At 46.9% G+C, this 72,089-nt stretch overlaps 2 protein-coding genes and 1 long non-coding RNA gene across 3 annotated transcripts; 1 reads left to right on the top strand and 2 right to left on the bottom strand.

Moving 5' to 3' along the window:
* Positions 1–13,535: 13,535 nt before the first annotated feature.
* Positions 13,536–30,379, bottom strand: LOC119383894 (uncharacterized). The gene is made up of 3 exons (XR_005181784.2): positions 30,294–30,379; positions 29,992–30,214; positions 13,536–14,804 (listed from the first exon to the last, which is right to left on the bottom strand). It is a non-coding gene; the product is annotated as an uncharacterized LOC119383894 (long non-coding RNA).
* Positions 30,380–40,151: 9,772 nt separating this feature from the next.
* LOC119383892 (40S ribosomal protein S8) lies at positions 40,152–60,838 on the bottom strand. Its single transcript, XM_037652165.2, has 6 exons — positions 60,710–60,838; positions 60,054–60,160; positions 55,458–55,557; positions 52,278–52,453; positions 41,736–41,865; positions 40,152–40,296 (listed from the first exon to the last, which is right to left on the bottom strand). The coding sequence occupies exons 1-6, from the start codon at positions 60,711–60,713 to the stop codon at positions 40,187–40,189; spliced, it is 627 nt and encodes a 208-aa protein (XP_037508093.1). The 5' UTR covers positions 60,714–60,838; the 3' UTR covers positions 40,152–40,186.
* LOC119383893 (biogenesis of lysosome-related organelles complex 1 subunit 5) lies at positions 60,778–69,804 on the top strand. The gene is made up of 4 exons (XM_037652166.2): positions 60,778–60,863; positions 61,030–61,112; positions 63,248–63,436; positions 69,066–69,804. The coding sequence occupies exons 1-4, from the start codon at positions 60,806–60,808 to the stop codon at positions 69,240–69,242; spliced, it is 507 nt and encodes a 168-aa protein (XP_037508094.1). The 5' UTR covers positions 60,778–60,805; the 3' UTR covers positions 69,243–69,804.
* Positions 69,805–72,089: the final 2,285 nt, after the last annotated feature.

Here is a 72,089-nt window from a genome sequence, read left to right as displayed (position 1 = left end):
ACGTATTCTTGCTAAATAATTTAATATCGCGTTATTTATGTGCACAACTTTAGTTTCCATGGAAGCAAGCGCTGTAGGCGTCTGGCGCCTGCCCTTCCGAGTATCATTCCCATGCGCTCTGATCACTGCGATATGCTGTGGCGTCACTAAAGGTTTCGTTGCGCTTCCCATAGAGCGACGTCAGTGTGATGCGCGCCAGCGATGGGTCTCGATCGCGCGAACGAGCATTTAGGCACTCTTTGGAAGGGAAATAAAATATTTATTACAAGTTTGCGGTGTCCAACCCTTCGTGTTGAGTGCCCTTGCATACAGAAAAACCCTCAAAAGGCTCTTTAGAGCCTCGAAATTTGATGGCACCGCCCTTTTAACAAGGAGTGTTCAATAAAGAGCAGTGATACAACATATCGGAGCATCTTAAGCGAAGGCTTCTTTGTAAACCTGTGTATTACAGTGGTATGGTCAAGATGCAATTAAACTATACCTCAAGCTTAACAAAGAATGTTTAATCAAGACCAGTGATACATCATATCTGAAAGACTTGCAAAACATAGAAATGCATTATCCTGACGAAGGGAACGCCACCAGCGTAGCTCTTTCAGCGGTGTCCGCAAAGCGGAGCTGGTTGAATTGTTTTTTCCACACTTGCGTCCACGGCGTGGCGCGATGCACCGGATTTTGTGCCGTTTCCGTTACAAAAACCTTTACAGGTCACCGTTACAAAAACTGACCACCGTAACAAAGTGGCTACACGCACTTTGGAAGCAATATTGCAGGTGCTTTGAAAGAGCACTTTGGGTGTTGCAACGACTTAGAACCAAGCTTGCGCTTCTTCGATAAATTTAAGAGTGCTTTTGTGTACTGAATCAAATACACTCTAAGAAAAAGACCGAGTATTTCGGGAGTATTTCTGCCACACAACAATAATCGTCATCCACCTCGCGTACTTTCCTCGCGTTATACCATGGTCCCGGCACTTCCCTGTCACGAACGGCGCGCGCGTTATCAGCGTAACGTAGCATTCTTGACGAGAGCTCCGACGAGAGCTTGACGAGAGTCGGGGTTTTCAAGTTTTCAAGAACGGAAACGCAAGCAAGCCAGGGCCCGTATTCTCAAACGATCGCGAAAGGCGATAGTATAGCAATCAGGGGCGTAGCCAGGGGGGGGGGGGCTCCCCCCCCCCGAAATTTTTCAGTTTTGCTTGCGTTATATACACGCGCACATACAAACTCACGCACGAACATACATAAAGTATGGTTGAACACCCCCCCCCCCCCCGAAAAAAATTTCTGGCTACGCCCCTGATAGCCATGGTCCCTCAATACTTTTTACTGGTCATGAAACTTCCTCGAAAGCTTCATATAGGGACAAAAGTGGCCACCAGAGGCGCCACTCTACGCAGAAGGGCATTGATCTGCCGCGCTTGGTAGGGCAGATGCTCGTTCGTGGAAGCGTTTGCCGTCAAATACACTTGTTCAGATATTTGAATTCTCCGTGTTCTCGCTAACAAATGATAGCAGTGATTAGTATTGTCAATATGGTACATGATGCGCGTTGTCAAATTGCCCAAGTCATTTATTGTTGGCAATGTTTTTACTGAGGGTGTCTGTCAAGTGACGCGTGTGTTCATGACGCTCCTACATTTCTCGATTCCTGCATAGTCGCTTTCGGGCTTAAACCGAACATTGACTAATTCTAGATGACTGACGGGTTAACATATTTATTTATTTTTAGTTATTTTCAAATACTGCAGCCCAACGCAGGGCTATTGCAGGAGTTGGGTACATACATAGGAAAGAATAACAGTAACATCACAACAAGTTCTTCGTCAGAGCAAATATCGCCACCTCCTAAGCACAACCGGGTACATAAATGAGAAAAAAAATAGGTCAACAATGTCATTCAAGTGCCTCCAAAAAATCTGACATATTCATTTCACGAACCGAACCTATAGATCGTTGCAGTAGACAATAATTTTCGGAAAAAAACTGTATTTGAACATATTCGTACGAGCGAAGAATGGCCTTATGTTAAGATTGTGACCACGTCTAGTAGGCAGAGCATTAGCATACAGGATGTAATGGTCATTAGATAGACGGCATGATGAGTGAACATAAGAGTGCAAAAGTATCAAAGAGTCAATATCACGCCTAGTGCACAACGGAAATAACTTCAAAGATTTCATTGCAGATGAGGGCGAAAAATCATGGTCATAGCAATGAAAAATGAAGCGAACAGATTTCCTTTGGACAGGTTCAATTTTATTCACGTCACACACTTTGTATGGATTCCACACACACGAAGCGTACTCTAATATAAGGCGGATCAGTGTTTTGTACATTAGTAATTTAGTGGATTTTGGCCATGCAGATAATGTACGTCTGAAGTAACCTAATTTTTTAATGCTTTAGATGTAATGTAATATATGTGATGCGACCATTGCATGTTGTGTGTGAACATAACGCCAAGGTATTTGTCTGTGCTCGGGGAACTGCGCTAGAGGTTGCGGAGTAGCCGTGTTCTGGCTGCACGTAACGCTTATTTTCGGACTGATTGTCACTTCATTCTATAGTGCATCACGAAGCTGCAAATAAAAGTTCGCGTGCCAATAAACAAGCCTGTATATCAGGCTAACTTGGCATTAATAGCTTTGAAGTGCCTCTTGAGGGATATCGTTAGTGAAGCATAGCTTTAAAAATTAAAAGCGCAGATTCAGATACCAGAAAACGGAGAGAAGTGCTCGTGTTGTTTTCCTTCTTTGTCTTTGGTGTCATAATTTGCGCTTTTGATTTTGAAGATTAAAAAAATAATGAGGTCAAACTGCTGTGAGCTGCTTTTGCTAGAAGTCGGCCATATTGACTGGGCAGATCCTCCTGTCTTGTTTACATGCGGACAGTGCAGCAGAAGGCACGATTCTCGCTCGAAAACCATGTGGGCGGTGAGGCGCGCGTCCTGTGGCAATCCGAAACGAACGGAAAGGAACACGCCGGGCCAGCGCGATACCGTTGGCGAAATCATTTCGTCCGAGTATTATGCTCTTGCACTGAAAGAAATTTGTAGGAGCATTGTAAGTTATACCGTAAGGTCTTGCTTTTATTTGCTTATTTGAAAATGAAGATGATTTATCGGCCGACCGGTCAAGTTACTGTTCCGACGACCAAGCGCGTGCAATTTATATAGCTTTTTTTTTAACGCTGTATAGTTTTATGCCGCTGCTTTCTTTTCATCTGTTCGGGCTTGCAGCCAGACTGCTAGCTAGGTGGCGCGATACGAAAAAGTCCGCACATTCTCACGGCTCAAAGAATGCTCTGCGATTCGTACTTGGCGTACGAGCACAAACACGTATTTTGGTCGTGGCTTGAGGAATAGATCGTTTTAACCTACTGAACAAGTTTCGAGTGGCCAAGCAGCGGGGAAGTAGTGGCGAGCAACAGCGGGCCGACAAGGACGCAAGCTCAAGAGAGCGCCGCGGAGTAGATACACTGATGCATGTGGTGTCAATGTTTATACGACTTTTATTCACGCAATGTAAAGAAAATACGATCGGCCGTGCGCCGGCTCGCGTGGCCGGATTGCCTCACTGTCACGCGTCCCGCTGTCATATGCACTGTGCCCGCGCTCCACGCAATAGCCCACCGGCGTCAGCTATATGAAACTGGTGAACTTGTGCACCGTGCAGATCACTGGCGTAGCCAGGAATTTTGCTCGGGGGGGGAGGGGGGGGGGGGGGGCTCACGTTGCAGCGCGACCTCCTCATTGAATTTTTCGAACGACTAAGTATATGAATAACATGTATTACCGGTGACAATTTGTATTAGATGCTGTAAATCACTTCTTGAATGCTGCGCACTGTCGAGAACGAGTAAGAAATGTGTTTTTTCATAAAAGTATTATGTTGGCAGGCCCGCAAAATCTTTCCAGGGATAACTGTCCTCAATCTTTTCAAATTTTTATTTTTTTTTGTGTGTGTAAGAGGTACGGCAAATATCACGTAAGCTTCGGAACTGCATCAGTTTTAAACTGAAGAAGCGCCTGATAACAAAAAAATGAAGTCCACGAAATAACCAGGACGAGATCAAATATTTTAATACAGATTGTTTACGAAAAATGTTCATCTATCTGCACAAATGATGTGGCCAGGGAAAAACAAGAATGGGAAAGTACACCTCGAATACGGGCAAAACATAAGTCACCGTAAACAGTGCGCAGTATGCTTACACAAAACATCACAAATGTACATTTAAATATTCAGTCAATATACGGAACTAAGCAATGATCACTATACATAATGCCCAAAATAAGGCAAAAGAACATGCTGCACAATCACAGAAATTGATATGTCCTTGGGCCAAGCTGCTGTTTCGTATGCACCATGTGGACAGAACTATAAAGGAAGAGCGCAGAAATAACGAAAGAAAATATTTCAAAACTGTTTTAAAAGTGCGAACCACTATTGTGCACTCAATATAAAAGGAGGCTTGTCGCTTCTAGTTCAAAAAGCAATGAAGAACAAAACGGACAAATGAAAGTAACAAACAATGCCGCTAGTACTGCTTCCCAATAGCTGAATTTGTTTGGTAACGCCGTGTATGGCGACCTCTCAGTGAACAAGGTGAAGCTGTCGATTGGCTGTTGATGTCCACCTGATGCCCGTATTCGTAAGTTTATATTAGGTTTTAGCAGAGTGCGACGTTGGGCGAGTTGGTGCATAGCTTAATAAAATATTTGTGGCGCAACTGAGACAAGCAAAGAAAAAAGGAGAAGACAGGATAGGGTGTTAGTCAACTAGTTTATTTTTCTCACATCACCCAAATATATATGCTTTCAGATATGCGCACAAAGATGGGGCGCAGCACAAGCGACTATCACATAGCACAAAAAAAAAAAACTATCGCACAGCGGTATCTGAAAATAGGCATTCCTTCTTGTACAAAGTGATCAACGGGACAGTGACGCATTCATTCCCCTTCCTCGGTATGTGATATGCCTCAAGTACTTCACGTGCTAACGTTTCCCTGCTTCGTCCTATAACACGAGTTTCTCCGAACAATGGTGCGCAGCCGCACGAAGCACAATGGAACGGCAGGTGTGAACCCACACCATTCTTAATTGATAATATATGCTCCCTAAGGCTATCATTAACACAGCGACCTGTTTGGCCTATGTATGACTTGCCACAGCTCAACGGAATTTCGTAAACAACGCCCACCATGCAACGCGGAACTGGTCGGGCGTGCTTCTTTTCGCATGAAGGCTTGGCTTTTTGCGAAGAAATGCGGGCACAAAGCTTCGAGAGCTTGTTGGGTGCCGAGAAGACCACTGGAACGTCATGCCTGTTTGCAACTTTTTTCAAATTGTGGGCAATCTTGTGCATGTAAGGCAGAACCAGCGGTTTCTTTTTCGTGCACAACCTCGGGCTGCCTGCTGCATCCTTTTTAGCTTCCGGAGCAGAGATTCGGACACACTGGTTAAGACCGCCAATGGCAAACCGGCTGCCACCAGCCTTGAAATCTGCTCCTGAAAACTGTCGTCCATGGTGTGCTCGCACGACTTCAACAACGCAGACCGGAGACACATTGTCGCAAAGGCTCTTTTCACGGTTTTCAAATGTGCAGATTCGTACGGCAGGAGGTCTTTACGTGCACGGGGGCTGTACATCCAGCACGAATGTGTAGCGTTTAATGACAGGTTAATGTCTAAAAACTGCAAATGATTGTCTTGAGGTAGCTCATGCTCATTAGGTCACGGTGTTAACTGCTACAAGGTACAAAATCCCCACGGCCTTAAAAGGCGGTTAACAATATTATTGCGTCCGGGCTCATTGACCTGAACTCTGGAACAGAAGTGTATTTTCCTTTCGTTTTCGCTGATTTTTGTCCTGCTCGGTATCAAAGGACAGAGTTGACCCGGCGAGGACGCTTAGCGAAGCGGTCAATGACTTCCGACACGCTGATGTCGACATTTCTGTGGGCGTACAGAAGTGCCAGGCCAACCATGCGTTCCTCGGACATCTTGAAGCGTAAGTAGTCTTTAAGTAACCTCATGCTTGAAAACGTTCTCTCTGCGCTGGCAGTGGTCACTGGAAGTGTGACTAGAATCTGGAGTAGCTTGTACACATTCGGATAGAACCTGCTGTCGCAATGAGAGAGGGCATCGGTTCCGGTACTGGGGCGCTTGTTTGCTGCTTTGTTCGCCCACTTTGTCCACCATAGTAGCAGTTCTCCCAAAGCAGCCCTCGTTTAGACGTCATGCGCAAGAACGGTCAGGAAATTTTCTGCTCCTTTCTCCCGATCGTCTTGCATTGGTAGTATTGCGGATGGTACAATTACTGAAAAGTCCTTTAGAAGCGCCCTGTGCTTTTCGAATCGTTGGTTTAACTGGGCTAGTACCTGGTCCATGAACGGAATGAACAGGTCTCTGCGAAAATATTCTTCCGCGCTTTCGAATGCATTGCTTCCAAGCTTTTGCTTCCGGACACCGGCACGACGGCTAGTGATCTCCACATTCAGTTTTTTCTGTCAATGCTTGCACTTGTGCAAATATTTTTGAGAAAGAAGCATTCGCGTTCTTGCGGTCATTTTCAATTGTCTGCTGTACCGCTTCTACGTCGTCAGTGGCAGCGCTCATGTCGATACTCCTGGCCTGCAGCTTCTTTGACAGTGGCAAAGTCGGTGCTAACACGTGCTCCGCCACATGCAGGCTTACAAGGAACGCTGGTGACAAGAATGCCAACATTAGACTGTTTGCCTGCACTGGACTTTCGCCATTTCCGTTAAACTTAATCTCCTATAGAGCTGCGATCCACGGCTCAAAGAGGCTCACAAATGAAAGCACTGCATCGTGCTTCTCGACCCAGCGCGTTTCGCATAGTCCCAAAAGGCGCTGCCTTGTAGACTCAGGACAGCTCAAACTTATCATTTTTCGCAAAACGTGTGAGCGGCTAGAATATTTACGGGAAAGACTGACGTCGCCTTTAGAGTCCCAAAACAATTTCGGATGTCTGCGACGGAGCATGCCGCACACAGAACTAGATTAAGGGAGTGACTGGCGCAGTGAGTTTAGAGTGCGGCCGCATATTTCTCACGAACAGCAGCTTGAACACAATTCGTTTTCCCGGCCATAGAGTTTGCACCATCGTAGCCTTAACCACGGAGATGCTACATGTTAATTCCCATGTCTATAAGGAACCTTATGATGGTGTCGGTGAGGGCCTGCGGTCACTTTTGTCGTGAATTGGCACAAAGCCTAAGGACACTTCTTCGATTTTGTTCGCATCCTTATGAAGGTACCTTGCACAAACAGTAAGCTGCTCGATACCAGCAATATCCGTCGTTTCATCAGCAAGTACGGAGAAGCAGCCTGCAGCGTTTACTTTTGCGACTAGGCTTTCCTTGATGATTGCAGCAGAGGTTTCTATAATCTCGTTTTGTACATCTGGACTTAAATACGAGGCATTATTTGTGCAACTTTCCAAATGCTTTTTTTTTTAGATCTGTGTCGTCACAATCCGCTCGCATGCGAAGCAGCGCTCTGAAGTTGCCCGTATTTGTAGAGGAGGCTTTGCTTGAATCCATAGGACCACTGTCTCTATGGCCAGGGAGAGCCAGACCTCAATTGCCGCCCGCTAAAGAGAACTGTCTCAAAAATAGGCTGTAACTTCCTTCGGTCCTTCGGAACTTCCTTCGGAACCGCAGCGGTGGCTACATGGTTGAGCGTCCGCTTCCAATGCGGGAGGTACCGGGTTCGATTCCCAGTGCCGACCGGGAACCCACCGGTTTTTCCTAATGGGTAGAGGAGTACGCCGACCTGGCGTTCGGTTGTTTCTGGGTACTCATCTCGAAAGGTGGCCCCATAAGGTTCTGCAAAGACCCCTGGGCGCACCTTAACCCACCACAGCCTTGGTGAATAGTTGAGCATCCGCCTCTGCTGTGGGAGGCAGAGAATTGCTGCCGCCGGGTACCTACCGGTAAAATAGGGACAAGCGTTTGAAGAAAATTATTGGCTACCAGCTTAGCGTCAGTGTGATATTTAGTGGCTTCATGTGCACTGAAGACTTCGAGGGCGCGCTTCCACTTTTGAAATGGCTTCGATACGAAGGCCCCAGTGAGGGCATGTTGGCCCTTGCCAACCTCACTTCTGCTAAAAAGGACACACACTCGGCAAAACGCACCCTCTTGAAGCGCTGAGTAGCTAAGCCATCGGTACCTGTCCAGCCAAGCCACCTGAAACCTTCGTTTCTGCTTTAAATCGATCATAGACTTAAACATGTAGCCTGGCGGAGGAATCCAAGGAGAAGTTAGCAGTTGATGTGTTGTCTGATCATCCATTTTTGAGGCATCTGTGTAGAGCCCGATATCAAAGTTGCTTTTGCTAACATTTTGAGGGTCTGAAAAAGATAAATAATTAAATAAATATTAATAATAAGGCTGAAGCCCAATAAATCACCCCCCGGGTGACGCACCTGGAAGGTGATGTATGGGAGCACGAAAAATTTCGGGTGGGGGGGGGGGGGCTGAAATAAGCTCCCCCCCCCCCTGGCTACGCCCCTGGTACAGATGTGCCAACGACACTTGAATGCATGCGTGTGCTCTGTGCTGAGAGCGCACTGCTAGGAGTGAGCACCGTGATCGAGCAAAGCAGGAAACGTGTTTGAACACTCACAAGCAAGTTGTTACTGCAAACGTAAACATATAGAACACGAAACTATGATGTCCTCATTTCATCTTGCGGGGCACAAATATTTCGCATGCTGTCACAAGCAGGAACACTGCACAACCATCACCGACCTGCAAGGCGTTCATCCAGCATATTCTGCAGCGCAGCGGTTCCGTCCTGTCATGGTGCCTTAGCACGATTTCGCTGAGCACTTGAAATCCTTCGTCTGCTTCTTCAACCGCCGGGACAACACTGTGGAGCTTCCAACGCGGCACAAATAATGAATACTGTCTGCCAAAATTCCGCACGTGACCCACGGAAGCACGTACAGAAGAGCACATGCCGCTGCCACTAGACCTACACAGCAAGGCGCGCCACGTAACCATAGCAACGTCGCCATTGTGCGCAGTGGATATGGCCTCTATATGGCCTCTATTTCCTCCACACTTTTCTCACAGAGCGCTGATTGGCCAGGGCACTCCTCTGAGCTTTTCCTTCCTCCATGCGCGCACGCCATTTGTTGGGCTAACTGTTCCCTTACTCCTTTTTAGTGGAAGTTGTACGTGGTGGGACTTACCCCATTTCTGTGGCACATACGCGCTTATGATGATGACAGGTTTCTGATAGGCCGCACAGGTTTCCTCCACACTTTTCTCACAGAGCGCTGACTGGCCAGGGCCTCCTCTGAGCTTTTCCTTCCTCCATGCGCGCACGCCATTTGTTGGGCTAACTGTTCCCTTACTCCTTTTTAGTGGAAGTTGTACGTGGTGGGACTTACCCCATTTCTGTGGCACATACGCGCTTATGATGATGACAGGTTTCTGATAGGCCGCACAGATTTCCTCCACACTTTTCTCACAGAGCGCTGACTGGCCAGGGCCTCCTCTGAGCTTTTCCTTCCTCCATGCGCGCACGCCATTTGTTGGGCTAACTGTTCCCTTACTCCTTTTTAGTGGAAGTTGTACGTGGTGGGACTTACCCCATTTCTGTGGCACATACGCGCTTATGATGATGACAGGTTTCTGATAGGCCGCACAGGTTTCCTCCACACTTTTCTCACAGAGCGCTGACTGGCCAGGGCATCCTCTGAGCTTTTCCTTCCTCCATGCGCGCACGCCATTTGTTGGGCTAACTGTTCCCTTACTCCTTTTTAGTGGAAGTTGTACGTGGTGGGACTTACCCCATTTCTGTGGCACATACGCGCTTATGATGATGACAGGTTTCTGATAGGCCGCACAGATTTCCTCCACACTTTTCTCACAGAGCGCTGACTGGCCAGGGCCTCCTCTGAGCTTTTCCTTCCTCCATGCGCGCACGCCATTTGTTGGGCTAACTGTTCCCTTACTCCTTTTTAGTGGAAGTTGTACGTGGTGGGACTTACCCCATTTCTGTGGCACATACGCGCTTATGATGATGACAGGTTTCTGATAGGCCGCACAGATTTCCTCCACACTTTTCTCACAGAGCGCTGACTGGCCAGGGCCTCCTCTGAGCTTTTCCTTCCTCCATGCGCGCACGCCATTTGTTGGGCTAACTGTTCCCTTACTCCTTTTTAGTGGAAGTTGTACGTGGCGGGACTTACCCCATTTCTGTGGCACATACGCGCTTATGATAATGACAGGTTTCTGATAGGCCGCACAGATTTCTGTGGCACATACCCGTTTGTTGGGCTAATAGCACGTTCACATTGAGACATTCCGCGGCGAGAGAGCACGGAATCCGTTTCGGCGGCAGCCAGATCCACCGGAAAAGCCCTTTCCGCGCCGATCGGTCCCGGACGCGTGCTTGTAATAGCCAGAGCGCTCAACGCATGACAACGGTGACCTACTGGCTGCGCGCACACTGAGACGCCGCGGACTTCCGCCTAGCAACGGCCGCCAAGACGCGACGACGCACTCTCCTTCTCGGGGAGCTTTTCGCGGGAATTTTAAACGGTGAACGGCCCCGCCGGGCCCGTGGAATTTTCGTCGCCGCCTGTGCTTGTAAACTGCTACTGCTCTCGCGTTGACCGAAGACGCCGCCGTCGTCGTAGGGTTCGACTGTGCTTTGTGCATTTTGTTTTGTTATAACGGTGAACACGTTCGCCCATGAACATTTGTGTTGTCGCCACTTTTTTTGTGCCTTGGCGCTGCCGCAAGACGCGATCGCCCGTTGTGTTCTACTGTGCGTTTCTTTTTTTTTTTAACAGTGAACACGCTCGCCCTTGAATATCTGTGCTGTCTGCTGTGTCTTTTGAGCCCTCGCGTTTTCGCAAGACATAATCGTTGCTAAAACTGCTGCTTGGGCGAGTTGGATCATGATTAAGATAGATTTACCAGCGTCACGGAGCATTTAGGACGGACCATTTAGGAAGGACACACACACACAGCGCTGAACTCACAACTGATTTATTACTTCTGATTTATTACAACTGATTTATTACTATGGCGAGCAAATTGTTAGAGAGATTTTAGAGGCAGCCGAAATTCAGAGGCTGGGTGACAGATGTGTCAGCAGGCCCTCCATTTCCCTCTCAAATAAGGAAGTAAGCTACCTACGGCGCATGCCTATTCAATAATTTTTACCCTGTGCTTTCTAACGTTTTTCTAAAGTTTCTAACGTTTTAGTTTTTAACGTTTTAGGTCATATTTATCTTTCTTGTGTGGCTGCCTTGGCTTCTCTGGCTTTAACGTGTTTGCCGGTTGGTTTTAGGATCAATTATACTTTTCACTTTCATATCGGGGGCGTACTTTGTGGCGTAAGAATTTTCGACTGCGCGGTTACCTTCGGCTGATTGTCTTTTCGGCAAGCAGTTGTCACGGTGGTTTTCATCGCTTCTTTTCTTCGTGTTATCTTTCTGTTGCTTCGACGCGTGCCTAGAAAAAGGCCCTGCGTTCGAAGTAATAAATCAGTTGCGAGTTCAACGCTGTGTGTGTGTCCTTCATAAATGCTCCGTCTTTTTTTACGCTGGTAAATCTATCTTAAACATAATCGTTGTTGTGTTGGACTGATTGCTTTTATTTTTTTTTTCGCTGAACACGCTTTCAGGTGAATATATGTGTTGTCGCACGTGTTTCTTGTGATCTCGCGTTATAGCAAGACGTGATCGCCGTGGGTTCGAGTGTGCGTTGTTTTTATTATTATTATTTTTCTCGCGGCTGTTCTTACCAACGCATTTCGCAGCCCTGCAACGCCGGTGTTGTACGGCTATGGCCACGGAAAACAGTGCATGTGAGACGTCGGCGCGCCGCGCGATCGAATGCGTTAAAGACAATGACAGCTCATCGCCTGACGTTGACGCGCTTCGGGCAAACATCACTGATAAACAAGACGCCTGCAGCTGGGGAGAAGATTACGGCTTGAAGACAAAGACATCGTGGGTTGTAGACTTCGTGAAGTCAACAGCAAGGTGTGAAAGGTAATACAAAAATGATGTTTCATAACTTCAAAAATAACAGGCGGCGTCTTCTGTGGTACGATTTGCGCTTGAAACCATTTCTTTATTCTTCCATTTCTCTCACACGGGCACGCCTGACATGGACTGACGGAACAGCGCTGCGCGGATGCAGTACATTGAAGGGCGGGTTGCGCGACTTGCTTACGTTACGGTTGGCTTCGTAATCCTCTGCAAGAAAACGCAGGGAGCATGCAAGTATTTTTTGTGGGGGTTCTTGTTGTTCATCCCACTGTCGCAAAAGTGGGGCATTTGCACACTTCGAGCGTAGGAGTTCCCTGCGTGGCACCCATTGGAAAGTCCCCGATTTCGTTGCTGCAGCGCTTGGTCAAGTGGCGTACACGATTCGGCCATTCGAACATATTAAATGGACGTGGTACATTCTGTAATTTGCAGTTCGATCGAATCTCGCGAGTCAGCAAGACAAGCGCAGCAATTTCCGACAATGAAACTACCCTTGAAATGCGACTACGCAAGCGGAAACTGTCACTGAGCCGCGACAGCGTGAGCGGAGCGGGCGGCGAAAATTGAGCAATTTGAACCTTTCGCGCCGTTCTCCAAGGTAACGCCAAAAAGAAAATTGGCGAAGCTCGCACTAAACCGCGCAAGGCTTGAAGCAGCAACTGGACGATTCTGAAGACTAATCTGGTTGCTTCTAGGTCATAGCAAGGTGATGCAAATTTTGATTAGGTTGCTTCTAGGTTGTTGCTACGCTTTAGCTAGACTGTTTCCACGTTGATTCGCAGCGCAGAGAGGTTGCGTTAAACCATAAACAGACAAAGACACGGCACGGTTGTCCAAACTCCAGAGACAGAAACTCGCGCTGCAAGCAAGCGTTCGCACTTCTCATAGATCTACGGGCGCGTCGTCGTTGGCGCAGGCCTTCCATCGCTTCGGTGTCTTCTCGCAGCCGCCGTTGCTTTTCCCGCTCCCTACTACTTCCTCGTTGTAAGTACTCGGGGTCTTCGGCTCGCCGCCGTCGCATCGCGGCAATTTCTTGGGCTAACGGCTGCCTTCTTCATTTTTAGTGGACCGGTGGCGAGTAGCGGTACTTACCCAATTTCTGCTCCACATAACCGCTTATGATGATGACAGTTCTGATAGGCGGCACAGTGGAGTACACTCATTTAGATGATGATAGCTTTCTCCGATCGACTCACAAGGAACGATTTGCTCAACAGCTTCGCTGTTAGGTTCTTTCATTTCATGACTCAAATAGTAACGCACAAGCAGTATTCTAGTGCGTTTCGTAATGCACGGAACGTTATTTTTCCTTATACGTAGTCTGAGTACTAGTGATTACTGTATTCCGGATTCTTGACGTCATCGGGCTCATTTCAAAATGTCCCACTGGTGGCACATATTGTGCGCTATACTCACTAAACTTTCTCGATTAGTAAAACACTGCTGCTAACACTGACGTTTTAGACGTTCTCATAAAATGTTATTAATTTACCTTTAGGGTCCCTTTAAACCAAACTTTCGCAATGACTTATTGAACAAACTCTGCTCTCTCGGCCACACCTTTTGTTTATGAAAAGGCCATAGGCCCGTCACATTTATGTCTTCTCATTTGTATGAAGGCGGGAAATGTGGTGTATGAGAATGTGTTTCGTGAAAAGGATGCATTGCAGTGGGCACAGGAGAAGGGACGCTCTCCCGGGTGAGTGAGGACGTGTCTCTGGAGGGCCTTTTTATGCGTAAAGGATGCATCGCAATGGACACAGAAGAAGCAACGCTCTTTTGTGTGAGTGTGTATGTGCACCAGGAGGCACCCTTTCCGCGAAAAGGATGCATCGCAGTGAACGCAGGAAAAGGGACGCTCTCCTGTGTGAGTGCGCATATGCTCAACGAGGTAGTATTTAGTCACAAACGATGCACTGCAGTGGACACAGGAAAAGCAACGCTCTCCTGTGTGACCACGGACGTGTCTCTCGAGGACCTTTTGCTGCTTGAAGGATGCATTGCAATGGACACAAGAAAAGGGACGCTCTTCTGTGTGAGTGCGTGTGTGCGTCACGAGGCTCCCTTTGCGCGAAAAGGATGCATCGCAGTGAACACAGGAGAAAGGGACGCTCTCCTGTGTGAGAGCGCATGTGCTCAACGAGGTAGGATTTAGTCACAAACGATGCATTGCATTGGACACAGGAAAAACATTGCTCTCCTGTGTGCTTGCGGACGTGTTTCAAGAGGTTCTTTTTCTGCGTAAAGGATGCATTGCAGTGGACACAGGAGAATAGGGGTTGTGCTGTGTGAATGCGCATGTGCGGCACGAGGTCGGCTTGCATCACAAACGATGCATTGCAGTGGGCACAGGTAATGGGACGCTCTCCCGTGTGCCTGCGGATGTGCCTCACGAGGTGGTATTTCTGCGCAAAGGTTGCACTGCAGTGCACACAGGAAAAGGGGCGCTCTCCTGTGTGCGTGTGGATGTGTCTCACGAGGTGGGATTTCGTCGTAAAGCATGCACTGCAGTGGACACAGGAAAAGGGGCGCTCTCCTGTGTGAGTGCGTATGTGAGTCACCAGCTTCGACTCCGCAGTGAATGCAGCTGGGCACATGTGGCACTGAAAGGGGAGCTCGCCCATATGTTTCTGAAGGTGTCTGTTCATCGTCGACTTGTCCAGGGTCACATAGGTGCACTGCTGGCAGGAATGCAGTCGACCTCGAACAGACGCCAAAGAAGAAGACTGCTCCGGGGACGCAACGGACAAGGAACCTGCAAATCCACCGAGAGCACACAAAGGTGATGCAAATTATATGCCATACACTATCTGGAACTAGACTGCTGCAGCAGGCAATACACAATGGTTGCTCATCATATAAGTCAATTAGATGATCACCTTGTCTCAATCAAACCAAAGCTACTGTTATGCAACAGTACACCGGCCCAGTACATTGGCATCAAAATATCTTGCAGCACATAAGTGCTATGCTTTATACATGCCAACACCAGGTGCCAAAAAAAAGCTGATTTAGATGTCATTCCGATGCTATATCTAAAGAGGCAAATGTGTTTGAATACGCGCCAATAAGCCCATTAAAGTACTCACTGGACTTTTGTTTGCATAGAAATATCCACAAAACACTGCACAGCAAAAGGACCATTTCATATTCTCACGATGAAGCATATGAAATAAAGTATGAGTGAAAGACGTTTTTATTAATGAAACTGAAAAAAATATGAATACCGTGATGAAAAAAAAAAATTGCAAGGATTTTAATGGCACCACGCTTTTTGGTGTTGAGAACTACAAGTCGATCAATGTCCATTAAATATGGCACTGTTTCTTTATTTAACGCGACAGTTTACACATTTACCACTAATGTTTGTATTCTAGCTGCTTCAATGAAAGCGTAATGATACCACGGAACGCAATGTTACTTATTCACCAGATGATGCCTGAGTCACTTACACACTCCCTTACGGATCATTATTTAGATCTTGCAATGTCAAATCAAAGTGCTATTAAAGAGCATTGCGTCAACTTATCTGCAAAACTGTTTCCTCAGCACAGACAATATGTGAAAAAACATGGTTGATCCCTCCGTCATTCGGAATAACACGAAAGTAAAGCACGCCCTTACAGAAGTAAATGAATGTTTACTGTACATTGACATAAGAGAGTTCGCACAATGTGTATTGATGTCTTGCAGCTATGGCACCGTTTAACGTGTATGCACCCACTTTGATGATTGGTGGCACATCTCCATCCCGACGACTAACGTCCATGTTAAATGATTAAACAAACCCTTGTGGTAGCTGTAGCAGTTAACGGTGAAAGCGTAATCAGAGAACGAGGTGTGACAGCCAGAAAAGCGTCGCATATTGGACGCAGAACTTGGTCGCCATCCCGCGGCATGTTAAAATGTCATTGAACACCACGGCCGGACTAGAGAGAAACGCAAAGCGCGTCGTGCCGCCCCGGTAGCCCGGCCGCGATTTTTCTCGGGGCGAGCGCGCGAGCGGGGAACGCGGTGTTACAGCCAGGTGAGGCAGGCGCGCGTCGCAGAGCTATTTGTGGTTTGGATTATAGCGTGATGCTATGAGCGAGGCCGACACTTTTACGACGCTTGGGCTAAGATCGCCACCTCGCGGTGCGTTAAGGCATTGACAAAATTGAACTTCTATTGAAGACGCGCCGAATGGGACGGACGTGTAACGCGTTGCAGGTGCTAATCGCGGAGGCCACAGTAATGACGAATTACTTTACCGCTCCCAGAGGGAAACACCACCCCGCCGACCGGGAGAGTGGTAGATATAAAAGGCGCGTTTGCAAAGCCCCTAGAGCCTGTGACCGTGGCGCAGTGGATAGCGTGCCTGGCATCCATTGTTGCGGACCGAGCGGTCATGGGCTCGATGCCCCTTTGAGGGAACTTTTTTTAACGCGAAAGTGTTTTATGCCGGGGTCCACCAAGACTTCAGTGACGTATTTCCGTCACGGAAATGACGTCGAAAAAATATACACAATCAGATGGCAAAGAAAAAAAGGTACCGTCAAAGGGCATCGAACCCACGACCGCTCGGTCCGCAACAGCAGATGCCGGGCACGCTATCCACTGCGCCACGGTCACTTTTTTTTTCTTTATTGAACTGCGCCACGGTCACAGACTCTGGAGGCTTTACGAACGCGCCTTTTATATCTACCACTCTCCCGGTCGGCTAGATGGTGTTGACCTCTGGGAGTGGTAAGGTAAAGTAATTCGTCATTGCTGTGGCCTCCGCGACTAGCACCTGCAACGCGTTACGCGTCCGCTCCATTCGGCGCGTTTCCAATAGAAGTTCAATTTTGTCAATGCCTTAACACACCGCTAGGTGGCGACCTTTGCCCAAGCGTCGTAAATGGTCGTAAAAGAGTCGGCCTCGCTCAGAATCACGCTAATACAAAGCAAAAATAGCTCTGCGACGCGCGCCTGCCTCACCTAGCTGTAACACTGCGTTCCATGCCCACGCGCTTGCCCCGAGAAAAATCGCGGCCGGGCTACCGGGGCGGCACGACGCGTTTTGCGTTTCCCTCTAGTCCGGCCGTGGTGTTCAATCACATTTTAACATGCCGCGGGATGGCGACCAATTTCTTCGTCCAATATGCGATGCTCTTCTGGCTATCACACCTAGTTCTCTGATTACGCTTTCACCGCTAACTACTACAGCTACCACAAAGGTTTGTTTAATCATTTAGCAGGGACGTTAGTCATCGGGATGGAGATGTACCACCAATCACCAAAGTGGGTGCATGCACGTTAAATGGCGCCATTAGCTGCCAGACAACAATATACATTGTGCAAACTTTCTTATATCAATGTACAGTAAGCATTCAGTTACTTCTGTAAGGGCAAGCTTTACTTTCGTGTTATTCCGATTCCTATGACGGAGGGACCAACCGTGTTTTTCTTTGCCATCTGATCGTGTAAATTTTTTTGATGTCATCTCTCATGAATACCACCCCGGCTAGAGCCGAGCAGGCCGCGGTGGCTCTCGCTTTACTTGACGAGAATAGGCATCAAATCTACACCGATTCTCGCGCGGCTGTCAGAGTCTTTGCATCAGGTTCCGTTTCCGCCGAGGTTGCACACATCCTAGGTGATAGAGTCATTTCCTCACACACCATCACGTGGTTTCCGGCTCATCTCGGGTCGCACTTATCCTCTCTGACTAACCTCAACGAGGTCGCCCACACCCGCGCGCGCGAGCTAACCCACCGCGCCGGGTTGGACGGAGGCGGTACCTCGGGGACTGGTCGGGAGGTCTTTCGAGATCCTTTATTCACGTTCAACGAGGTTTCTAAGCACTACCAGCTGTCTAGGCGAACGTTTCCTCTTCCGCACGAGAAACTCGCCAGGCCTCAGGCTGTCCACGCTTCGAATGCTGCAGACCAGGTCTTATCGTAGTCTATCAACCCTAAGTTCTTACACGGATGCTTTTGAACCGGACTGTCCCGATTGTGGCGCGAGAAGCAATTTAGATCACATGCTCTGGCGGTGACCCTCCTTACGGGGCCCTCAACGCCTCACTGAAGAAGGGTGGTGCTCCGAGCTAAGGAGCTCGAATCTACTACACCAGTTAAGGGCCGTCCACAGGGCCCACGACGCGGCGGTGAGGCTTGGCCTCCCCGTCCCCACGTGGGAGCGGCCCACGGCGCTGCCGCGCTGAACGGCTGCGGTGCTCCTCAGGACTATCTTAATAAAGTTCATTGTCTGTCTGTCTGTCATTTCCGTGACGGAAATACGTCACTGGAATCTTGGTGGACCCCGGCATAAAGCACTTTCCGTGTTAAAATAGAACCATGTATTATTAATTACGTAGTCTGAACGAGCGATTTGCGAGACAAGCGCAATTTCTTCACGCTGATGATTGAGATTTGAATGTTGGAGTGAAATGCATTATTTTCTTCCCTGTTTCAATAGACGAGAAGTGCAAAAAGTGAATAGTCAGTTCCATACGTTTCAATATAGCCAATGCAATGTAGCAGTCTAAAAATGGTCATATCACCATCACAATCCCAAGTTTATAATGGATTAGGCTGCAAAATAAGCGTAAAATGGTAAATGATTTCCAAGAACAGCCTGCTGCAATGTCGTTTTGGCAATATTCAAAGCATGCAACTTTTTGGTTGATAATTAGGGCGAATATAAACATGTGCAACAGTTCACATACCACTGTTAAAGCGAGCACAAACAACACAGTACACCCACACATACTTTTATCCTTGACACCAATCCGGCTTGAACGTTAGAAGTTCCTTAATCAATTACATTTTCTTAGCATTGTAATTGAGTTATTACATTTTTTTTACTTCATTTCACACAACTGGCTATCTGTTTCAAAAGACAGGAGCAATGTCACTGCTTTTTCGCTCACAACCAAAGACGCCGCAGCCGACAGCAGGAATTTCTGCGAAATGAGCTCTTTTAACACTATCGCGTTAATAGAGAGTTTTATTGCTGTGTTCCCGCGGGCTTGGGGGCGCGCGGGCCCTTGCACTCTTTTGTATTCTCCGTGGATGCGGCTGGGAGTGCAAAGGAACGCAAGAGCGTGCGTACGCAGGTGGCTTGGGGTCCCCAGCACTAAAACTCTCTAATATCCAGCGAAGGGACGTCCGCAGCCACTACGAGGTTTACTGCGTTCTTTACGAAAAGAAATCCTAGAAGTATACTGGGGAGCAGTGCTGCCGGTAACGCGTTACAAGTACGCCGTTACCGGTACCGCTTTACTTTTTTTCGGTAATTTAATAAAGTACTAGTTACCATTTCTTAACCGTAACGGGTAACGTACTACGCTAACATTTGTTGGTAACGTGAGGTATCGCGTTACTCGCTACGGTTTATTCCAATTATCCTGGAAGTCTTACACATAGATCCTTCGTCTCGCAGGCGCCGCATTGCCAGAGCTATCCTTATGACTCAGCCGCGGACTGCTGTCGGCCTGCCAGCTGTTGACAATACGAGTAACATCTAATGCGTACGTCGAGCGCCTATTTACCGTAGCTGCGGACGTTTTAACTAAAAAGCGAGGCATGCCGTCCGACGACAGCTTAGAAATAGAGCTGTTGCTTAAGTTCTACAAGTTGTAGTTGCCAGCAAGTTGTCCCGGCAATACTATACATGCCTTACACCTACGTCACTTGACGTCACTGCTCGGAGCGAGTCGGCCATATTGGCGAACAGCAGTTAGACCTTGTTCAGCGCTGCCTTGTAGTATCTGCGAGTTTCTTCGTGCACTATGGTTCTATGCGCAGTTGTATGCTGCTCTAATCGTATCGACAGCTGCAGAAGAAAAAAACAGCCCACTAGAATGCGCTTCTTTGAAATACCAGAGGTTAATTATTAAGGCCAGTGCGAGCGCACTAATAAAATGCACAGCGCGAACCGTCGGAGGACCTGGCTGGCGCGCACAGGGCGTGCGAATTTGGACGAAGAAAACCCCAACGTTCGTGTGTATGGTGCACACTTCGTAGCATGCAAGCGAAGAAGATAGGAGATATGAAGACACTAATTAACGCGGATGATCTTGTGTTCGGAGGAGAGCCGTCCGCGTTGTTCGACGAGACGAATCCAGGCTGGGCGCAACCTTCTATACGACTCGGCTACAGCTGCAAGCCTAGGCGTGCGCCCGGGGGGGGGGGGGGGGGGGGGGGCGAGGGGGCGCCCCCCCCTATTCCCCTAAAGGGGGGGGGGCAAAGCCAGCCGCATACATTGAAATAATAGAGAGGGGGGGCGCTGCGACTGGGGGGGGGGGGTTGCGCAATGTCAGCGCCATGCAATGACATAATTGGGAGGGGGGCGCTGCGACGAACCTTCGCCCCCCATGAAGGGGAACCCTGCGCACGCCTATGGCTGCAAGCATGCAGGCTCAGCGCGACATGGCGCGCGGAAAAGCGGCGTCACGAAAAGGGGCAAGCGGAGGCCGAATGGCACCGAGCACAGGCGGATGCGTGTTGATGAAGCTGAATGCGCGGCTCGCTCTCGGTGACTTTCCGCATGCAGTGACTAGACCGTCAGTACTACGTTCACACAGGCGAACTACCTCCCTCTACGTTTATGACAAAACGGGCAGCAAAGGCGACGCGCGATCGAAAAACGCGCTGCCGCGTTAGCAACTACCTGCACTCGGACGACAACTAAGCGCAAACATCAGCATTTGTTGATTTAGCAGCGTTCGTGCATCGCTATTTGATAACTTGGCGCTGTCGATTGGGTGACACGAAGAAGCCATCACATGCAACTCTACAGTAAGCATTAGATTGTAGGGGTGTGCGAATATTCGAAAATTGCGAATAACGAATCGAATACTGTTCTATTCGATTCGGCACTCGAATCGAATAGTGCATATTCGAAATACCGAATAATTTTCGAATAGTTTTCGAATAATTTTCGAGTAATCAGCGCCTACGACAAAACACCAAAGGAACGAAACGATGAAACATCGAGAGGTGATTTTTCTTGTTTAATTCGCTAAGATTCATGCAGCTGTAGTTTTTACGAGACTATCGGCGTCATATTGATCACCAGATGGAGCCGCTTTTGCTTATGCTTCGTACCGTGACGCACCATGAGTAGCGAACAAGAGACGACCCCGAGGAAGCAACGAAGTTCAGTGTGGAGCTTTTCTGACCGAATTGGGACTGGATCGTCAAAGTGTCGCACTTGTGGCTGCGGTTTGAAGACACCGACCAACACTACCATGCCGTTGATAAACCACCTGAAGCGCCATCCAGCTGCCCACAAAGAGTACAGCAGTCGCATCGCAGCCACCACAACGACGCCGGCATCAAAAAATGCCGGTAGTAGGCAAAGGACGAGTCTATGCCTAGGTTTTCTTCCGCAGCTAAGCGCCAACAGTACCCGCTCCCGGGAACTCACCATGAAAATTGGCTCATTTATTGCGTCTGGTCTGCACAGTTTTTCAATAGTGGAAGAACGAGGCTTTATTGCACTCATGAAGTGCGCAGTTCCGAATTTCACATTTCCTAGCCGCACAACGTTATCCCGGAGTGTCGTGCCAGAATTGTACTCTGCAACAAGACATGCCGTGTACGAGAAGTTGCAAAGAATCTTGAAGACTTGCGCGGCATCCATTGCAATTACGACGGATGGGTGGACATCACGCGCCGGGGACAGTTTTGTAGCTGTGACTTGTCATGTACTTAGCGAGGAATTTGAGCCACAAAACTTCGTGCTTGCGTGCCGGTCACACCGTGAGAGCCACACAGCAAGCAACTTGCGTTCCCAGCTTCAAGGAATTTTCATGGACTGGGGTATCAGTGACAACCTTCCATGTTTTGTTGTCACTGACAACGCGAGGAATTTTGTTTGCGCTATTCAGCAGGCTCCGTGGGTTCGCATTTCATGCTTCGCACATACTCTACAACTTTGTGTTGAAGATGCCAAGAAAGAAAGTATTGGCTTCGCCAACATGTGTGCCAAAGCGCGGACCATCGTCGGCTACTACAAGCGGAGCAGCACTGCGAGGGCAAGACTGCAGGAAATACAGAAGCAGCTTTCCGTTGACCCTCCACTTGAGCTCGTCCAAGATGTTCCAACGCGATGGAACAGCGAATTTGCGATGCTAGCTCGTCTGCTCAAGCTGAAGACTGCCGTGACGGTCGACCTGACCGAAAATGATTCGGTTGAAGACTTGACAAATGGAGAGTGGCGTCAAGTGTCGGCCTTTGTGACGACAGTTCTTCAGCCAGTGGAAGAGGCTACAACAGCTGCGTGTGCCGAGTCTTACCCGACGCTATTTTTGGTCGTGCCCCTCGTTCACTGCATGAAGCTGTTGCTTTGCGACAAAACAAGCGACTGTGATGAGTACGACTTTGCGCAGAACCTTCTGAAATCGATAAAAGCTAGGTTTCCGGCTGTAAGCACTACTGCGCCCCATTGTCTTGCCACATTGCTTGATCCACGTTTCAAAGATGTATGCTACGGTGACGAAGAAAAAGTGGAAGTGCGAGCTCTGGTGCATTCAGTGCTCAAAGAAATGTCTTGCCGTTCAGCAGACGTGGAGATGCCTGCAGACTGTAGTGCCAACCAAAGTGGACAAGCCAGTGAGTGTTCTCCATTGTGGAAAATTTTCAGTAGCTTGGCTGCAGGACAAAAAGAGGGTGCTGATCTATTAATGCAGGAATTGTCAGGTTATCTTGAAGCTCCTCTGCTGCCACGTCAAGACAACCCTTTTCAATGGTGGCAGAACGTAGGTAAGGCAAAGTACAAAAATATGGTGACGGCAGCAAAGCCCTACCTTGGTACTCCTGCAACCCAAGTGCCTAGTGAGACGCTTTTCTCAGCCCGCTCTAATACAGTTACCAGCAGAAGAGAGTCGCTGAGTTCGAAACACGTTAAGGAACTAGTGTTCTTGCACGGGAACTACCGATATTGTCCTAAAGCGCTCTGAGAAACAGAATTGCTTTGTGACGCTTTCAGCTTGACCAGCACGAGTTTGTGTAAGTAAATTTAGTACAAGGCAGATTTCGCAATACCGAAGTTCACGGAAAATCCACACATAACCCGTGTTATTTATCATGTGAGTAGTTTGCATTATGTAGGTGGCCCACTTGAAGTTTTGTTTCGTGCTTTGTAAATATAAGCCCTTGCGTGTTGCTCCGTGTAATTTTACTATCACTGCTGTATACAAAATTACCTCAATATACGTATTGTGGTGTTTTTGTTGGTTAAATAGAATTGTCATGTGCCTTGTTAACGTTTGTGAATCTCGTTTTAAATAGAACTTGCAATTCTAGGGTGATTTTCAAAACCTGAATAAAGTTTTTCTATCCCTTTCCATTCAAAATTGCTGCCTTACTATTCGAAAACTATTCGAATAATATTCGATTCGTATTCGTATTCGATTCGGTTTCATCACTATTCGATTCGTATTCGATTCGGTTCTGAAATTCACTATTCGCACACCCCTATTAGATTGCTATAATATTGCTTGAGTCCGGCACGCTCGTGCAAAGTTTTCTAGGTAAATTCAGCTAAAATCGTACGTTCGGTTAGAGGTGTTATGCGAAATATAAATATGACGTTCCTTTAAAAACATTATCGTTCTGGTTTGCTGCAAGGGCGCACTGATTCAAATTTCTGACCCTGGAGTAACGGCAAAAGTAACGTGCGTTACTCTTTTTCGGTAACGGAAACGCGTTACCTTTTAACTGGGGGTGTGCGAATATCAAATTTTTCGAATACGAATCGAATACGAATATCCACCATCGAATATCGAATCGAATATCGAATATCAAAGGAAAAATGCCTCCACAATAACGATATTTTATATAACATGTAGCTATTTGAAAAAACAAAAACATTAACAGCCTGACTGGCAACACAACATACATTGCTATCTCCAGAACACAATGCCCAGGCTAGCACAATGCAAATCACAACACAAGCAAATATCACGGCACAATGCAAGTAATGACTACATGTTATCATGAAGAAATATGAGTTGCTCCACATGATCAGGCAGCAGGCTCTCTCTTGTAACAGAGGCACCTCCCCCCCCTGCCCCTGAAAAGGCACGCTCGCTTGGAACAGAAGTGGCTGGTATAGGGAGTTACATGGGGCAAAGCTTTGCCAGAATGGGGTATCTGAAGGTGCCTACAGTCCGCCACCAGTCACGTGGGTCACTGTCTTTCTTCAGAAGTGGTCCCGCATAGTGATCGAGTGGTAGTGCGGCACGTTACGGCCGCATAATATTGAAAATGTACGGTTACATGATCGCCAACAGCGCTGCAGGTCGGAGATGCACCAGCAATAAATCATACGTAATGGGGCCTCGTCGCAGGCAGATATCGTGCCTCCGTGTACTTACGATGTTTATCGCTCCTCTCGGCAACGTTTTTAGCGATACGAACGCAGCAGAAATGTGGAAGACGAGTTATTTTATGCATGATAATCGAATCGCATATTCGACCTTTTCGAATATTCGAAGTTATCGAATATTCGAAACTTTTCGAATACACGATTTTCGAATCGAATACGAATATTTCGAATGTAATATCCGACGAATATTCGAAGCTTTCGAATATTCGCACACCCCTACTTTTAACGCGTTCCTTTTTCGTTAGCGTAACGAGTAACATTTTTAGTTACATTTTTTTTTTCGGTAATGCATACAACAATGCTGGGGAACTGGCCTTTGAGCAGCGGTTGGAAATATGTGAACAGATTAACGGAACAACAACTTCAAGCAAAGCGTGAGGTATCATGAGATCCCTTCTGGGCCGGCGCAAGACATCTGTACGCAGCACGCGTTGTACTGAAAGAAGGCATCACCAGTGCAGAACTCTCAGAAAAACCAGCAGACATCTTTTAAAGACAACAGTCTTTCTTCGGATACTTAAACGGAGAAATTTTGGTCTGTCTTTCTGTCTTTCTGTTTGTCGGCACGTCACTCGATTCAGCCACTCGGCCAAAGTTGAACCACTTGCCCAAGGGCCAGGCATCTTGAACGGCTCACTAGGTTCATACTTGTGTACATTGTCGATCAAAAAACAGACATTACTCATATCTGAGGCACAACATCACTAGGCAAGCATTAGGTGGTGTGTTCCTTTAATAGAAAATGCATACATACGTAACTCTAAAGACCCTAGTTTCTTAAGCTGCGCTGAAAATGCGACTGCGCGTTAAACTTGACTTCCTCCGTGCCATCTGAACGAGCTCATTGTTGTGTTTCGGTTTCGGTTCTGTATTGCACTGTACGAATGCCATGGCGCGCCGCTCTGGCATTCCTGTTTTAGCCAGGCGACGTGTAAATAAAAGAGTGTGTTGAGAGTACTCGTTGAGTGCGGACGTTTCTTCTGCTTCAGCGCTTCGCGCCAAACCACATCTTCGGGCTGGCTGGCGTCCCCGCCGGTCGTGTTTTCCACAGACAACTGTTGCCACGCAAAGAACCCGTGTCAGGGATGATGGCCGAGCGGGAGACGACGTTTTAAAGCAACCTTTCACGGTCTAGGCGCTACGGTAGCGCCTGGTATAGCGTCGACGGTAGCGAGGACTTGCCGCCAGGAAACGCGGCAAGCCATCCGAATACAAAGTTGTGGCGCTCATTTTTTGCGTTTAGTGTTATCTTCACAACCGGCTTAGTCTTTTGCAGGGAACCGTAATCTCCCCTACGCTATTCAATCTTGTCATCAAGCCTATTTTCCTTTAAAGGGACACTAAAGAGAAACAATGAATTGGTTTAGATTGATAAAGTGTGCTCGGAGAACTCTTGTGCAGTTTATTTCACCACCATAGGTTTATTATTAGAGGAGAAAACCAAAGTTCAAAGCTTCATTTTGAAATTTCGCGCCGAACTTTGGAATTCGTGACGTAAAAGATTTTAAAGAGCATTTAACGTATTTTGGCGCCACTGGCTCGACGAAATTTCTATAAACTCGTTATGTCAAGTCTCTGGCCCCCTCAGAGGACATCATACTTCGATTTAACCGATTAGGGACTACGTAGGCCCAAGCAGGCGCCGTAAAAAATATGTGAAGTCACGGCAAATGGTGCGGGAATTCCAAGGTGGCGTCGCCACCTGTATTTTCTTTTTCAGCATTTTCTCGCTTATTAAGCGTCTTCTCGCAGCAAACGTGGTGTTTTTGGTATCGTGGAAGACTAGTTTACTAATGCGAGAAAAATAGTTTTGCTCTTTAGTGTCCCTTTAAGACTGGAGGAAATCGAATGCATTGGGAATGTTACTCATGCTGAAGATGTGACGCTATATGGACTATACGAAAGGTGCGTTCCCTTGAAAAGCAATAGGAGTACATGAAAATCCAGCTAACTAGCATCGATGACTTCGCCAGAGATATTGGGCTCACACTGGCCCCAGAAAAGACCGACTTTCTTGTCATCCATGGGGCAAAAGGTAAAAGGCAATCGACGAGGAAAAAGCCAGCGTCCATCTCTCAATCGGACAGGCACCCATCCTCAGCAAGCATGTGATCCGCGTACAGTCAAACCTCGTTAATACGTCGCCGTTTTAATCATACGAAGGGTTGAAACGTAGTCACGACGAATGCCCGACCGAGTCTCATTGAGACTAATGCATTCGCTCACCGCATAATCAGTAGTGGTTCGTCCTATGACTTTACTGGTTATTGTTTATACTTTTTTATTGCTATGCATACGCCACCCTCTCTGCAATGTATTTATACCTGGAGGGTACTATAAATAAATCAATACACGTTAGTGCGTATACACTCGCAGGGTACCGCGATAACTTTTTGTAAGATGAAGTTGACTGCGCCGCTGAACTTGCCGACACCAAAATATGCTGCGAAAGGTCTTCCATCTTTTCTATAGAAGTGCGGAGATCGGTGGATGAACGATTCTGACTTTCGCGCGACTTCCGCAACGCCTTTGCGGGTAAGCATCCGGAAAGAATAAAGGCCAGATGGCGGCCACCGACGAATGCGCCAGTATGACTAATGGCCGCCAAACATATCACCTTCAGTTACCTGCTTGGGCACGAGCGTGGCGCAGCACTACTTGAAGCCTACTGCCCGCTTTTGATAGGCGAAAACCAGAGCGCGCTGAGCCGCCGATCGCTGAGACCTCCTTGTGCGGGACCGTGTTCAAGTGCACGCCGCTTTGCAGTTCAGCGTCGCGGGTGGCGGCCGCCGAGAAACGTCGCTGCACCGACACCAGGGAGCTTTAGAATAGCGCACGCAAAACTTTGCGTTAGCGTTTAGAGCGTTTAGACCGGAATAATGGGTGTTAACTGCGCATGCATCCTCCCGGTAAACATGGCCGCGCCGCCGAAACCGATTGCCGTCCACCTCGAATCTAGCAAGCGGCCGTCGTGCGCTCTGTAGCTCCTTAGCTCCGAACTGACGCTTTTATTTGCTTTATATTCACGCCCGTAAGCATCGACAACAAAACATTCGTGTCGATTCGGCACCGTTTTCGAGAGCCATACTAAAAAAATCAATGCTGTAGGCTTAGCCAGTAGCAATCCTGGAACCTCGGACGACTGTTAGTTGTTTTTATCCTCCATAGCTGGTGCCACTTGAAGTGGCGGCAGCAATGGCACACGCTATCCGGTATTACGCTATACCTTTGCATTACCGGAATACCGAACAGACTAAAAAACGCTTTTGTCACTACCCCGCATGCCCATCCGCTATCCTCTTCGGCAGGGGCGTGGCCACGGGGGGGGGGGGGGGGTTGAAATCCCCCCGAAGATTATATATACCCGCACACATAAAAACGCACGCACGAACATAACGTATGGTTGAACCTCCTCCCCCGGAAAAAAATTTCTGGCTACGCCCCTGCTCTTCGGTACCCAGGAAACGTACGCTATCTTTGGGTATCCTACTCTAAAACGAGGCAGTTTTAGAACAGGGTACGCGCTCTTTCCGTACACACGCTTTGCCTGTCTTTAGGCAGTTTTAGAATAACGTACGCAAAGATAGCATTCGCTGCGGTCGCCCGCTATTTCCGTCACTTTACGGGGGCCCACAGGAGGATTTCGTACGACGCATGCACAGTGGCGACAAACGCTGACGTAAAGCTTTGCGTACGTATATTCTAAAACTCCCTAGCGTCAATGCAGCGAGGTGTTACAGTCCGGAAGATTTCACGATTTTTCAGGGTCCGAAAGAGGATATATCATACGACTATGACGCATGCACGCGCACTGGCGAGAAACGCCACTGCGAATGCTTCATACGCATGCGCGGTGTCTGTCTAAATATGTGTAAAAATTGTCTCATTTTAGTTTAGCGTTAGCGTGATAGCGGGAATTAAGGAAATAGTGTTACCGTGTCGAAAACGTTCGTTGCGGATAGCGCGTTTCAGTGTAGCCGGATAGCGTTTGCGTTCCTAAGCAGTGGCTGGGCCGTCACCGAAGTATGAATGCGCTAAAAAAATGAAAAAAAGAAAAGAGAAATACTCGCCTGTATCTCCGCATGCAGCACTATTGCTATTTTTTAGTCATAATAAAAGTATATATGAACCACGTACTAAAACCGAGAATTTATATGTTGCAGATTTGTTTACACCGATCTTCTTGTTTGGTTTACGAACGTTCGAAATGGTGAGCTATACCTCAAAAGCTGGAGAGTGTTGATTGTTTTGATTAGTGATGACACGCGCAGGCTTTGTGCTGTATCTTTATATGTTGTTCTCTCGGTTTTATCGATCCACTGTTATTGTATAAAAAGCATGTGCGATCGCAAATAAAACCATTAGTTGCAAGCTAGCGCTCTGTGTGTGCGTCCCTCTTCTCTGTCCCTGTCGTGGTGTGCTACGCCATATGAATTATGATTCCGAACTAACTAGCCCGGCAACGTGATTAATTAGCAATCATCTGGGCTCTTCAGGCGTATTGTCCTTAAATCCTGGTACAGCTTAGAACGAAATGTTCTGATTTCACAGGCACAGCGACGTAAAGTCCCAGAAGAATAACGACTAGCTCGCGCAATGCTATCCGCGCCGTCGAAACCACAGGAACACATATGTGCAAAGAACCCGAAGAAATTGAAACACACAGCGACTGGTACTATCCCAGGGATGTAACAGCCCAAGCACGACATTACACCGTTGTAGCGATCTCTTCGCAGTATCCAACACCTTCGACATACCTCCTCTCGTCCCCTAAAGCGCCGACACCCCTCTTCGCCTTTAAGAGTTTGACGCGATAGCGATAACCGCATGCACGCACACGCACACGCACACACACACACACACACACACACACACACACACACACACACCACACACACACACACACAGAGTATATATAGCGCTTGTCGAATGGCTGCCGCAGTGTTATAGTTAACCTGCCGAGAGGGGCTGAGCCCCTACTTAAATGTCGAGGAGGGGGCACTAACCCTGGTGGCCTAGACACCTCAGACGTTGACGTCTACAGCCCCTGCAACACTGGGGCGGACCTCAAAGACCTCATCTGAGACTGCTCGCTGAACGCAGACCCCAGACAATGCCTTAATCGCCCTGAATGGCAACCGCCTTCTTTCCAGGACCGCATACAACACGGGCGCAGCATCGCAGCGGCCGCCAACGAGCTATGACGGTCGCTGCACGAGTACCTGAATGAACCCGAGGCTCCAACACTGGTAGCAGTCTTCATCTCGGGCGTGACAGCCATGGCAGCCGCTTGCAAAACGCACATTATTTATTGTTCCTCCTCAGTTCGCCCTGTTTTTTTTTTCTCCCCCATCCCAACGCGGATCATTCAACGCCGCTCTCCAAGAGGAAAAACGTAAATAAAGACGTGTTAACAACACCCAACGCTGGCGTTTTGTAGAACGAAGCGAGATGGAATCATAAAGTGAGCTGGCAGCCGAACGCGGTACAACATTCCGATTTGCTGCTATATTATTCATTGCTTCGCTCTTGCCGCAAAACAATCAGTTTTTTTTTATCTCACGGCAAATGCGGAGACATACCTGAAGAAACAGATTCAGGCTCTGTTTGTGTAGCACATGTTGACAGAATTTTCTTTTCATCCGCTTGTGATGCTTCGTGGTGGATTAGTAGCCGCACTTGAACAGATTTATCGGTGACACGGCCCGGCTCACACGCTGGCCCTGATGACGTTTCTACAGCTTTTCCCGACTCACAAACCAGTCTCGGTGCTGCCTGATGTACTGGCTCTGCTGCGATGTCACCCTGAAATAAATCGGCTTGCGTTGTTGCGAGTGGTAACGCTAAAGATCATTGCCGAGAAAAGAAATGAAAGCCTTCTTACATTATCTCTTTTGCTACAGAGACTTGGTTTTGGCGTGTGCCCGATGGTTCCGTCTTCAGAGAACAGCCGTCCAAAAATCTGCAACAGGGTATGAAAAGATGGGTTACTGACACATACGCAACAAAACGGGTACGTATGGCAATTATTAGGTTGAATACTTTTCACACGTGTTTACAAGGATATGCACCCTCTCCGAAACCACCACTGAAGCTTGTGCATTTTAGGTTAGGTTCATGCTTCCGTTGTTCGACGATGTGTCGCACCGATTAAGCAACAACTCAAAGAGGAGGAGGAGACGTTGAGGACAGAAAAATACGCTATTTATGCAACCCTAAATGGGAACACGTTTCAGCATCTGCAGGTGAATGGGTAGAGGGAAATATAGATTGGAAGCGGAGAGTGGTGTCCATGGCCGAGGACGCGGTGGGCGGCTTCTGGCCGGCTGTCCAGTCCAGCGTCTCCCACGAAGCGAAGAGCCGCACTGAAGACCTGGGTGTGACAGTGGGCAGGAAACACGAGGTCCCTTGTGTAGCCGCGGGTAGACCCTGGCGGCGAAGTTGCGGCGATCAATGCGACTCGTTCAGCATGAAACGCGGGGCATACACACAACAGGTGTTCGAGTGTTTTATCTGCCCAGAACGCAGTGCAGGCAGGTGACGAGGCTATGCCAAGGCGATGACGCCGAGCCGCAGGCCAGGAGCAGCCGATACGTAGAAGCAGGAGGAGGGACCTCTTGGAGAGAGCCCGGTCAGGCAGCCGGGCCGGTGGTTTCTGCCTAGCTACTGAAGGGTTCGCGCCGTCGTGCTACAAAGGAAGTGATACTGGCCGGTTGAACTAAAAAATAAACGTTTAATAACACTAAAAGAACTATGCGAAAGATACACGGTAAAATAACGTGGGCACATGCACTCGCCCCTAACCTTGGCCCCGGCGGGGCACACCCCTCTCGCGCACACAGCGTCGGGCCGCGCTGGCCGCGCCACGGCTGCCGCTTTTAAAGCCCGAGTGTGGGCCACGCGCATCACTGGTGCGCATCACGTGTCAAGCCAGCCTGGCGATGCTCGAGATTCCCACACATCCCCCCCCCCCCCCCCCCCATGACGAAAGCGTTCGTGGCAGGTGTCGAAGGGTCGTTCCCTTCGGGTAGGACTCGGCGGCCGTGTCGGTTGACTGCAGTGCCGATGCTACTTTCACCTATGAGTCCGGTCGTCGGATGCAGTCAGCTGGTGGTTGCTTTGAAGAGTCTCCCGGGTCGTCACGTACCGGCATATCACAGCCCGCCTGGGAGCCGTGCCGGCTACTTTTCGAACGGTGACGGCTGTCGTTGCTGCACTGCTGCGAGGGTGGTTGCCATCCTCCATCTTAGTAGGGGTCACTGCCAGACTCCGAGCAACGCCATTGACTCCCTGGAATGCAAGTGCGACTAGACGTGCGACTAGACAGTTTTTAACTTTCTGTTGCTAATTCAAGATGTCGAATTAGCAATGCAAAAGGCGTGAAATCATTACACCAAAGTCAAGGGCGACATCAATGCGAGAAACTTCGGGTGCGCCAACTCAACCGTTTCCATGCGTGTACGTCCACAGTAGCACTGTTATTTGTTAAAGATGCAGAACTGCAAGTTTAACAGCGGCAGCCACCCGTAAAATAGTCTTCAGAAAGCATTGAAATAGGAAGTGTACAGGGAAAATGCCCCGATTGAAAAAGAAAATTTAGGAGGCCTTACCCTATCGGAAAAGTGGGGTCAAGCGAAGCTTGGCATGTGCGTGGCGGACCCAGGGGCGTGGACAGAATATTTTTACGGGGTGGGGGGCACGGGCCCGGCCACCTCCTGGCTACGCCACGGGCCGCACCTACTACTATTCTTTCTATCGCATTGCGCTTCCTTCCTCCATGCCGGGAATTGGACCTTCATCCACGTGCTTAGCAGGGCAACACTTCACTTGCTACAGGCAACAACGACGGTCATGCGTTCATATCCACGCAACAATGAAATGTGCCAACGTGAAATGACAAGTGACCGAGATAAAAGACGAGATTGCCACATCAGAAACGGCTGACCGCCAACAAGCTCACCATCGAGAAGGCATCGTCGCTTAGCATTACGCATGTGACCCATGCACCTACGAGGGCTGCGTGTGCCTACACCACGGTGTAACCTGCACCCTTATATCTGTACGCTCGCCGGCGCCGGGATTTTCGCGCACTACGCCGCCACCGAAATACGCGAGTCACAAAAGCTTTGCTTAAAAAACCAAGTATATTTCGTAATGTTGATGGTTCCAGGCGTAGTACAGGGCTCAACGTAAGATAAACATTAGTGATCATGGGTTAGTGAAGACGAGGATCACTCTCAGCTTGAAGAGGACAAGAAAATATTTAACAAGAACACGCTACCCAGGGGCGTAGCCAGAAATTTTTTCGGGGGGGGGGGGGGGGTTCAACCATACATTATGGATGTTCGTGCGTGCGTTTGTATGTGTGCGTGTATATATACACAAGCAAAACTGAAAAAATTCGGGGGGGTTTGAACCCCCTCAACCCCCCCCCCCCCCTTGGCTACGCCACTGACGCTACCCTATGCATGTATTCAGGGTAACAATAGTCCGCGCGCACGAGTGCACTCACGTGGTTTTGTTTCATTTCGCTCTCTTTAAACACCGGAAAAAATTACCACGCAGCACCTACACTGTCACAAGAAATGGATCGGTCGTTTCGCAATGCCACCTGCAACGTAATTGATGCCCTGTACAACGGCTACTTTGTTTCATGCCTCCTTTTATCGAAGAGGGCATCGCAATCAGGTGCGCAAAGGTGCCGATGGGTATCTGGCGGCATACTCCCACGATTGCAGTGATGGAAGCGACATTTTGCTTTTTGGAGCACATTCTGGAGCAGAAAAAACGCTAGTTCGGAGCAGCTATTGGCATTTTCGGAGCAGATGGCAAAATATTCCGAACGACCCCTGGAGTTTAAAGCATTATTTAAGCATCTCATAAGTATTATTACTTATTAAATATATTGTACATACAATTGTCATTGCGAATTGCACAAAAACAAGTAATTAAGGAGATGGGTGGTCACTGAACACCAAGTAAGATGAGCTATATACTTAAATTTTTGGGGACTTGTGGCAGACGTAACATAAGACCGATAAAGCTGAGTCCCAAATTATAAAAGAAACCACAGTCATGTACAAGTTTATAATCAGTAATAGAGCAAAGCAATCTGTTAGTTTCATATTTCCCAAAATAGCCTGCATTTAAAATTTCAAAATGAAAAAAAAACAAAAACAAAGAAGAAACTAAGTGTGGATAGGTTGAAAAAACAGCCTTGCCATTTCTTGCGGCAAAAATGAGGTCGGAGCTGACAAAGTGATAAATGTGATCAGTCACACATCACAGTTGTCCTATCAGTAAGATATCGAACTAATCTCACACACATTTTACCAAAATAGAATGCCTGTCAGGTACAAATATACAGCTAAATCGGATATAGGTATATCAACAATGCCACTACTTGTGGCATTGTCGATATGTTAGTATGGAGCTAGTATATAAACTCCATACTAGCATACTATACTCGTGGACAACTTTTCTTGGCAATGAACGAAAGGCTACGGGGGCAGAGCTACTGCACAAGTACTGACCTGAGAAGTAGCCCGGTTTGGCACGCGTTTCGAATTTAGTTTCAGTTCGTGAACCTTCCGTATCTCCTGTGACGGCTGTTCAATTATTCGAGGGGCGATGGTCGAATAATAACATTGCATACTATATTTGCTTCGTTTGCATAGACAGCCATTTGTTAGTGAAATTCGTCACAAGCTCCTTCAGCGAGTCATCGGAAAAGCTGGAGGGTTACGAGCGCTCACCTGAAGACAAAGAAGCTATTTTGACTGTGAGGCACATGTAAAAAGTGCGACGTTTTCACACGTGCAAAAACGTGAAATGACACTGCATAAAGTAAAACAAATATAAATTTTATAACTCCTTTGTGCATGCTGCGCCTCTTTTCAAACAGTGTCCCGTAGAAAATAAGAGCAATGTTGTTTTTTATTCTCACACAGAAAACATGGACGCAATTGTGGGACTATGTTCTTCAGTGGTAGCACACGCGTAGTTTGGCTCTGCAGCCTTCTATTCATTGCTAAGAAAAGTTGTCCGTGAGTATAGAATGATAGTAGACAGCTTGTTTTACAGCGAAAGCTGTTATGAGATCATTTCACCGGCCGTTTTTGTAGCCGTAGTCGTCCGCCGCCGCCGCCGGTGTCCGTAACCAGTATCGCTCGAAATAAGAAAAAAAAAACGAAATATGAAAAAAAATTCCATAGTGGAACGAGGTTCGAACCTGGGCCCTCTGCGCGGGAGCCCAGGTGCTCTGCAAACTGCTCTGCAAAAAGGTCCTATAGGGCTGACGCGCTGGAGTTCAACGTTACTAGAACAAAGTTTAAAAGCTCCGCCGGAGAGGCGGTCCGCGTGGCGGTCGTGAGAACTAGTGGCGCTGCAGTCACGTCTAGCTCCCGCGGCTGGCGCTTGTTGTGATCGGCGCCGCCGATGTACGAGCGCACATGGGTTGCAGCATCGTCTGCGCTTTGTTAGCTCGTCATTTTTGCGACTGTTCTTGACCAGGCTTAGCGTCTTGCACGAATACACGTGCATTATGTACGAAGCGTAGCGAGAGCGAACAGATTAACAGCGGTATGCCGACTTGCTTTGCGCCGGGCTGCAAGAGCGGCTACCGCAACGACGACTCCGCTTCACGACACTTCGTCGGACCTGCAAAAGACCCTACGCCATTCAAGCTTTGCATCGCAAAGATAGAAAGCTTACTGCGAAATGCAAGGTCTGTGACGTTCATTTTGAGAGTGTCGACATTGTATCGTCGTGTCGTTGCGGGACAAGAAGTTTTGATCCCTCGTGGAAAGTGGGAACTCGCGCCAGGTGCCGTGCCGCGCTTGTTCCCAGCACTTCCACCCCACATTTCAAAGCCAAAATGTTGGGGGTTTAGGCGCAAATCCCCTCAAAACGCACGGCGTCCCGCGAAAGCCCAGTGACCAATTTGGAGGAGCCGCCAGAAATAGAACAGCAAAACGAAAGGCAGGCGATTGCATATATACGCTACCGAGAATGAGAGTTGCATCACACTGACATTCGATCAGTTGTCAGCTGTCGCTATGCCTTCGAAGCAGTGGATTTTCTAGAGATTTTACGACGAGGTATTGAACAAGATGTGCGGAATATTTTACACTCGCCAGCTCGGGAACGGGCTGCTCAGCGCAAACATTTGACACGGTACACATATAGGAAAGACGAGGACCAGCGCTGGTCCTCGTCTTTTCTGTGTGTACCGTGTCAAATTTTTTGCGCTGAGCAGTTTAATAATGAAATACCAACTAGCCAAATCCCACACTTTGCTTCGGGAAGGGAGACTTACTTGTGCAAAAGATAATTGTAGTTGACGAGCCAATTTAACTGCGTAGTGAACGGCTACAGCACGAAACGCAAATGGCTGTCGTACAGTGTAAGGAGTGCTGCGGGCATGGAACATCTGCTCGGTGAAGTTGAAAAACTGAAGTTGAATACTGACGACTCTTCTAGCGACAGAGTACGCGCGAATAACTGCTCGGTGCTCACATCACGGCCGATCTGTTCGAATTGTTTAAGGCAGCGTAGAAGGATGCGACGTAGAAAGATGAGACACCGAAAATACAACTATCCGCTGAAATAATTGCACAGAGAAGACATCTATTCGATGTAATCGCACACTGAGGTTTCATTTACCGAGTTCTCGTAAAATTTTCCGATTTTGGGTCAGTATCCTTTTAACCGTCGCGAAAACGTGTCTTGTAAACATTGCAAAGCATTGATGATGTTTTTCGAGAAAGTTTTTTTCAATAAATTGTAGAAACATGAGTACTGTTTTTCTAGAACGTTTTTGTATCTCGAGTAAGTACGCTTCTTTGTGCACTATAAAGGCTTTTACAAATGTGTTGGGTTGTTCTTGATCTAGATAAGACGGCAGCGGCTAAAATTATGGTAATAGTTATAAAAAATACTCTGAAAACCCTCATTCGCTTAGAAACACCTATGCTTGGAAGTTAAGCGCAATGTAGACAGCTAAAATATTGTCAAAGGGTCGTGAAGTCGACGAAGGCAGCAGTCAGCAGGTCCGAGATGAAACTCTTTATTTGGCCGAACTTTTGGCCGGGAAACTGAAAGTCAAACTACAGCAATACACTGATGGCGGCGAACAGAGCGTCGACCGCCGATCAACTGACAAGCAGTCAAGCGCGTCGGCTTTTATACAGGCGCTATCGAACTTTCCAGCGATATCGCTGGTGGCGGCGTTATCTCTCGACAAAGCTGGAACATTCGCGTGCAGCGCGAAATCTTACCAAAACGATCTATTACAATCGCAAAGCTTCTCGAACACTGCTTCGGGGACAGCGTCGGGCGTTGATAACCGTGCTTGCTGGTCAAACCTGAATACATCAAAATAAAACAAGAAGTGGACGTGGCAATATAGACCGAACATGGATTCTTAGCCAATCAATGAACAACGCACGCGGGCCAATGCATACAGACGACCTTATGCATATCCACCTAAGCATCCATCTAACTAGTACAATAAGAAAGCTGGCGCGCAGATGCCACGAGCAACTGCGCGGCGCATCGCAGCGTTATGCCGTGGCAGCAGACGACGCGCCGATAGTGGCGCAAGACGGAACTGCAGCGCCGCTAGTTCTCGCGACCGCCGTTCGGACCACCCTCCTCCGCTGGCGGAGATACGGAGCTTTGAAACTGAGTTTGTTCTAGTAACGTTGCTGGAGTTTTGAGTACTGTGGCGGAGCCTGGTGGCGTGCGCCGAAGTTGCTTGGGTAGTCAAAAATGGACGCCGACCGGCGAGTTACGCAGTTCTCAGTTGCTTTAAGCGTTTTGCTTAATTTTGCGCCTAGTTTTCAGGCTCAAAAAGTGCTTAAAACGTACGCAGGAACTTGTCCGCTATGCCTGCAGAGTCTGACATGTTTGACGAGCGATCCCTGCTTCAACAAACCGTGCCGAAAGCAGGTGGTCTGGGCGACGGCTCTGAGCAACGCGCGGTCCCGAAGAGCGATCGCCGCCGTTATTGTTGCGTGGTTAATTGCCTCGAACATGGGGGTAAGGATCCTAATGTGCGGTTTTACTGGTTCCCCTGAAAGCCGTACGAAGTGGAGCGACGGAACCGCTGGATACGTGCTGTCCGAAGCGTGAAGTGAGTACGCGAGCAAAACGTGGTTTGCAACGTAACGTGCTGATTACTTTTCGTACGCGCGTGCACGCGTTTATATATGTATATATTCCCTGTGTGCAGTCCAGACGGCACGCCGTGGCTGCCGACGGCGATCACGAGGATATGCAGCCGGCATTTCATGCGAAACGAGAAAAACGATGCCATGAGTCACCCTGCGTATGTGCCTACGATTTTTCCGGCAGCTTACAGCCGGCTGCTTCCAGCGGCCGGCTGTAAACATTGCGCGCCGTCGCTTCTCGACCGCCACCGCACGCTGACAGAATTTGACGAATTCCCTAGAAGCAAATGTTGAAAATTACGACCGTGCATGGGGAAAACGTGTGGCAGAAAACGGCACACGACGCGAATGCGCTCATTCGGGCCGCGGCTAGCCTTCGTCACTGGACCTTTCTTGATTCCGTTTCGTCGTGTAATGCAAATCATGTCGGCTTTCTTAACAGCAATCTTTTCGTTTATGCACTGTCGTTAATCGCGCGAGCATGCCTCGTAAAACTTAACTCGAGTTCAACGTCGTGTGAGATTCGCTGCACTTGCGAGTTGCAGCGCGCCGAAATGGTTCCTTCAATCTCCTACACGTCGTAAACATACTTGACGTTGACGAGCTTCTTGCGTTTACGCAGAGTGCTTGGCCCGAAGAACTCAGCCACGCCAGAAACTGGCCGAGATCCAAAGCGCAGCACAACCGACAGCGGCGGCTCCATTGCGCATCTGAGCTTAGTGCTGCATGCGGCCGCCAGACTGACTACTCGAAACCAAAGAACTTGTCGGAGAGGGCGCTTTTTAGCACCGTTTTCGCAGCGCCGCCTGGGCAGCCAGTCAGGCCTATACACGCGTCATGTCGGGAAGGAACCACATTAGCATATGCAATATAGCGTGGTAGAAGAGTAAAATAAGCGCCAAGCGTCGCACAACGAGAATTCTGTAACAAGGCGTCGCACAATGCGAATTGCGCAACGAATAGGTTGTTGAATGCTTCCAACCCATTACAAAGGGCTCTGCCATAATTCTTCATCGTCATCAGGCACAGCATCAACAAAGTGCGCATAATGCCTTACATGCGTTTAGCAGGTACCACAGCTCTCCGTAGAATGACGAAAATGGCACAGTGCCTGCTGCCCTACTTCTCAAAAATTACAATGATTTATAGCGTAGTGGGTTCCTCGCAAGTGCACTTGTAATGGTTGGCAAGGAAGCCCATAAGCGCATGAACCATTTCCTCGGGGTCCCAGTAAAATTACAATTTATAGCATAGTGGGTTCCTCGCAAGTGCACTTGTATTGGTTGCCAAGGAAGCCCATAAGCGCATGATCCATTCCCTCGGGGCTTCAGTAAAATTACAATGATTTATAGCGTAGTGGGTTCCTCGCAAGTGCACTTGTATTGGTTGCCAAGGAAGCCCATAAGCGCATGATCCATTTCCGCGGGGTCTCAGTAAGTTCTTCGCCCCCCCCCCCCGTCTCTCTCCCACGTCAACGTATGTTTACAGCATGACGGGAGAGGGAAATAGCGACCGGGCGTCACCCAATGCAAATTACATAACTGGTGGGCCGTTTAAAGCTTCCAACCTATTACAAAGGGCTGAGCCATAATTCTTCATCGTCATCAGTTGTCGCGTCAACAAAATGCACATAATGCCTTACAGACGTAGAATGACGAATAATGGCTTAGTAGGTGCTTCCCAACTTCACAAAAATTGTGATTTATGGCGCAGTGGGTACCTTTCTATAGTGTACTTGTAGCCCCCCAAGAGAGCTTAACGGGATCTAGAAACGCCGCTCTTCCAGCTTTCGCTGCGACTGTGCTGCGGTTTCAGCGCAGGTCTGGCGTTTTTTTGTTTCGTTTAGGCTCGCTGGATGATCATGTGCTTAAAGCTCATTGTTTTCAGTTTACCAGCGCCATTTCGGTGCGGGTCCGGAGCAGTTACTAACAAAAATTACAGTTTGGAGCAGCATTTCGCTTTTGAAGCAGCACTTCCATCACTACGATTGCGGTTAGCCATTTTCTGACAACGCAGTGGCATTGTATCGCGACTCTGGCGCAAATTCCAGGCTGATTGTCGAGATGAAAAGGCGAGACTTGATTGCGGTTAGCGCTCCGTCGATTGCACCGACAAGCAAGGAGCTAGACTTTGAACAGTTCCGTACGTCAGCCGCTGGTTCTATCAGCATCATGAACCGGGACGCGCTAGGTTCGTCCTAGTCATTTTCTGCTTCGCTCCCAGCAACACGTGCGCAGACTTGTCCAGCGTGGGATGGAATACCTCTGGTAAGTGAGAGAACGAAAGAAACAACGAAAAAAGCGTTCTTGAAGAGGCGAGATTCGAACCCGCGTACCAACGATCCCACGGGGTGCATCGTAACCACTCTGCTATCCAGGCACGCTACCAGAGCATAACACAGCCTTGTATAGTATAGCAAGGGGTGGGAAAGAGAAGAGAGGGTGAGGAGAGGGAAGAGTGTAAAGCATATAGAAAAAGTGAAAGAAAAACATTGAAAAAAATTAAGGCGGCTTCGCACATGTGCTGGCACCACTTGTGCAAAGACACAATCAATGTCACAGACACAACCAATGTCACGTCGCCTTTTATTCACATGGGCAGCCCTTCATTTGCCCTTCTTGGACTTGATCTTCTTGGTGTAGAACTCAAGTTCCTTGCCCTCCAGGATATAGCCGTCGCAGCGACCACACTGCCCGGGCCGAGACGAGATGCAAGCTGCAAGGACAGACAACTTAGTTTAGTGGCACCGTAGGAAGGATTCCCCATACAACCAACAGTCTACTAATAATTCCATACAAACATGGACAGCAAATGAGTTGACCAAACGGTACTTGCAATTTGGAAGACATGGGAAACCACGTGACAGAATTTTAAAAAGGCAGAGTTGGCAATGCAATATTGTTATTAGGTGGGTGAAGCATTCTTTAAAGACCTTTTACTTAGTGGCAAAAAAATTACATGCAATGTAGCCAACAGACGAACTTTCCTTAAGCACAAAACCCTTGGTGAAAAGCCCATTACAATGTCCCTATTTTTTACACTGTTAGCCTAAACGAACTCCACACATAAGTGTGGTATATTTTACGATGCACACATTCTGGTGCACTATATGGGAAGGCATGCCTCAGATTAACTATGACAACAGAAACCCTCACGTAAGCGGGCAGCGCCGAGCACCAAGACGGGACCGGCAAGCCCTGTCAGGTTCTGGTAATCATCATGGGCAGCTCCCAACACGACTTGTTCACCACAATTCACTGTCAGCATAAGGATGACTAATGTGCAATGAAATTACAAGCCATCTCTACATAGAGGGCTGCATCAGGACACTGCATTCCTCTTACCCATAATAAGTGCCATGTTCAGAACACATACAGGAATACATTTTTACTTCAGGCAAGCTGATGTTCTCCAAAGACATAAGTGCAGCATAATAGTGTGAACAACGCTGGAGTGCACTGAAACTTGCAAGCCAAGCCCATCGTTCGAATCACGAATGAATGGAGAGAAAGCTTATATTTATTTTTATAAAAGATTCATTTTGCTGAGAAAGTTACTGCGTCATTGCACGTAAGTAATGGCAGCTTTTTAAACCGTTAAACGGCATCTGCTTGGCCTCAGCACAAGACTAGCAAACGAGAAAAGTCTGTCTACCGCTGCAGACGAGCACAAGCTCGTGTTATAACGAATAAACATCGTCGTCATGGTCGTGAAGTCCTGTAGCACGGCAGTATCGCTGCTTGGGTCCCTTCGCCACCTTTCCCGTGTCACTAACCAGTGGTGCACCTTTGCATGACTTATCACAGAAGTTTCTTTCATGGAAATACATCTGCTCATTTCCAACAGAAAGAAGTACGAGAAACCTGCGCCCTGCACAGTATCACGATGTAATCGATATGTCGTAAAAGTATTTCGCTACTCAGATACCAATATTTTTCAAATTCATCTCAATACAGAAATACAGACACTCAAGTTCTATCTCCAAGGTGCTGCCATGACACTGCCCAGCCCTGAAACATTCCCTAGTGATGCGAGATATACCCTCCTTCAAATCCTCACTGCACCAATACGCAAAAATCAGCCACAAACATCTGCCACACTAGTTTAGCGTATGCTGCTATATTCAATTCCACTTCTTAGGAATGCACACTGACCTTTGACCCGACCGGTCATGAACTGCTCTTCGAGCAGGGGATCCACCTTGGCCAACTTCTGGCGCTCCTTGATCTTCTTCTCGAGCTTTTTGCTCCTCTTCTTCACCAAGGCACCGCCTTCAATGTCGGCCTGCACAAGCAACACTGCATGGTCTCGTCAAATCCTCCAATACAACAGAATGTCCCACAACAATACCTGGAGCAATTGACATTTTCCAATTAAACGATGTCAAGCTTCATACAGTCGTCGATGGACCTTTCAGACTTCAAAAACTCAGACTTGATGGATATTTCAAACTTCATAAAAGCACTGTTAAGGTTCTCATAGCAATATAATACATTTCAGCGACCAATCTTTCGGTTGACCTTATGCCCTAAAGATTGATTTTGCTAATTAAAACGCTCGTTTTGAACCACGCCGCCCAAATTCGCTAGCCGCCATGCTGGACTTCGTGCTGGCTTGGTCAGGTCTGCTTTCGAGTGGGTAGTTGTGTAACCTCCACTACTTCAGCACTGTGTCAAGCACAAAAAATTAGGGGTGCACGAATATTCGAAATTTCAAATATTTTTCGAATAGTAATTGCTATTCGATTTGATTCGCACTTGAATTTTACTATTTGAACTTCCCGAAGACAAATACAGTCAACGTCCAATTCGAAGTGACCCTTTCAGATTTTTAATATGCTTCACCTCATTACACTCTCGTATTGCGGCAAAGCTGCCTTTTAAGCTCTGTTACATCAAACTTAGCGAAGACAAAGTCCACATCCGATTGAAAGTGGTCCCTAGATTTTCAATATGCTTCACACCCTCATATTGCGGCAAAGCTGCCTTTCAAGCTCCGCTACGGTCTCAAATGTATTAACTAAAAAAGAATGCTGGTTCCAACATCGAGATGAAAGATGAGGCAGAGTTGGGGGCTTTATTAATGCTGTTTTGGACACGAAATTTGGGCAGGAAGTCCAAAAAATCGGACGCCAAAGCTTTTTAGCATCCAAATTTTCAGATTTTCTTATATATCGACGTCTACGAGGCAGATTTGGGACACCACACTTGAAGGGAGCAGACCCTTGTCCGCCACATCAGTTGGGCTTCCACAGAAGTTGAAAGAGGAAAAGAGGCTGAGGAAATGGCATCTTTGCCATCACGTGTAAAGTGTTGTTGGCAACATAAATACAATTCAGCCACTACATTGCCTCACTCATTCTTGATAAGACAACTACAGGGGTGAGACGGCTGAAATCGATTTGGGAGCAGTTTTGGGAGCAGCAAAATTTCAATTTAGGAGCAGGAGAACCTTGTTTGGGAGCAGTTAGTGGCATTTATTATGTCGTTTTTGGAGCTTGAAAAAAACAAATTTGTAGCAACTTGGAGGAAGAAACGCACATTTTAATCGGCTTAGAATACACATAACGTTCAAAGAGCCTTTGGAGAAAGCTTTTTTTTTTTTAACGTATTATTGCCAGGTATGAACTACACTACCTTTTTACAAACTACGCAATTTATATAACCCGGGTAACAACATATGAAATAGAAGAAAAAAGTTTTTTAACTAGGTTCACTTTACATTTGAAAATAAAAAAAAGAATAAACATCACATTTTTCAAATAGTAAAAAAATCTGATTGCACAAGAATTGTAGTCACATAGCAGTAGGTCTTTGAACGGTCAATGAACGATTCTTACTAGCACGCGATTGCGGCGACGCCTTCAAGGAAAGAACAAAAGCGGTATGGCGGCCACCGATGAACGCATGGGGGGGGGGGGGGGGGGGTCACATATATTTACAACCACTCAGAGGCGATTACCACAGCACTATGGAAGCCTCCATTACAAAGGCGCGTAGAAGGACACGCTTGGGCGCGTTAACATGTTCTGCGAACGTATCCCTGGCGCTGCTTCTAAAGTTACCGTATTTACTCGATTCTACCGCACCCTCGATTGTAACGCGCACCCGTTTTCCGCGACCAAAAAAAAAAAAAAAGTACAACATCGATTCTAACGCGCACCCATTTTTCGTGAGAGAAATGAACAAAAGAAGTCCGTAGGAGTCCACCTTCGAATATTCAGAAGAACAAGTACAGTATAGACCGCTTATAACGTAAGTCGCCGGAGTTGCGAATATCCGCACTATAAGCGGTACCGCACTATAACCAAAACAACCTTCTACAAAGGCTGCAGTTGCACAAAACGTGTTGAGCATGTAGCCTCGCGTGTCCGATAATCGACATATGCGATTTGGGGCGCTTACAACCACTTAAATCTCCGAATGTTCAAAAATTAACCGCCAAAGACCCGCATTGCCAACGAAATGAACACGGGGGGGAAAAGCAAACAAAACAAAGTGCCATCGCGGAAATTCGCCGACTACGTTTCAGGCCACCTCGAGGTATGCGCATTACACAGAAACCATGTCGAATCGCGACCGAAATTTCACGTGCTGAGCGGTACCGATCGTTCGATATCACGGGCGCGCACGCGATGTCCAAGACATTGCAATCGAATCCGGAACCACCATTCGAGAGTTGCATGTGCCAACCATGCCCTCGTTTTCATTAACGATATGATTCTCTTCCCTTCAAGTGCAGCCATCGCAAAAAGTTTCGTTGATTCCGCACCAAACCGCAACTTTCATCGCCCGCGACCGAAAAGCAACCAACGCTGATTAGGCCTAGCGTGCGGTTCAGCATGTTGTCGTGGGAAATTTCTCCAAGACAACATGAAGATCGGACGTCGAAAAGATCGCACTCAAGCACTAACCCAAGAACAGCGCGCATGATACGAAGTTTGTGCGGTTTATGTTCGCGGCTGGGAGATCAACGGCGACAAAAGCCCGCCAAGCTCGTTTAAGTCCGCGCACTGGCAGAAAAGGCGAAAGCTCGCCTCATGAAGCCGCAAAACTTTTCAATTTGCGGACGAGGTAGCAGACGCGATATCTGTAGCAAGTGTGATAACGACGACGCTTTTCCCGACAGGAAACTTACTTTAAAGCGCACTTGATGAGGACGCGATCGTACGTTCCACGCGTAACGCGCTGCCGGCAAGCGGCCGCGGAGCCTTGCCGCCGCCGGTGCAAAGGCTACTCCGTCGCCTAGGCAACCACCATCCTTCCCCACTCTGCGAGCCCGCACAGCGCTGCCGCGGTCTTTTTCCTCCCTCCGCCCCTCGTTCGTTCACTGTGCGTGCCCTCGCCCTTCGTAACGACCGCGTCGCTCCCTCCCCAGCGGCGTACCTCCTTTGAGAACCGCACTCGCTACCGCGTTTGTCAGAAATATTTTCTCGCAACCGCATTATAAACGGTATTTCATCTTGGGGGACTGCACAATAAGCGGTATGCGTATACATGCGGTTCTATGGGAGGGTAAACGGGAGTCGAAAAAGACCGCATTATAACCGGTCCTGCACTATATGCGGTTACGTTATAAGTGGTCTGCACTGTATTTGGCTTTTAAAGAACTAAAGTTTCAAAAAAAAAAAAAAGAAAACACAAAGTCAAACGGCGGGCCTTGGCGCTGAAACTGTCACCACTACGGCGACGATACGAGTCGCATAATGGATCAGTCTTCATCGCTGTCGGACAACTCCTTGTCGCTGTCAACGCTCTTCGATTTCGGCAAACCGGCCCTGCTTTTGTCCACAGAAACTTTTTCGTGAAGCTTTGCTGTAAAACAATCTTCTGCTTCTGTTTGCGCCAGTCTCGCACGCATGTTTCGGCAACTCCGAACGACCGCGATGCGGCCCGATTTCCGTCCGTCTCTGCACATGTAATAACTTTTCTTTGAAATGCGACATCGTGGTGCACTCATCGAGTACTTGGAGTGGGCACTTCCATGCCACCGATGCGAATGTAGAACGGGATGACAAACTCCTCAGCACACGTACGAACTGAAACAATGACAGAAATGGCCGAGGCGCGTAGGAGGCGGCCATTTTGAAATGCCGATGGCAATACGATAACCGAGATAAAAAAAAGTTTTTCCAAGTAGGTTCACTTTACATTTGAAAATAAGAAAAGAATAAACATCACACTTCTCAAATAATAAAAAAAAAATCCCGCTGTGATGGCTTTCGAGATAGCGCGCGCGCGCCAGTGATCGCGACCGCGCAAAGTTCAAAGTTGCTCCTCGCGCGACACTCCACCCCCCCCCCCTCGTGTCTTCGTGTCTTTTAAGGCTTGTTAAAAACGGGCGGGGCGTTTCCTGTCTGCTTCGACGGCAGGCCTTCTGAGCGTGGTGATGTTATCGCATGCAGCCTCCGAGCGACGGCAATGGGCCGGCTCGTTTGCTTCGGCCGCGTACGTCGCCTCTGCTCGCATGCTTTTACCCGCTGTATAACATACAATTCGCGGGGGGATCTTATCAATTTGGACTTCATACCGGAAGGACATGACGGCGACGGCAAGAACCCCTCGAGACTGTCCATATAATTGCTATTGCAATAAAAACTGATTGCACAAGAATTGTGTAGTCACATAGCAGTACGTCTTTGAACGGTCAATGAATGATTCCGACTAGCACGCGATTGCGGCGACGCCTTCGCGCGTAACATCAGGAAAGAACAAAAGCAGTATGGCCACCGACGAACGCACCAGTATGACCACCCCCATAGGCGTGCGCACGAAGGGGGGGGGGGGGGGGGGGGCAAAGTCGATAGCGCCCATACTTTGACTTAATCGGAAGGAGGGGCGCTGCGATTAATATTTGCCCTCCCTGAAGGGCGAACCCTCAGGAAGCTTTCGAATAGCGTACGCAAAGCTTTGCGTTGGCTTTTCCCACAACTGCGCATGCGTCGTACGCTAACCGCTTTCGGGCTCCCGTTAAGTGACGGAAATAGCGGGCCGCAAACGCTAACACTAACTTAGCGTACGCTATTCGAAAACTGCCTAAAATAAAGCGCCTTCAGCTATCTGCTCAGCTGCGCGGGTGGCGTAGCGTCAAGTGTACCGCACGCTTTTAATAGGTGATAATAAAAGCGCGCTGCGCCACCGTTTGCTGCCACCTCGTGAGGGACCGCCTTCAAAAATGCGTCGTGAGCGCCGAGAAACCTTACCCCTCGGACACTACACATATTTACAACCGCTCAGAGGCGATTATCACAGCACTATGGAAGCCTCTATTACAAAGGCGCGTAGAAGGACACGCTTGGGCGCGTTAACGTGTTCTGCGAACGTATCCCTGGCGCTGCTTCTAAAGTTACGTTTTCCCACGCTGAAAGTGACGCGGGCTTGAAAATTCTTGATTGTGGGGCCATTTCGGCGCAGTTCAGTGCAATTTTTGCAATTTTTATGCTTTTGGAGCAGCTTGGCGCAGGAAAACGGAATCGTATCAAAAATGCGCAATATGCGCAGCTGTCTCACCCCTGCAGCCCTAATAATTTTTTGCTGAACATTACATGCAAATGCCTGTGTCCCAGCTAATCGTGCCAAGCAGTGATTATGAAATAAAAAAATAAAAGCCTAAACGAATATTCAAAGACAGTGTTAAGGTACAGCACAGTCTGTGGATTACAATAAAACAAATGGCATAAAAATTGATCTAGCCATAGTTGTGCTATGCTTTCCACAAGCGAAGTGGCAAGCACAAAACTTTTTGGGAAAATGGACAAGAAAGTTTTGGTTGCAGTTAAACCCAACACTAAAGTACCAGGAAAGTAATCATTGGTGTGGTTGGGCCTCTACTTGGCATGATTTAGGAAGTTTATTAGCATCTATCATTTACCGCAGGCACTTTAGTGCAGCCCCCTGGAACGCAAGTGCACCAGGCTGCATGTAAAGACTGGACATGTTGAACTGTATGGCTACATTTGCGGCCGCGAAATGTGTAGTCAGGTGGCCTAAATAGTGGTGTATTAGTTTGATGACGCTTTGCGATCACCCCTGTCAAGTATAACGCCTAAAAATTGCATTTTCTTGTACGATAAACCGCACCTGCGCCGCAGAGCCGACGCCTTCTCGGCAATCCGAAGCTGAGTGCGACTTCGCACCGAACTATACCGCAGACAAATTTTCTCACATTATTAACTTTTCTAAGTGAAACGATAACGCTCTTCTGCTAGAGGGGACATTAGACAGCAGTTTTATTGAAATGGGAGCAGGAACACGTGTGCACGAAGCTCAGGTTTCGGTGGAGCGGCGCGAGAGCAAGCGCCTGCAGATCGTCTCCGAAATAAATCCGGTAAAGCGGCACTCACGCATCATCTGATAAGCAGTAAGCGTTTTGATGATAACGCGCTATGGTTTACATCGCTGTCGCTTTATTACCGTCCCGGCAAGAGATGACACGACGTGCCTGCCGGCAACCCAGTCGGTACACTCCAATCTAGTCACTGGCTCGCCCGATCCATGCAGTACTGTCCCCCATTTTCCTCTGTACGAAACTAAAGAGGCTTGCCCTTTGCCTCCCGTACATGCGTCACCTTTCAAACAGCGGCGTTTAGTTTTCGATTCACGTGCTTACGGCCGCGGAGTGACCAAGCAGCGAGCACTCTGCTCGTAAACACAGTGGCCATCGCGTGGCACCAACCAATAGAAAAGCGCCCCTCAACGGTGTTGCGTGCACCGCCAATAGGAGCGTCGCGTGCATTGCAAGGTTTCTGAGAATACCCTCAGTTTTTTTTTTGTTTGCGCTTTATGCAGTGATCGTAAGCGAGAAGGGTGGGAACAGAAAGGCGGAACTTTGAGCTTTGAAACGACGCCAAGATGGCGGCTCTCGGTGGCAGGAAAGATGAGATACGACGCCATGAATTGCGCCATTTCAGCGCGATTTTGGGCTTCTGTTTCACTGAGCTCACAAAATTATTTCTTTCGGGCACTTAGAGTGCATTCTCAGCGTAATTGTTTAGATACTGCGTAAATGAGAGACCACAGATGCCAAAACGAGTGTTTTCCAAAAATTAATTTTTTTGGCTAATTTCAAAGGGGGCATGGCAATGGGAATGGTAAATTTGGTCAAAATGTTCAATTTTTCAGTTAATTTTTTTCTGCAATCCTGAGACCACGTGTTACGTCTTGATGAAATATTGAACCAAAATCAGCAGAAGTTGAAAAAAAAAAAGCATTTCACTAGAGTGCTGTCATTTAAAACTATGAGAAAAATGGGCTTTAGAAAATGCAAATCTGCACTTTCCCCTTGACACAGTGCCCCCATATTGGCATCATAAAGAAGACAGATAAGAGCTCAAGATAGCCGCAAAGCTGCATTTCTCCGATGAAAAAAACCAGCTTCCTTCAGAGTTCGATTTTCCTAGCTTTTAGCTCCATTTCCTCAGCTTTCATTTCTTCAACAGTTGCTGTCAGTCATCCCTGCACCATTTCACAAGTAAAGATATAACCATTCCATTTTCTGCATTTAGATCCTGAGACATTGGCAAGTGCCATAAAGCTGTCCATATTTGTCTGCACGTCATACAGATTTTTATAATCGGCTTTTTGTAAAAGTTGTAAGACAATACGTACAAGAAATTTCAAAAATTTTTTGCGCGCTTATTTGATAATTAAAAAATAAACCAATAGCATTACGGCACAGAATGGGCCCTTGTGAATATCCTAATGCAAAAACCTTGACGAACTTATGTCTGAATCATTAATTTTGGGATGACAAGTCTGTCAAGTGTTGTAACTCAATAACTACAAAAGAAACCTCAAAACAGATTTCAGTTATGATATCAGCACAGCATATCACATCTGCATGACAAATTTCATCAGTTCATCTCCATAAATAACAGATAGTTTTCATTGGCACATCCCCCCCCCCCCCAAGTCACTTTTGCCACAGTCCACTGGTCTCATGCGGAAAAGCACATCGATTGGTACACTCTAAGAAAAAATAGAGTATTTGGGGAGTATTTCTGCTACACAACAATAATCGTCATCCACCTTGCGTACTTCCCTCGCGTTATCACCGCGGTCCCGGCACTTGCCGTTCACGAACGGCGCACACGTTAGCAGCGTGACATAGCATTCTTTATAGGAAAGTGACAAGAGCTGGGTTTTCAAGAAAGGAAACTCAAGCAAGCCAGATGACAATTATCATTGTGTAGCAGAAATACTCCCCAAATACTCGCTTTTTTCTTAGAATGTAACGGGCTACAAGCTGTCACAAGACATCGCAGATTTTATCTAATTACACCCGCCATATAATTATGAGAACCAGTACGTTTGCTGATGTCTACAAACTTCACTGCCAATCATCCATTATGATGTGCTAAGGCCTTGAGACAAAGTACAATAGAATCTCGGTGATACAAATCTCACGGAGGAGCGAAAATATTTGTATCATTATCTTCACCCGAAACCACGATATTTTCGCACGAAACGTTTATTCTTGTTGAAAGAACTCGGACATGTCTTTCTGACACATGTCAGAGCTTCGCTTGAGGCCAAATGAAACGAGTGGTAAGTTGGACGAGTTGGTAATGATCCATTATATAACTGCGCAAAAAACGGACGGCGACACAACAGGAGAGAAAAGCACAAACAGGTGGCAACCCAGTCGGTTGCCGCATGTCAAGCACCCCGGAGGCTTCAGAATAGAGTCTCTCAGCACAGCATAATAAAGCTTCAGTTGATAGTGTGTGCCTGTTTGTGCTTTCCTCTCCTCTTGTGTATAACAAATGAAACAAGTCCACTCCACCATAGTCCTATAAGCAAACAGGAATGCCGAAACACTTCGTGCCTTTTTAAGACTTTATTGCCTTTAATCTACTGTGTTAGCCACGCATCTTTGGAGCTACGTAGTCGCTATTGATAATCACGCTGATAGCAACAGCGGTTTCGTGCGCAGCAGTTGCGGCATATGGTAGTCAAGCTTTCAACCCGTGTGCGCTGGCCGAGCACGTGCTTTTGAAACTACAGTAGAACCCTGATTATATGAGTTTGAGGGGTCTACGCAAAACCACCATATAAACGAAAAACAAAGAACATAGGCAGTGGCAATCAGCCTTGCCCAGGAAAAGGGAACAGACCACCTGAATAAGCCTACGACACGACCCTGTGCTTATCCAGCGAAGGTAGATTAAATTATTTTTGAAAATGGCAGCTAACGGCAGCATTACTTAGTTGAAAGAGGTGTGAGCGAATCGGTTGAGGCAAACGATAACCATATGTCTGACTGCATGTGTGCTAGCCGCACGCGTACTTCCGAAACTTCCTGAGCACGCTTCTGTCGGTCGTCGCTCCACGGTTGCGGTATCACCCGTCGCAACGCTGCACTGAAAAGTGTTTGGACCATCCAAATTTTGGCCCACTGAACACAATAGAATTCGGCCGGGGAATTTCACGAATTCGTATCACAAAGATTCTATACTGTAAATTAATATGTAAACCAGTTTTCTCCTGTTCTGTGTCCCCCCCCTCGTGCTTTACGAATCTCCAGCATTTTGAGGTCACCAGGTTGGCAGGTATGCACGCCATACAGACGTGAAAGTTTTGTGAGCAAGCACTTTGACTGCCCCCCGATTACATTTCTCATAAAGCAATGATGTTGCTAGGCACACATACCGGGCGCCTATTCTATTTTGCCTGCAAATTTCTTTGTTCCGTTGCTCGACCCGACCCTTTGTCGTCCTCAGCTGCACTTCCCATCCCTTGGTATTCCGTACTCTCACAGACCATCTGTAGTCTGCCCTACGATTTACATGACCTGTAATCGATGCAACTACAACAAAACTCAGTGACACTGTCCACATGACCAAAGGCAAGCACCCGGAGGCTTCAGAATCGAGTCTCTCAGCACAGCATTCAGCCGAAAGATGGTATTTTTCAGATCATCACAACAGCCTCCAGAGCAACTAGCCTTGGCCACACGAATCGCTTGAGTATACATTTCCTGACTGGGCACCAAATGTAACCCTAACAAGAAACCTCTGGTCAAGATAGTGAGCAGGCACAGTAACACCATAAGAATGCAAGTTAGACACAACAGTGAGATCGTAATTAGTTTAAATTTGCCGGCTGACTTGCACAGCACGGTGAAAATTTCAATGAACAAGTTTTCAATCAACCTTTGGCTGGGTGTACAGAGCTTTTTCTGTCCAATCTGGCCCACTAATTTGGCTTTGGACTGATTAACCCTTTACCTCCCGTAGACAAAATCTAGCACATCCACACTTCGCACACAGACTACTGCAGACTAGCAGAAATCGTCCATGCTAAAATCTCAAATTTATCTTGCCAAAAACTGTCTCAGCAGCTCCACATGTCTAGTCCCCTTTTTTATGTACACAGGGTGCTATGATAATGTACTCTCTACTACAATAATGCAAACAAACCCTACTGCAAAATCTGCAGTGAAGACAAGTTTAGATCATTCTTAAATCCTTTTTTGCTCACTTTTACATCTAAAAAAATGTTTTGAACAGAATTCCGTGCAAATTCAGAAGAGCACCCTATGATTTGGAAACACTGTCACATGCATGCCTTGTGTGGTCTATAACACCACACAAAAGAATTAGTTTGGGAATGCTTTCTGATAACTACATCATTAAGGAGGTAAAGGGTTAATGTTTCCCTCCAGCTGGAGCCCTATAAAAGATATGCAGCACTCACCAGCTTGGCGCCCTTCTTGCGCCCCAGGGGCTGTGCATAGTGGGCCTCATACCACTGCCGGAAGGGTGTTGCATCAATCATAACAATGGCATTCTTCACCAGAGTCTTGGTCCGGACGAGCTCGTTGTTGCTCGCATTGTAGACCACGTCAATGATACGGGTCTTGCGTGTGCAGTCTGCAGAAAGGGATGCATCAAACTGATCACGAAACAAACAACGGAAATGTACAAAATCACACCTCCCACAAATAATGCACCAAACAACGTTGAATAAATGGTTGTGTAGACTAGGTGCACCGGCAACAGTCACGTACGGTAAAAGACACTCTCTGATGTTAATTCAAAGTACAGTCGAATCTCGTTAATACGTACCCGCTTTAAGCGTACTAACGGTTAAAACGTAGTTGCGACGAATCCCCGACCGAGTCCCATAGAGCCCAATGCATTCGCTGACCGCTTAAGCCATAGTGGTTCGCCCTATGCCTACCGGTTAGTGCGTACCCTGCGTACCGCGATAACTTTTTGTGCCATAAAATTTTACTGCGCCGCTCAACTTCCCGACGCCAGAATGTGCCGCCAAAGGTCTTCCGCCTTTTTGAGAAGTGCGCTGATCAGTCGATCCCCGATCCCGACTTCCGCGCGATTGCGGCGACGCCTTTGCGGGTAAGCATCGGGAAAGAACGAAGGTGAGGTGGCGGCCACCGACGAACGCGCCGACATGACTTATCGCCGACAACCTTATCACAATAAGTATCTTCAGCTATCTGCTCGGGCACGCGTGCGGCGCAGCGCTGCTTTTTAAGCCTACTGCACGCTTTTATTAGGCGACAACCTGAACGCGATGGGCCGCCGATCGCTGCCGCTTCGCTGTGCGCGGCCGTCTTCAAGGCTGAAGTTGAATTAATGGCACAAATGCTCGGACAGGGACCAAGAACTTCAGCGATGTACCAACTAGCCCGACAGCAAACGCTACTAAGCCGTCATCAGGCGCGCACCGCTTTGTAGAAGCGAAAGCAGATCGCTGTTGCGTAGTTAGCGTTGCGGGCGCCGAGAAACCTCGCTGCATTGACGCTATCGCAATAAACGCGCGTGTAAGATACAGCAAGCGTAGCGCGGGTGTAACCATACTGCACGCTTTTATTAGGCGACCACCCAACGCGCCTCCGTCCGCTGCCAGGACCGCTAGAGCATCGCGGAGGGCGCATCGCTTGCATGAAGCTCGTCATCGCTGCGTTAACCGAACAAGCTACTCGCCGCATCTGTGCACGATCTGGAGCGAAGTAGGTACGAACAAGATTCCCACGATAAATGCGCGCGTGCGGCACAGCAAGCGGCCCGGTAGTGACGGCGTGAGCCGAGTAGGCGACGCGCTGCACACAACTAGCCGGGAGGCGATCGGCTCCACGCGGCCGTACCACGTTTCACTGGAACTGTGTCAGTTTTCGTTCAGTAGCAGATCGCGGTTAGATGCACGCACATATACCGCGGAAAGCAGACACTGTCCGTTCTGTCGCTATGTCGGTCACTGCGTTGACCGCGTATCCCGGACCCTGCAATAGTTTCGAAATGCTCTTCGGCGTCACCACTACGCGCTATCGGGCGGCCGTGCGAGTGTGCCAGGATCTTTTCTCCACTTTGGCAAAAAGAAAGAAAAGGCTTTGCGATGGGTACTTTAGGCAATATTTGCTGTGGCACTCTATTATTTGCTGGCGGCGATGGCGTACGCTAGGAGATGCAAATTTGTACTTGGTGTTTAATGCGTACTACTGTTTAGTGCGTAGTTATGCCGCGTTCCCGGCAGGTACGTATTAACGAGGTTTCACTGTACAACCACAGCGTGTTCAACTGCTGCAAAATTTGTCACCACTCAGGACAATGACAATTCTACTAGTTGGCATTTTACAAAATGGCAGCATTTTGTGTTGCTCGCTGCAAATTTTGCTATTTGATGAACTGCCCTCCCACCTTATTAAAGAATGGTTTTTACATCAAACTATGTCTTGACAACAGAATCCTTAAATAGGTTTTCTGGTCACAAAGCAAAGCTTCAAAAGAGTGCTGTGGGAGATATTCATACACTGGCATTAGGCTGCCATGCATGCTCAATCTTTGGGCACCCGCTCTGGTGGCACCACGTTTCACTCCAGCTACAGCAACACAGTCAAAAGGTGTTCTACTTGCGAAGTCATCGGAGGCATCACAAGACTGACTGCTGCATCAAGGTTTGACTTTTCACCAGCAAAAAGTGCTCTTGAAGCAAATCACTGGTTTCAGCCAATGGCACCAATACAGGCTTTTTGACATTGCGCAGTTTTTCAGCAGCAGTTCACACAATAGTGCAGCGTACGAAGTAACTGCATGAGCATGCACGACAGCCCCCAAAGCTTGCAAGTAATTTTAACTGGGACACAATGGGTCACCCAACTAAGCTCCCACGTGAAGAGTTTCATGCTCATAAGCAGCAAGTAGATGAATTTCATCGCATGCACATTTAGTGCTTCCGACTGCATGACCAAAGGCAAGCACCCAGAGGCTTCAGAATCGAGTCTCTCAGCACAGCATTCAGCCGAAAGATGGTATTTTTCAGATCATCACAACAGCCTCCCAAGTAACATGCCTTGGCAGCAAGTCGGGCCCTGTGCTACGGAACAGTCGCATTAAAAGAATAATAAAATAAATATGACCAGAGACTTTCTTCTTTCAAAGAAAATGGTAATTAACAGAAAAAACAATTGCGAACGAAGGCAGGTCATCTTTGCACCCCTCTTGCAAATAATGTTCCCAGATAGCCCTGCCGCAAGGTGCCAATTCCTTGCCGATGCAAGAGCGTTGCCAGGCAGACACAAGAAAAAAATTGGTGCCATCTAACGTTTGACAGAGGCATACAGATATAGCACCACCATTATTCCACATCTTTGTTAACTTGCAAAGTCTCTTGACGCCCAAATGGCCCAATGGGAAGAGTACAAAGCAATATCAGCAGCAGCCTCTCTTCGGTGGTCATTAAGGAACACTTAGCAAGGTTTGCACATGTACTGTTCTTATGCACCAACATCTCGAACAGCACACTCGTGGCAACGTCCCTCAGCAAGACTACGTCAAGGCAACCATTCTGTAACACAGGCTCTGAAGCACACGTTCCATAACGCCCCTCCTCTCTGCCATGTGATGAGCCACTCACGCTCGGATGCCCAGGAGAAGTTGCCACAGTCGAGGCGGAGGGCACGGTACTTCTTGTTGCCACCTCGGGTCCGGACTGTGTGAATGCGCTTCGGGCCAAGCTGTTGGAAGAAGAGGAGCAGAGCCCAAACATCAAAACATGCACAAAATGTGTATCTTGTAAAAGGTCAAAGCATATTACCAGCAATTAGTAACATTTTACACTGTTACCAGGTTTAACAAAGGTTGCTACTATTGACCACATTTGTAATTACTGCAGTTAAAGATTTCAAACAAATTTCATTTAGATTATTTGCAAGAATATGCCATCGCCTCTTTTTTTTTTTTTGTTAGAGATTATGAAACATACATCTGCGTGTTCACTTTGTACCTTTTTCTTTCTTTAAGGGGTGTGCGTGCGTATGTGTTAACATTGCCATTACTGAATAAAACATAACAGTGTTCAACAGCGACTCAAAAAGCTAGTCAGTTATATGCTGCCTGAAACAGTAACTGGCTAGATGTAACACCTTAAATTGTGCCAACTTGCCGGGAAAAATTTAGTGACTTGCTAGGATGAATCAACTATAGTCACATACAACTTTATAAGTGCGCGAGGGGATCGGCTCTCTGGACTTGCTAAGTTTTATCTGATTAGAGCTACCTGCATTCGCATTTAAGATATGCCTCATAGGACCGTGGCAGAAATCAATGGGGCTTTGTTCCAAAGCTCTCCAGGATGCTGATGGTGGGTGTTCCCACGACAGACCGGGTGTTGAATCAAGTGAGAGCAAGACAACGGATGGTCCTTTTGCTTGTGCTGAAGACACGTGCAGACCAAGTAGGGAAGGACAGAGTGCGAGACGAGGCTAGTTCAAGCCACAAAGCCGCATGCATTTTAAAACAGAAACCACACGTTCGAACAGCTATCGGTGTGCCCAGCTGGCGAAAAAGGGGAGAATACCAGCTTTGTTGACACGCCACACCTTGTGGCCCAAGGAAATGCGGTGTGCACAAAAACCATAACTGGATGGTCACATGACTTGGTCAGTGGGCAAAAAAAGAGCAGTGTGGCTTGCCGCGTGAATCCACCATTAGCAAACTCCTCATCAGCAATGCTAAATGTGACCTCCCTTCCATAATTTGATTTTCTCCACCCCACCTAAGAGCAACATGAATGCACGAGAAACAGCAGTGAACAGCTACACTGCTTGGCATGAATGATACACTTTCTGGGATTACTACATCTCATGTGCGATTCATCCACAGCAGTCCAAGAGCCACGAGGCACAATGGGCAGCGTGTGGTCCAACCGTCGTTTTTACTGTTCCCTGGTTTTAGGGCGTGGCCACCTGACGGAGGGGACACGCGTAGAGCAACACAGGGAAACAAAACGCAACGTGTAGACATAATGTGTGCGTGAATAAACACCCTGAACAATTAACTAGCACTCCAGTGCAGACTTATGTCACAACCATGTCGCACGACTCACTGTTACTTAAACCTAAATGCACCTGTGTTCTTGGCAATGCTGCTGATACCAGCATCTTTTTACAGTGCTTACATTTGTGTCTAGAAGTGTGGGTATGATGCAAGACAGCTGTGAACTGTAATCAATAGCATAATTTAGTGCAATGATGTAAAGCAGGACAAGATTCTCAGCATTAAAAAAAGAAAAACGTACTAAAGCCACCTCAACATTGTTACAGATTTACATTTACTTCCCAAAGACTGAAAGCAGCAGTTTTGTTGCGCTACACTGCAGTTTCCTTTTGTTATTTTGCTCTCTGGTTTTTTACAGTTGCGTTCATATACCATGATTTAACCTCACATTGTAGTCCAAATAAGGTGGGGGCACGCAAAACATACACTGCACAGACAGGTTTGTTCTGTGAAACAAGTTTCCATATTGCTTCCTCTGAGAAATATCCCCACCTTTTGGTGAAGAACACAGAGAAAAAAAAAAATTTAAGGGACTGACAACTGCCCAGAACATGAAATTCACATCAGTGGAGATTAATCCACTGATGGAAAGACTGTCCGTCGCATTGACTCAAACCAACCCTGCTTTTTTCATGAGATAGATTTATATTTTTATTTCGTAATTGAAAGTCACGAAAAATGACCTGTGGTGCCTCTGGTGGCAAAAACATTAACTATCCGATGAAACCGGCCACGTGACCGTTGACTGCTGTACGCGGTCAACGATTTGTTTGTTAGTATTGAAATATTGTTCGTTTCTTTATATTAAAATGTACTACTCCATAAAAATGTACATATAGGCCTGCGCTAGTAGTATGCATTAAAGTGGCGCTGCCTTCATGTGACGTAATGACTCCATGCTCGTCAGCATGTCTTGAGAGACTTTCCAGCGTGCTCATGCAACCATGCACGAAGTTTCCAGGTCACTAAAATTTTGGAGTGACAGTTTTACTACCTACACTTCGTCTCAGAGATGATGCGCACTGCAACTCGGCGCGGCCCCGCATATGCGTAGTGACGTTTTCGACGACTTGGCTTGGCTTGTGCATCGAGAGTGTAACGACACCGGGACAAGCCACTCATGACACAGGCACATGCAACCTTGGACGCATGCGCACACAACGCGGTACAGATACAGGGAAAGTGTATAATGCCACATCAGCTCATTGTAACAGCTTGTTATTTTCAAAAATAGTTGAAAAGCTCTAAATAAAGGTGGTTAAGCATAGTTAAAGGAACTCCTGTGAAAGCAGAATGATAGCTTTCACAAATCACGAGAAGGGCTGGCAGCATTGCTATCAATTCTCAGCACTGCTGGAGGAAAGCTCCGTCTGTGTTTAGAGCCTTTCAGATCGAAAAATACTGCTTGTAAAATAACTAATGCTTTTGGGATTAACTACTGCAGCTACAAACACTGCGAAGGCTGAGCTTTCTGGCGTGCCGTAAAAAAAATGGGTAGAGAAAAATCAGTTGTTGGTCCCTTTAACAGATGAAAGAAAATGTGTCCAGCACATGTAGCGAGCAGATATTCCCAAAATTCTCGGGGGCTGTGTAACATACACGCTAAAGTTGACATAAATGGGCACTTGAGTTTACATTTATTAGCAGTGTTACAAGAAACACTTGTCAGTCCAGAAACGTTATCAGCCTCCTTCAGCTAGATTGGGCATAAGATGTTGCTTGTAATAATTTTGTCTTGGCCCTTGCATATTTACAATAAATGTAATGATTCAGTCACGTGCTCTTTCCTTTATCAGATTCCTGAACCAGAATATGGCAGGCAGCGCAAGGGACCCTTCTGCCAGCAGTTTGTCTTCATTTGCGATACTTGTATAATATTGACTTCACAGCTTGGATTGAGCCGTCAGAAAAACAGTGGTGGTGTCAGTGGTGGGCACAATTGGCAACCCCACCTCTGACAAGTCACACTGGCAAAACAGTACTTGTCCCCCTCCCCCCCACCACTGATACGAATTTATCACTGACTTCTAAAACAAAATTAGTGCAACATTTACATCACATTTAGTGAACCACTGTGACGCTCCTCTGTGATTATGGGATGCATCACAAGAAGCAGCAATGGCATCCACTGCAGGTTTGCAGTGCTTTTCAGATATGAAACAGCAATGACATGAATGCTTACGAGAGCAATCCGGTAGATGTATCAACGATAGGCTCAGGGAGCATAAGAATTTGGTAGGAAAGACAGCCATATCAGGCCACTTGTCAATGCACTGCAGGACTTGTGCATGTGAACCACTTTTCGGGCAGTGCTCGGTAATCGGAAAGGAAAAGGACAAGCTGACACGTGAAGTGATTGAAGCGTATGAAATTGATCGCCAAAAAGACAGTTGCGTGAGTGCTCCCTCTGTGACCCTCTCCACTAAGGAGATAGAATTTTTGAACGGAAACATGTCTTAGGCCGTGTGCAAAATAATGAGTGTCAGGTTGGTTGTAACTTTATCTCGTGTTGGTGCTGTGCCTAATATCGCTTTCATTGGCTCGATGTGCGCATATAAGGTTCCTCCTTCAGAGAATAAAGTATCAGTTGCAGTTCGGCGCTTCGTCCTGTGTTTTCTTCTGCTGTCCCCGTCTTTGTGCGCTGTAGCCTTTAAGATGCAATACCAACTAGCCCACCAAGCCATACTTGTGAGCTTACGAGAGATCAATTTTACTTAAGGTTTAACAAGCGGCCGGTACAACATTAGCAACCACATAATCATCAGGCCACATTTTCATGTTGGGCTTTGGCTGGTATCTGCTTACATTCGGTGTACCATTTGTTGACCTCTCAACTTAGAACTCGTGTCTATAGAAGTTAAACTTGCACTATACAATGCTATTCGACAGAGCCTGCAAGGTGCAATATCCTTTAGATACGTTTCTTCGATACGTGCTGGGGTTTGCAAGTTTATGAGCGCTGTATGCGGATCAGAATAAGCGGCTACAATCCCTGAAACCCAATACAAAGCAAGCCTGTTGACTGCACCAAAGCAAAGCATGGCGGTCAAAGCATGCCCAGACATGCGTGCTGTTAACTACGAACCGTTTACTACGAAAGAGACGGCATGAGACAATGGCGAATCGTGACACTACGCACTGCACCAAACCTGCGGTGGCAAGGCAATAAACTCACCTTTGTGTTTGCCGCGGGTCGGCCAAGCTCGAACTTCCTCTTCTTGCGAAGAGGCTTGCGCTTACCGCCAGTCTTCCTACGCTTGTGCCAGTGATCACGAGAGATACCTGCGCCGATGAGACAAGGGTCCGTCACATCGCATCCAAACACTCAAACCACTTGCGGCAGTCAACTTCGACACGTCGTGAAGGCCTCAGGAACGCTATGCTCGTCACAGCATTCAGCCGAAAGATGGTATTTTTTTGGTTCATCACGACAGCCTTCACGAACCTCTCGAGAGTTGATGCCGGCACAGGTGCAGTCATACAGCACGCAAACTCGACGCGTTTAAACTGCAGAAGACAGCCACGGCTCCCGAATTCCGCGGTCGGTCAAATAACACGTCGTTACAACACACATAATCCGGCAAGTTGCAAAAAGCGAGCAAGTTAGAAGACTTACACGTGTGGCACGGCTACCCTCCATGATAGGAGCACTACGAGACACGGTACTTGGCGCCGTACCTCAAATTAACTAACTTCGACGGGGAAAAATTAATCAACTCGTTTGCTAGTATGAACATTTCTGAATAATTAGGTAAAAGTAGGTAAGCGTTTAACTTTGTCTACACGCGGATTACGGACGATTCCGCACAAGAGTCCGAACAAAGCACTTACCCATGATGGCGAATAGACCGGAAAGAGACCTCCAGCGGGCCGCGGTGGACGACGGGATACGCACACGCTTGCGTCCGAGCGCCGTCTAGGATAAACATGGCGGAAGTTTCGTCGTCGGCTGCTACGGCTGCTACGACTGCAAATGTTGTAAAAGGTATTTCGTCTACTTCGCGTGATGCTCCGCAACTCATAGATCAAACACAGACGCATTCGCGTTCATATATAATGCGTGTTCATTGTGCTTGTGTCACTAAGCGCCACACCTAGTGTTTGTCTTTTGACGAAGCGTTTGACGTTTCGCTGTTCTCTTCTTATCGCAGATATCACCGAGATCTATTCGCGCCTCTTCGATCACAAGCCATTTCTGCAAGGAGAAATAAAGTTTTTCGTTAAGGAATTTGAGGTAAGCACGCGCTCATGTGTTTTATGTTTATGCGTCGTTGTAGCGATCGTCTTATCCGTTGCATCGAAACGGCTGCTCTGCCGGCGAACAGTACGAGCAGTCACTTCGTCAAATGCTTAGAGGTTTCGAGTAGAGGTCCCGCAAGTGTATCCCCCTACGTCACCTACAGTCACTCAACTCACTGGCTTTTTCTGTGTTTACTCGCGAAAGCCTTTGCTTGCTGCTCTAATTGCCAGACTGGGAGGTCTATCGATCTAACGCGCAGCTTAAACCGAAACTGGCGCGTACTACGCTTATGCCAGACTAAGATATTAGAGTACATTAGCTTCGGTTTTTCTGGAGCTACGTTCATGCTTCCAGCAAAACTTGTGCAGTGTCAGCTTATAAGAGCACAATGGAGAGAACCCCAATTATAATTTGCAAAGGAGCACGCGCGTATTGGCATGTGCTCTTGTGGATCATTTTTCTAAAAGCTGTTGCCAGCGTACGAGTATTGCACAAACAGCGAAGTACCCACAGACATACAAAAAGCAATAAAACTACGACTTGGGCGAGTTTTTGGTAAATTGCTTCATCTTGGACTAACACAGTGCACTAAAAAAACACTGAATAGTGACAAGTACTGCAGAATGGGCAAAGTTGGTGCATTATGACAACGTATTGGTATAGCGCAGCTCAGTTTGAGCATAAAGAAAAGAGGCTTCAGCGAAGAAGGAAACACACTGAGCTGCGCTATACCAATACGTTGACTGAATAGTGACACACACAAGGTCTGTCTCGCAACTGAGGGATTACTCTTGCATGCAATTATAAACAAACACACAGGAACAACTGACATGGGTTGATGCCACTGTATACATCAGCAAAACGTTAGAGAATATCAGCTTCTGAAAAGTAAATTCCGTGTCATGGAACTCAACTAAAGTTCTTTTTTTTTTTTCTGGCTATGTGAAATACCTCTACCACTTCATGGTTACTCTGAAATTTATGCCTGAATGCAAAGTATTGCAGTGCTGGTGAAAAGTGGGGAGCAACCACATGACTAGCAGTGTGTGGCAATATTAGTGGCAGCTGCATTCTTTATGAAGATGTGCTGCGTTTCCTTAGTTAATGCAGCGTGCTGTTTGTCTCACGCACACTTATTCCCTAGGACAAAGAGATCCTACACACGACACCACTGTCGCATGGCACAAACTTTTTGCTGTGCCCAATTTGACTACTCTTGAGGTGGTTCGCTTTGTCGAGAGTTCATCCTGCTGAGCTTATTTTAGGCAGAAAATGCAACATTGATGCCAAACTGTCTCCAAGTGTTGTTAAGTCCGTGCACCAACTTGTAAGGGATGCCTGCATGCTTCGACTTCTATGACTGCTGTCGATCTGCTGCCCCATGTATCCCGTGCTTTGGCTGTTGCATTAATGTTTCATACATTGATGTAACAACATAAACAGGAAATACTGCCTCCTACAATCTTCTTACCTGCACTGAAAAACTTTCTTCTACCTTATCGGCACATGACTTCTTTAGTCTAAGCTCTGGTGCTGATGCATCAGTTGCACGCTTCATAAACTTCGAATGGCCAGCTTTCAAATTCAAAAGCATTTTCAAAGACCACGGGTTATAACATCAAACACCTCTTTTGCTTTCATTAAGGAAGAGTTCACTTGTGCATCCATATCTTGGATTGTCAAAGCTGATTTAACATTGTTACCACTCGCAGATTTTGCAGATGAAATTATGATTTGACTAGTAATGTGAAGAAAGTGGGTCAGAGGAGCCTGCAGAATTTACACAAGTATGTCGAGTCAAAAGGGGCAGCTGCAGAATGTCACATGCCTGCTCTCAAAGTGTACAATGCTTGAAATCGGCTCACTAGCTCTGCAAGCTTGTGTAGAGGAGCCAATTTTGATGTAGAAATTCAATCACCATAGAACACGGTATTAGAAGTGTCCATTTGTCACCAGTGGTAAATATGAGGTTACGAAATGTTCAGGTTTGGGGTTGACTCAGTTTACGCAGGAGTCAAGATCTTTAGAGCCTTTTTTTTCCTGCAGTCGGCATGACTCAGATTACTATTTGTTGTCACAAGATGTTCGTGATTGCTTAAAACATAATGTCATCCTCGGGTGCAATGCAGGAAAAGCGTGGCGACCGCGAGGTGCAGAGGCTGTTTGAGATGCTTGAAGATGTGACCGAGGTTCGGGAGACGCAGATAGACCGGGCGTGTCGTACTTCAGACCAGGGACTGTGCAGCCTCGCAGGCAACCTTGAGGTGGCACTCAGCATGTGCCACCGCATCCTCGAGGCCGAGGACAAGGTCAACTCGGTGAGTGATGCTCCCCACTAGTCTTCTGCACACCTTTTTCGGCCAGTGGAAGCCGTCACATCTGCACTCGTTTAAGGCTAAAGTTAAACGAAAATTCTGACCCACCTGTGGCATTATTTTAACATTATGGTATCCTAGAAAATGGGGTAGAGGTAAAAAAATACATGGCGCATGTGCGAACTTTGCACTCCTGAAGTGGCTGCACGTTTCCTCACACATTGCAGCACTAAGTGGTAATTTCTAACTAAAATAAATAGACAGCACTGCATGGAAAAAATCAATACTAACTCGTTTTGACAGCCATATTAGTGACATTGAGCATGCCTTGCGACAGTGTATTGTTCCACAAGTAAGAGGATTGCTATAATTTCCCAAATGAATTAGTATTTGCTGCTAGGGCAGTACACAGGAGTCCTCATAGAAAATTCTTGTCTTACATTTGGTGGTTTCTCATTTGCATTTCTCAAAAACAAGGAAACTCTTTTTTTCTGAGAAATCCATATGGACTTCCTCGTAGCGCTGTGTTATGAACGGGTGGATGGCAAATTTCCTTTCCGTGGCTCTTACTCTATATTGTGGGATTTTGAAAGCTGATTTACCATACATACATACTCTGTTCTGGCCATTTTGTGGGAGCCCACGCTGTACTGTACGAGATGACAGCATGGGCTCATGGATGGGATGATAGCATGGATGGTGAGCATGTGCCTTCCAAAAAAAAGCCCAAAATTGGAAGGGACACCTTTGACAGTGTGTTAAACTTCATTGTATGATCCACACCTGCTGTAGTACCACACAAGGGCTGACAGTATATATAAATAATAATCAAAAAAGAAAACACTACACCTGCCATGTCACCGCCGTCTCCTCTCTGTGACGTGACAAGTCTCCTTGACAAGTGTTTTCAACACGTCATCTAAAAGGTGCTGCAATTAAATATTTGTTGTTCTCTTGAAAAACTGAAGCTTTGCACTGCAATTATGGAGCAGACATCCACCTAAAAATGCAAGAACAGCAGAGCACAATATTTTGTGTCAGTGTTTGTTTAACAAAAGGGACGAGTAGAATAGAGTCTAAATTGTAAAGAAATCAAAACAACTCTAGCAAGCCCCTACAGGATATAGGTAAAGCAACGGGTGATGTCTGCATGGTGACAAGACTCCCTGCAACAGAGCTTCCGAGCTCGATGTGATCTGTGGATTAATTCTGATACTGTCTTTGCTGAAACGAGTGTGTAAGTGGGTATGTTGGTAATCCATAGGTTAATGTATGGGCAGTACACAGGGAACGAAGCATCAACTTCCAGCAGAGTGTAATGATAGGCAGTGTAAATTTAGGAAGTGAGAAAGCCCACTGCGGTGATTCGGATCTTACAGAATTCTGCTGACATACGGCCAAAGGTTGCATGTTCTACTATTGGCCACATTCAAGTCAATACCTTGGGTGCACATGGGTCCCAGACAATGCCTTCGGTGCACATAAGAGAACTCAAGGTGCTATAGGTACATCTGCTTAATTCAATCAACAGTGACAGTAGACTTTATGGGAAGAAAAAAGCGCAGGACTTTCTACCGAGTTGAAGGTTAGGAATGTCGAACGCTGATTTCTTTTGCGAGATGCTACTGGCACCTTGATAATGCATAGTGAGACATAATAAATTGAATGGATAAATTCTAAAAAGACTGGATGGATTTGATGAGAGCATGGCATGCTGAATTACAAACTACACACTTGTACTTGAGCATTTAAGGGGGGACAGGGCACTTGAAAAAAAGTTTTTTATTTCTTGATCGATTTTGATGAAACTTCCTGAGTTTATGTATATTTGTGTGTTAATTTCAAATATGCAATTACTTTTCTAGTATGATGTGTAGTTTTTAAAATACAAGATATTTGATGTGCCTTTTGGGGAGCAAGATTTTTTCTAAACCGAGTTAGTTACAAAGTAAATTAGCATATCGTGATAATCTGCAATCAGAACTGTGTGCAGTGCAACAAAAATGGATGTCCTAAACCCATTAGAACAAAAGTTATGGTATGTTGAACTTTCACGAGTGAAATTCTAGCTTGAAAATGACTCACTCATGAATATTCAATATAGCATAACTATTGTTCAAATGGGTTTATAACATCCATTTTTGTTGCGCTGCACACAGTTCCGATTGCAGATTATCATGATATGCTGATTTACTTTGTAACAGAGTCATTTTAAAAATAATCTTGCCCCCCAAAAGGCACAACAAATATTTTGTATTTTAAAAACTACACATCATACTAGAAAAATAATTGCATATTTGAAATCAGCACCCAAATATACATAATGTCGCCAAGTTTCATCAAAATCGATTAAGAAATAAAGAAAAAATTTTAAGAGCAGTGTCGTCCCCCCTTAATGAACAAAAGTATGGAAACAATTTTAGGCACTGTGGAGCTTAGGGAAAATTGCATTAGAAGTAGCCACGAAGAAGTTTCGCGTCAGTGTGGATGGGTATGCAAACACTAAAATGTTTGCATGTAGCCACACACCTAAGTCCAATGCAATTCCATTAATCCTCTTCTGATGATGCTGAGGTATTAGTACTTAGTCAGAATTCCATATTACTTACCATTCAAAAACTTTGTTCAGGTCAGAATGAAGAACAAGAAATTCCACTTGTTTATACTGCTACAGATAATGCACTCTGTAAATGGCTTTATGGTAGAGTTTATGCAGTTTGACCTAATAGGGAATTCGGAGCTATGCCAAAAATTTAAAAGGACAAAAGCAGGAAGCCTAATTATTAGCTCTAACATAATTGTGTGTGGTCTGATAAAGCATTAAATCAAATTCAGAATGCTTGGATCTATGTATCACAGTGCAACTTCGCACCACATTTTATGATGATCAATTTTGGAGATGCTTTCCTTTTTGCGAAACTTCACACAATTACTACAAGCGGCATTTCTCCATAGTACAGTAAAAGCTCATTAATTCGAACTTGGTTAGTTCAAACTGATGTCCTGGTCTCTGTACAGCCCTGTGTATTTCTATAGAGGAAAACTCCCGGTAACTCGAACGCGTTGATATTCACAACGGTGAATTCAAACTGGGAGCGCTGGTTTTCATCGCTCCTCGCAGAAGTAGGCCCAGAGTTATCACAATGTGTTGCAAAACCAAACCAAATCAAATTTACTAGAGATTCAAAACCATGAAACAGCAGAATTTCTCAGCATATAAGAGTTCAAACGCTGTGCTAGAGCTCTTGGGCAAGCTGCAAACAGTACTCATGGAGTCGCAACAGAAGAAATGCAAGCAAGTGAACTCTTGATTGCATTAACTCTGCCATGTAAATAAACGTGTTTCGGAGCATAACTATCGGCATTAAGGCTCACTGCTCGCATGAATGCATGTCTGTGCTTGTTTCTGGCCTATCACTGATTGATCAATTAATTCTGTTCGCTGTTAGAGCTTCATGAACTTAATTTACGAAATCTCCTGCCACAATTGTGTAGTTGCACCTAATTCGCAATAACGAGTCCAGAGGTGGTTTCTTTGAGTTCTGCCCACGCAGTGTGGTGCAATTTCCGTTTATTCTAGCGCCCTCCCGCTAATTGGAACAATTTTATAGCCCCCTTCGAGTTTGAATTAACAAGCTTTTACTGTACCAGGCATGCCATCTCATTAGAGTGATAGAAATGCTGCCACCCATAGTAACCAACGTGATCAGGTTTGGTTACGTAAAATCTCGCTAAAGTGATTGTCCAAGAACATGAGCCCTGATTGCGAGTTAAATGTTTGATTGGCCCATATCCTCAGACTTCTGTTAGGTTCGGCAAAGTTCACCTTAAAGGGCCCCTCACCAGGTTTGACAATTTTGAGCTAACGAGCGCAATGCATACACTGGGCGTTCACGATCACGTCTGCCAAAATTCGCAACGCTACGCACCGCGGAAATGGGTCAAATTTCAAGGTGAACGCTGCTTGCCCTTCCTCTCGCAGGTGCGCGCCTAGAGAATGAGGGGATGACGTACATGAGAAAATGGCCCTAAGTAGATGGTAGTGCTGTGACATTGCTCCTCTACGTAGACGACTATGCTCTGACGTTGCCAACAGCAGCACGTGACACTGCGATAATTATTTGACACGACATGTGTAGTTTGTGTAATTTGTTGCTTGAATAGATTAATAAAACTTGAGAGACATAATGAGACACACAAAGGGAATGTGTGCGTCTTTTTCATTTTTTTTTTTTTTTTTTCGTGAATTGCAGCGAGATGCGGGGCCAATGTGCCTCTGTTTCCCAAGCGTTCGTGTCCCCTCGGTTAGTGCATCGAGCAGATGCCAGCCCTGGAAACGAAAGTAATGTTCTGGCACGTTTGAGCACTCGTTATGCTCATTTATTCTAGCGCGTCCAAGTAAACGTTAATGCGGCACTGGCTCATGATACCACCACTCTCATGCCCGTACAGATGTCGCAACTTTCATGCCCGTTCCGCAGATACAGGTAGTACACCAGAGAGAACGCCGACACAACGCCCACGGCCGCTACATAAAAAAAAAGGCAGTGGCCATGCAACGCTGCTCGCGTGCTTGGGCTGGCTCGGGCACGTCATGCGCACGTGACCATGCATGCGCATGACGTGTTCATGCGTATGTGTCAAGTGAAGAGGGCAGGGAAGGGATTTGGCTTGCGAAGGCTACACGGGGCGAGTGGCAAGGGTTTGAAACTCGCCTCCTCGCATCTAGTTTCGCGCCGCTACATATTGTTGTTTTTCTCAGCTCGTAATTGACCGATTTGAAAAATTCTTGCGGCATACTGCTCTTCATTCAGCACACAACAACTTCCAGCGTCTAACTAAAATTTGCTATGTGGCCTGGTGAGGGGCCCTTTAATCATGTTTCTATGTGCCACGATTCTTGCAAGTGATGCACTTGAGGACAAACATGAGGGTATGTGTTTGTATTTTTTTTTTGGTGAACTTGGTATTTCACTTGATCAACTTGGGCCAATCTATGTGTTTTGTGCTTAAAAATGTGCAAATGCAGAAATGAACTAGTAGTGATAAGATGAACAGGCCTAAATGGGCACTGACACCAGTTTTCTGAGCTGTGTTCTCAGTGAATTCTGATAAGATATTTTACTTCGATATTAAAGTCAATTTTCGCATGGTGCACCTACTGACATCGACACTAGCATGACTTCAGGCTACAATGTCAATTCTGGTGAGCTTCAAGCACCAGTATGGCTGGTCGTGATGACATCAGGTACCGAAACATACAAAATGGCCACGTGTGTGTCACCTAGAAAATATTCAAAATGACTACTTGTGCACTGGCCACACAGTGATGTGGCAGTGGAAACATCACGATATCTTGCTCGAGCGAGAAGCTCGTACCATGTCATGCCGCCAGGGTACAGTAGGAACCCAAAACTAGCTTTTAAGAACATGTAATTAATTTGTCAGGGTGCATTCATACTTACCAGTACATTTTCTAGGCTCTGGAGGACTTGGTCTCTCACTTGGCACAAAAAAAAGCGACTGAGAAACTTTTGTGTCGCTACCCCCCTTAAAAAAGATTCTACATCTGCAGCGTTAAAACTTTGGCATGGTGGCTCACGTTCTTTCATCCTTTTCTGTTGCTGCAAAGGCGGACGACCTGTCAGAGCGGCGCGAGCGGCGACGGTGTGAGTGGGACCAGTTTGAGCAGGACGTCAAGGACAAGGTGGCCAGGATGGACCAGGCCTTTGAGGAAAAGGAGCGCGAACTCATCGACCACTACCGTCGCATTCGCGAGAAGTTGCAGCCGCCGCACAAGAGCGAATAGCAGCCAACTTGGCACTGGCCCATTTCGACCGTAGGTCAGCACCGCATCACGGAGCTCCATGCTGGAGTGCAGACAAGCTGCATCGCAACGGAAGTCCTTCGATGGTTACGCATGGGACCCCTCCTGGCTCATTCCAACAGACTGTTGTGTGCACACTAGTTTGTGGTGTTTGCAGTGCTGACCAGACTTTATAAATGACACATTTTTTCTTGACAGTAAGCAAATGTTTATGTGGAGAGTGTTTGGTTACTGTCAAGAACAAATGTATTCCCCTTACCAAATGACATTATAAATAATACACTTCCAGTGAGACGGGATTACTGGTCTTCCTATGCTGGCCAAACAGATAGCGCCGTTGTGTTATCTGTTTCTCCTTTCCACATGTAGGGTAGCAAACTAGGCAAGGTCTTGCTCATCTACCTTCCTCTCTCTTGTGGTGGCACGTTGCTCTGCAACAGTTTTCAACAGAGTCTTTATTCTCTGGTAACAAATTGCGGGTTTGAAATTGTGTATATAAAGAGTGTATACATAGTATTCTTTTTTATGTAATAAATTAAAAATGAACACCATGTGGTCTTGCTTATTTCACTTACTGCAACGTATCGCATCATTGAAAAAAGTCATGCATCTCACTTCATACAGTTCTTCAGACACACTCAGCACTGTGTAGAATCTTATATTATACAGTGAAACCTCGGTGATACGAATCTCCCGGGACCACCAAAAATATTCGTACCATCCGAAATTTGTATCACCAGAAAGCATGGAAAATTGCATGCGACAAAAGAAAGCTGGAGTACATTTTCATTTACTGTTTTTCAGGGCTGCAGCAATGTCAGGAAGAACCCTGAATGATTGTCAGTTAAGTTTTTAGATGTCGGTAATCATACCAGCACTCGTAAATATACGGCCTGTACGCGCGTATTTAATTAATGAATCAGGTCCGTTGTGACCCGCGACAGTAGTAGCCCCTTGCAAATTTTAATATGTTTTTTTGCATGATGGCGGAGTACAGCAGCGAAAGTAACGAAAGAAGCGCTTTTACGCAATGGATCAAGGCCACAAAATTACAGAACCACGGTCCTGTGTTATGATTTTTTATCACACAGATGTTGGGGATGTTTTTCTTAGAGATTTACGGCTGTGCCCGCACAAGTGCGACCTCAACGGTCACGTATGTTGACGTTGTGAGGCCTGACTCTTTCGCCAATACCGTCCTCGCCTTCTTTCGGTCCTCGTCCACCTTTCATAGGATGTCTGATGCACGAGGCAGGCACGTGTAAACACAGTACAATGACAGAAGCCTGCGTCGACACGTTAGAAAAAAAGAAGCATGGCGCTAATGTCCTCTGCAATCTAAACGCGAAGGCACACGGAGGCACACAGGATCCTCAAAGATTCGCACACACAATCTCGGAGGCCGTGACACGTCTCTGAAGGTTTTTTCTGACCGTAAGAAAAGTGTTTTTCTTACACCGCGATTCTGACGATTTGGCGGTGCGACGCGCATGCCCACGCTTGCGTTCTCGCTCTCGCACATGCTTGGCGCATCTTCCGCGACAGCGCGGACAGCACTATTCGTACCTGGGCGGTAGCGTACGTTCGTATCAAACGTTGTTTGGTAAAATCGGTTCGCAACAAAAGTAATCCATTACACTTCAGGCCAATGGGCCTTGGCCGGGACTAAGGAAAAATTCGTATCACCCCGAAATTCGCATGAGCTGCGATCGTATCACCGAGGTTTCACTGTAGCCGGTAATACCTTGCAAGACAGCGTTGTTCAGTGTGTAAAACAGGGGCCATTTTACGAAAAACTTTACAGTTGCGATGAATCATAAAACAATGCGAAATTCTGCACTGATAGGCCCAAGGATGTGGCCATGGCATTAAAACTTCAGTGGGGGCAAAATGCAAGAACACTCGCGTACTTAGATTTAAGTGCATTTAGATTTTGGCACGTAAAACCGAAGAATCTATATGCAGTCATTAAATATCATGAAGGATGGATAGCTGCTTGGTATGTTCGGGAAGCAGCGACACCATTGTGAATGCCACCGTTCCTTCAGGCAACAGAAACAGCCCCTCACTAGGCACACTAGTGCTGACGGATGAATCTTGTTGGCATAGTTTAATCCTCTAAGCTTGCTTGCTCAGTTGGGAGGAGCAATGACAACTGATGGGCACAATGTTTGTTGCAGGTGCTTCATCTTGGGATAACGCTGGATTTCATTATTTTTAGACATTTGCTCTCAATTTTGCAATAGCTCCCCATTTGTTTCGGTTGTTTTGTTCAGTACGATTTCAGCACTCAATTGAAACGTGCTCAGCCTCATGTACAATGCCATGCTCCGGCCACTACACTTGAATACTGGTACATTTCCAGAAGCACCGTGGCGGGAAATGTGGCATTTGAAACTGATTTGTCTATTTGTGCATCGAATTTTGCAAAATTTGGCACAGATACACAATTCTTTGTGCTGATTTCAAGCATTTTTATTAAATTTTGTGTGGTCCAATATTTAGAATAGTAAAGGTGCCTTGCGAATTGAATACCAAACTTCAAATCGAACATTCGAATGCTGGTGCATATGAGGTGCACCTCTGTAGTCAAGACAGTATGACACGAAGAAATGCAGAAAAACACTTTTATTCACACACAATACAGCATTTTTTTTTTTGTCATCCACTTTGTTCCCCCTAAAGCTTGATGCAAACATCTATGTACCATGACCTTTTTTACATTTGTTGCATCTCTTGAACACATGGCAACACAAACTGACAAGACAAATAGAGATCAGACAGTGGTGTTTCCTGTCCTATGACCGTATTCAGCACGTTAATCTGCAA

Source organism: Rhipicephalus sanguineus, chromosome 2 (genome assembly GCF_013339695.2).
Source record: "Rhipicephalus sanguineus isolate Rsan-2018 chromosome 2, BIME_Rsan_1.4, whole genome shotgun sequence".
Lineage (NCBI taxonomy): Eukaryota > Metazoa > Arthropoda > Arachnida > Ixodida > Ixodidae > Rhipicephalus > Rhipicephalus sanguineus.
Note: the sequence above shows the minus strand (reverse complement) of the source record. Positions and strands in the feature narration are given on the sequence as shown.

Excerpts from the sequence above, each read along its gene's own strand:
- LOC119383893 (XM_037652166.2), top strand. The coding sequence starts at position 60,806 with ATGGCGGAAGTTTCGTCGTCGGCTGCTACGGCTGCTACGACTGCAAAT. Across the intron at positions 60,864-61,029 it reads GACTGCAAATGTTGTAAAAG|ATATCACCGAGATCTATTCG; the intron begins GTATTTCGTCTA and ends TTCTTATCGCAG. Across the intron at positions 63,437-69,065 it reads CCGAGGACAAGGTCAACTCG|GCGGACGACCTGTCAGAGCG; the intron begins GTGAGTGATGCT and ends GTTGCTGCAAAG.
- LOC119383892 (XM_037652165.2), bottom strand. Across the intron at positions 55,558-60,053 it reads GACCCGCGGCAAACACAAAG|CTTGGCCCGAAGCGCATTCA; the intron begins GTGAGTTTATTG and ends TTCTTCCAACAG. Across the intron at positions 40,297-41,735 it reads CATGACCGGTCGGGTCAAAG|CTTGCATCTCGTCTCGGCCC; the intron begins GTCAGTGTGCAT and ends CTGTCCTTGCAG.